General features: G+C 44.4%; 2 protein-coding genes and 1 pseudogene across 3 annotated transcripts; all 3 read left to right on the top strand.

Moving 5' to 3' along the window:
* Positions 1-31,043: 31,043 nt before the first annotated feature.
* LOC310771017 (deoxynucleoside triphosphate triphosphohydrolase SAMHD1-like) lies at positions 31,044-40,531 on the top strand (the record flags this gene model as incomplete). Its single annotated transcript, XM_083663699.1, has 7 exons — positions 31,044-31,224; positions 34,408-34,474; positions 34,673-34,745; positions 36,212-36,372; positions 36,670-36,785; positions 37,038-37,108; positions 40,343-40,531. 7 exons carry the CDS (start codon positions 31,044-31,046, stop codon positions 40,529-40,531), a joined length of 858 nt encoding a protein of 285 aa, XP_083519825.1.
* Positions 40,532-43,593: 3,062 nt separating this feature from the next.
* On the top strand, positions 43,594-46,753 carry LOC310771016 (coiled-coil domain-containing protein 57-like; annotated as a pseudogene). Its single transcript has one exon. The product of its transcript is annotated as a coiled-coil domain-containing protein 57-like (transcript).
* Positions 46,754-47,273: 520 nt separating this feature from the next.
* LOC310771015 (deoxynucleoside triphosphate triphosphohydrolase SAMHD1-like) lies at positions 47,274-50,422 on the top strand (the record flags this gene model as incomplete). The annotated part of the gene is made up of 7 exons (XM_083663698.1): positions 47,274-47,324; positions 48,556-48,656; positions 48,789-48,897; positions 49,003-49,094; positions 49,244-49,362; positions 49,904-50,043; positions 50,411-50,422. The coding sequence occupies 7 exons, from the start codon at positions 47,274-47,276 to the stop codon at positions 50,420-50,422; spliced, it is 624 nt and encodes a 207-aa protein (XP_083519824.1).
* Between the last annotated feature and the right edge of the window lie 21,667 nt (positions 50,423-72,089).

Here is a 72,089-nt window from a genome sequence, read left to right as displayed (position 1 = left end):
CTTCGGGCTGGCGAGTAGGTCCCAAATGGTGACGTAAAACTCTGATGGCTACTGATTGGTCAGAGAGAATCGTGTTTACTCTGTCTACTGACTGTCAATGCAATGCTGGCGGCTGCATACCAGTTTAGTGGTCTTACCTTATCTTCTGTTATGTATATTTCCATCAGTATTTTGTGTCGCTGCCTTCACCTCCGGTGAAATAAAATCGTGGCGGGTGTTCAATTGTCTGAGAAAAAAGTCTGCTGCTCGCTCAGGGAGCTCTGTAGCTGAGTGGAGGCTGCAGCGCTCCGCTAGGCCGCAGCGGGTGTTTGGAAGCCCCGGTCTTGCCTGGTGAGAGGCTGCGGGGTAGAGGCTTCACTCTGTTGCGCCTCTCCCGTCCCCGCACAGCGCAGCGCATGCCTGTGATATCATTCTCTTGGCCGATTGTCACATTTGCCCATGTACACTGTAGGTCATTTAGAGGCACCAGTATTTCATAAACAGTTTAAAAGTTCTGTGGATGGATTTAATTGTAACGTTATGTTATAGCCGAAGGACAGATATGCGGTCGCTATTTTTAGACGACCAGCTGTGGGCGGGGGTGGGTGGGGGCAGATGATCCGCGGTGGAAGCAAAACGTCCATAGGGCTGATACGATTAGAGCCGAGTGGTGACGAGCTGTGCAGGGCAGTAAAAATGTGGTGGAAATGAGCCATATGACAGGCAGAGTAAAGCAGGTTTAAATAGGCCGCCCCTTTTGAGTTGAGCCAATTGCATCAATTGAGCCGATGTGGGCTGGGCGTGTGTGTGTGTGTGTGTGTGTGTGTGTGTGTGTGTGTGTGTGTGTGTGTGTGTGTGGCTGGCTGGACAATCACCCACTGCCCTACCCCAGTGAGAGACAGAGAGAGGTGTTGTGTGGTTGTGAAGAGGAAGGAGGAGGAGAGAACGAGTTGATGGTGTTAAAAAATAGCTGCAGGGCTGAGCTGCTGTACCCTAATTACCTCACTAAAGGTTATGAGTAAAACACACACACACACACACACACACACACACACACACACACACACACACACACACACACACACACACACTTTGACAGCCCTATGGGGGAACTGTGAATACAGTGAAGTGAGTTTAGCAGCTTGGGGGGAGTGGGGTGGTGGCTAGTGTGTGAGGGTCTCCCTCACAGTGTCAAGGTGAAGACCCCCGACACCTTTCAGTCAGACAGACACACACTCACACTCTTTTTGTATACCTCTGCTGGCGAGAGCGTGGATGGCTGGAGGCATTCTCTTTTTGGGTTGTCCGTATGTACGTCCGTCCATGCGTCCCATGCTCGTTTCAATCATGAGAGACCAGTGGGTCAAATTTGACAAGCAAGCATTAATGCCTATTTAACTTAGCCTGTAAATTTCATGTACATTCAATGTAAACTCTTATTTAACTCTGACTGTAAATTCATGTAAATCCACTGCCTATTTAACGTCTATTTAACTCAGTCTGTAAATCTCATGTAAATCCAACGTAAATTAATATTTATCATCCACAGAACACTTCACCACTCATGTACATATTGTATATATTTACTCGATTTGATTGCACTTTGCAACTTTGTGATTGTTTTTAGTTATCTTCCTACTTCTTATCTCTGTATATTGATGTGACCGCTACGCTGCATACAGACACTAAGACAAATTCCTCGTATGTAACTTGCATACTGTGGCAATAAAAGTGATTCTGATTCTATTCACAAATGGCATGGCAACTCATTCTTTGGCGTAATGACTCTGTGGTAAGATGCCCCTCTTCTTGTGGTGAGAGAGGAGGGCATCTGCTCAGTCTAGGATAGAGAATCCCCCAAAAAGAACGAGCTCAAATGAAAAAATACTTTTTTTCTATTTTAGATCACATCCGTGGGTATTCAGTGCACCTATTTAATAATGTATGCACACACAAAAACACTCAAATTAAATTTATTTACTTTTCCACACTTTTTCACATCAAACGTAAATTTTTCAGGATTTCATTTAAACTGTAATCTACAGTTTGCTGACGTCAGTCAGAACTATCACATTTCTACCCCATTTCAATCAATCATATCACAACATGACAGCTGTCAATCAATCTTCTTTTCGAGGAGAACATTCTGAGCAGGCAAGATGGCTGCCTAGTACCTGTAACCTGGGCAGAATTTTCTTGCCCATAAATGTTAATATACTTGGCCAATAAGTATGTATGTATGGCTAAGTATGTGTTCTGACCGACAGACCCAACAGCCAACAGTCAAGGAGGCTATGGAGATCAGGAGACGTGCCGAGGGCACCATCAACAGGGACGAGGGGGCCTACATGCTCTCCCACACCTGGGATACTCTACTCCAGAGAACAACGGGCGATGTGCCCGGCGGGGCTGTTGGGTCTGTCGGTCCGGCCACAACACGTCATAGTGGGCGTGGCCGGCCTGACAGACCTGACGGCTCAGCTGGGCACATCGCCAGTTGCTGAAAAGCAACTGGTTGACACGTCATACCCAGCTGTCAGTGAGACTGCTTCTGAAGAAGACGAGAGTTGACTCGTCGAAACTGTCAAGGTAAATAAATAACATCTATAAACCTATGTCTGATCACATAAAAACACAAATGTCTAGCATTGTTGTCGTTTCACAGCAGCAGAGGCATTTGAGAGCGGCAACAGGCAGCGAAAGGGATTTCCCTATTTCCCTTCCGCTCTGACTGAAGTGGTCAGAGCCAATGGCAGAGCTTATACCCACAGCCTGCTTCCATTGAGTCACACTATGGCTTTAATGAATTGCTTGGATGTATACAGTAAGTAGCCATTAGTAGCCAAGTTAGCTTTTTTCAAGCTTTTTTTCAAACCAAGTTAGCTTTTTATATACTCTGTGTATATATATATATATATATATATATATATATATATATATATATATATATATATATATATATATATACTGTGTGTGTGTGTATATATTAGGGATGGGCATCGAATTTTCGAATAATCGTTGTTATTATCAAGGTCGACTTTTATTATTGAAAGTCGTTTTTTGTGAGTGAAATGTTGCATTGTCTCCCCTGATTCTAAGTATAGTCGAATCGCTTGGTTTGAGCAAGTAAAACAATTTTTATAAGCATTTTAAGCAAGGTTTATGGAAAAACAAGGCCAGGTCGAAACCTGGCATAGGGCCGGTGCATGGTAAAATTTCCATTTCTGCACTGCATGGCGATGTCCTGTACCACCAACTATTTATACACAGACAAAACACAGCAATGAGATCCTTTAGATTTATTTCTAAATTCCGTTTTATTTTTTCCCCAATTATTATTTTTGCTTTTTCTTTCTGTCAGACAGCCTCTTCCACACTCAAACTGAAAAGCAAGCTGTGACATGATGTAAGGGTCCCACGCACCGCAATCCAAAACAGAATTATTTATCTGGACCTATTTTCCCAATTATGAAACCATTTAGGTTCTACAATAACTACGGTTACTTTAGATTTTAATAATTAGGCCTAATTCTTTTTTAATCAATTTCTGACAAATTGTACATTCCATGTTTTACAGTGAGTTAGTACACCTTTAGAAAACATACATTATGTACGCACAAATACGCACCTTCAGTCTATGCAAACTGTACACAGTGCACACAGTTTCCAATCACACAACATGCATCCATAGCTTACACACATGAAAACAACGATGTTTTGCGTTCTACATTAATTAAATGAAGACATTACCGTTTGGCAGCTTGCTTTGTTTGTATGATAGATACGTATTGGCCAAGTATATAAACATTTAAGAGCGAAGACTTTCAGGAAGTGACACAGAGCTCGCTCGCTCGCTCTCTCTCTCTCTCTCTCTCTCTCTCTCTCTCTCTCTCTCTCTCTCTCTCTCTCTGGACTAGTGAGAGAGAGAGAGAGAGAGAGAGAGAACGAATGAACACAGCACACGGTGGGAGGGAGACAGAAGCGCTGTGCACTCGAAGTGGCAGAGCAGAGATTAGTCTCGTCGGCGGTGTGTAGAAACCTCTCCTCTGCGGCGCTGCTGTGTGTGTGTGTGTGTGTGTGTGTGTGTGTGTGTGTGTGTGTGTGTGTGTGCGCGCGTGCGCGTGCGCAGACAGATAGACAGATGACCGTCAGTACACTATGCGCGCAGCAACACAGCTGATGTAGATGCAGCCAATTGTGCTCTGGAACTTTTTGCCATTTTTCGCCATAAATGTTCGTAAAGTGGCACTTATTGAAACCTACTACCCTGCTTGTAGGCATCAAAAGTCATCAGAAATTAATTTAGTGATGAAATAAAACTTTAAATTGTAAAAAACTTTCCGGAGCTTATGGCGTCTTCTCTGCTGCGTTCTGCTTCTGCTTATGCCGAAATGCATGCTGGGAGTGTGGAAAGAACCTGAATCCGTGCTCAAATATGCAAATCGGCGACAGAGTCGAATGTAGGGGTCCTGCTGTGCATGCACAACCGGCCCCAATAAATGGCGGATGAAATCCCATGAAGAGGGAGAGGGGGTGACTTTGACACCCCTTTGGCACTCAGACCTGAGCCTACTAAATATTTTTTAAACTGTTTTTTATTTTCGAAAATGTCAATGTCATGTCACATGTTCTTTACTTCAGTGGTGCAATGCTTGTTTGAGCTAAAAATCCACAGCAGAAGCTTTTTCTATTAATTAATAAAGCCTTAGACTTAGAATCAGGGGAGACAATGCAACATTTAACTCACAAAAAAAATAAAAATGTTTACATTTTTTTTTACTTTTTTTTTTTAATTTTCGAATTTCGATTAAAAGTCGACTTTGGCCAGCGAATTTCGAATAGTGTTTTTGCTAGAAATGCCCATCCCTAGTATATTTATATATATATATATATATAAATATATACCGGTATGTATATATATATATTAGGGCTGTCAATCGATTAAAATATATAATCGCGATTAATCGCATGATTTCCATAGTTAACTCACGATTAATCGCAAATTAATCGCATTTTTTTAATCTGTTCTAAATCTACCTTAAACCGAGGTAGGCTACCTTAAACCTGAGAGCTTTGTGCAAAGATGCACTGTTGTATTAATATGGGTAGCTATCATTAGTATGGGTAAGTATTTGGCCATTGGTAATATTGTTATTATTGCTACTAGTTACTGGGAATACACATCTCTCAGGCTGCACTATGTGAAGTTAATTGGTGCTATCCTCTACATCTCTCCAGCCACAGACAGGAGAAGCTGCGTGCATGCTCTCTCCCCCCTCTCTCTTTCTCTCTCGGTATCTCTCTCTCGCGTTCCCGTTCTCCGTCGGTCCCTCTCTCACTGCCTGTCTGTCTGTCTCGCTCGCTTTCTCTGCCTCTCTCTCTCCCTCTCTGTCCCCCTCTCTCTCTCCCTCTCTCCTCTCTCTCTCCTCTCTCTCTCCCCCCCTCTCTCTCTCCCCCCTCCTCTCTCTCCCTCTCTCCTCTCTCTCTCCTCTCTCTCTCCCCCCCTCCTCTCTCTCTCTCTCTCTCCTCTCTCTCTCTCTCCCCCCCTCCTCTCTCTCTCTCTCCCCCTGCTCTCTCTCTGTCCAGCATAGAGACGGCTAAGCAGAAGTTGGAGATGGAGTGTGTGTGTCGGGAGGCCGAGCTGAGGAAGGCAGGGAGGCGTAAGAAGCTGACGGAGCTCCAGAAGAAGTTCAGAGAGTTGCTGAGCCAGAACCTGAGTCTGCCGGAGCATGTTCGCCTGCAACCTGCGGTACACACACACACACACTTACTTATAGGTTGTGTTTATATCTACTGTGGATTGCGAATCATGCAGTTGTTTTACCTGGAGTGACTTTATCATTTATTCCATTAGTGACCTAAGTTCAGTTAAAGTCGAGCGGAACCCAAAAATGACTTTTCTTTTCTTTTGCAGTGCACCTATTTAATAATGTATGCAAACAAAATCACAACAATCTAATTTCTTTAGTTTTTCACACTTTTTCACATCAAAAGTTCATTTTTCAAGATTTCATTGATAACAGTAATGTACAGTTTGCTGACATCACCCAGTAGTACTATCAAATTTCTACCCCATTTCAACCAATCATATCACGACATGCAGCTGTCAATCAAATCTTCATTTCAGGATAATTTTCTCTTCCAAATGAAGTCGAAAATGGCGCCTAGTGCCTGTCATCTGGCAGAATTCCTATCCCATAAACTAACTACTAACTTGGCCAATTGTTAGAAACATGAACAAAAAACAAAAACTATAATCTCTAAGAATGCAAAGAAATGTAACTGGCTCATTAAAACGCGCATTCCAGGGATATCGTATCGTTACAGCGTTAATGGCGCGCGCATCCGAGAGCTTGGTTGTCAGGGGTTGCACTTCGGAGATTCCAGGCCGACGTGCTGCACTCTCCGCTCGGAACACGAAGGCAGCTGGCTGCCTGCGGCTCGCTGAGCTCCACTCCTCCGGTCAAAAGGCTCTTCCCGAGGGGAGCGCCACAACACACTGAATCCCACTCGATTTGGAGGCGGAACACGCCAGGATTGGCCAAAGCCCAATCCAGTCCCCAGAATTGTCAAATAAAATCATTGACATGATGCATGACCCGTAGTGATGCGCGGGTCAGGGTTTTTTAAGGCCCGCCCCAACCCAACCCATCATTGGAGCCAGCCCGCCCCGCCCAGCCCGTTAAAATATCTGAAAATTCCGAACCCAGCCCAACCCAGCAGCCCGCAACGGCCAATTTAATGTAATATGTCTCCGGACTCAGGAGGAGCACAGCAGAGCTTCCAAGGTGTGCAAAGTAGCTAATAACTCTGTCTCTCTCCCCCCTCTCTGTCTCTCTCTCACACACACACAGACACTCACATGCTGCCCTGCGCGACAACAGTTGTACTGCTCTGGATGAGTTGCGCGGCTGCTTTCATGTCGGTCTTTCTTCAATTAATCCAAGGTCTTCAAATGGAGGTAGCAGGTAGAGATAGGCAGGCTACAGAAACACTTCTTATTCTTCTCCATTTCTTTTAATGACCTCATGCGCTCTCAATTGGTCACGTTGCAGTAGTACTAAAGGTAGTAGTGCAGCAGGTGCGCAGACGCAGGTTCAGGCCCGTGGTTCAGGCCCGTGGTTCAGGCCGTGCGCAGGTTCAGGCCCCTAGCCACCATTGAGAATACCGAGGTCATGCCCTCGGTATTTTTTCCGACCAAAAAATAACTTGATATTCGTGCGGCAAAGATATTACAACGCCAAAATTACGATGGAGTGACTCCTCTTCTCAATAGATGATCTTTGGTCGACGCGGTGCATAATTTGTGGGACGGCCAGTACAATGCTTGCTTCGGGTGATTGATGGAGTGAGTGGTCAAGTCATAGACGATCTTCGCTCGGCGTGCGGTGGTATTTTGTGGGGCAGTGCAGCCAGCGTGTGAGGTTTGTAAACAAAGTAGGGAGTAGCACCGCAGAGGAGGAAGGAATTAAACCTTGACGGTGATACAGCGAGCCAGGTAACATAATAGTGTGGGCTGCTTGCTTCTTGTAACTGTGTCATTAGAATTAGTAATAGGCAGTGCCAAACGTTAAAATGAATGAATGAAGCCTAGCAGTGCGTTGGGCGGGGGGGGGGGGGGGGGGGGGGGGGCTACTACTGCTAAGTAACGCTAGTTAATTCAAACATTGATTTCAATGGTAGACCGTCAATGACATGTTTTACTTTCAATTCAGTGTGTGTAAATGGTTGAAATTCATGTTGAAATGAGGTCCCCTCTTTTTTCATTGCAACTAGATTATCCTAGCAGAGGCTGGTATTCACACATGAATATCAATTGACCGGGGATGTGTTTGCTTTCTTCACTAACATAGAGAGACCATGAAAAGATTGCATCAAACAAAGCTCAGCTTTGGAAAGCGAACTGAGGAGGAGAGTGAAAGTCAAAGAAAAAGAAGTAGAGGTGATGATGGCGGTACACTGCCCACTCTTCACATGATGGGATATAAAACTATTCACAGATATTTACAGGTACATGGTAAGTGGCAGCAGTAATGAGCTTGAACAACACCACATATTTATAGTGTAATAGTGAAGTGTAATTTATAGAGTAATATATTATCATTGTATGTGTGTATATACTGTAGATAGGTAGGTAGATAGATGGATAGATAGATTTGCTTATGTTTATTCTACAAACTACCATGTGACCTGTATGCAGAATATATGTGGGGAGAGATTTATTTTTGGTATAATGGTAAAGCAATAGCACAGTAAAGATGATATGAATCTAATATGATGTGTGTAGTTCTTTATAGATCTAGCCTCTTCATTTGGCTGTCAAAGTGCACCAGATTGAAGCATTTGGCTTTAAAATTGACAAAAAAATCTCAGGGGGGCACAGCTAAGATAAGCTGCATCTTCAGCTTGCTAACTGTAGTACAACCATTTACAATTTCATTTCAATGTTTATTTGAATAGACAAAGACATACGTATTAACAAAATAGTCTGATGTCACATCACACACACTCTCACTCTCTCACACACACACACACACACATTTGCCAACCCATTCTCACTCCGAGCGCGTAGCATATTGACGCTTTGTCCCGTCCCTTGTGCGTCGCTTGTTACTAACATGGTACCTAGGGGTGTCAAAAATAATCGATTATAAGATGCATCGCGATGCGGACCTGCACGATTCTGCATCGATTCACAAATGTCAAAAATCGATTATTAATTATTATTATTTTTTATTTTTTTATATAATAAAATAAAATATAATGGAAGTACATGCAGTTGTTTATTTTAATTATGGATCATAATACAATGCAATTCTAAATGCACTTTTATTTTAAAAGTAGCCACACAGTGAGAAAAAAGAAAGTGAGAAAAAAAATCATGTATTCGGGAAAAAAAGTGATGCATCGATTTAAGATGCATCGAGATGCATCGATAATCGTTATCGAATCGAATCGTAGCCCTCTGAATCGTAATCGAATCGTGAGGCCAGTGAAGATTCACAGCCCTAATGGTACCCTTGAGCCATGAAACGACTTGGGCTTTCCGACTAAACTCAATGTAAACCCACGGAAGTAATCTTGACGCTTATGGCAACTGCTCCCCCATTAGTCAACTGCTCCCGCATTAGGGTCTGGGGGGAGGAGCTAACCTCTCCCAGACCCTAACCCTAAACCTAACCTCTCCCACCCCCCATGCCTAAACCTAACCTCCCCCAGACCCTAACCCTAAACCTAACCTCTCCCACCCCCCACGCCTAAACCTAACCTCCCCCCAGACCCTAAAGCACACATGGGCAAAATACCCATGTGTGGCCTGCGATGGAATTGCAATTTTTTTTTTTTTTTTTTTTTACACACACAGTGCACCTGAACGCAACATGCAAGATACCCGCTGAATAAGTGTCCAAATGTTCATGTCATATTCTGGCCAATACTCCACTTCTGTTATAGCATTTCAGTATGGAATATGGAATATCTTTCAATAATCTTTATGACTAAAAGGCTACATTGAAGTAGAAATTTAAATAACTCAAATAACTCATTGGTTTTGGATTTATTTAGCTTCAAGACTGCATTTTTGTTCGTGTGACCCTCAACACAGGCTTTGATCATCCCGGGACACTTACTGATACTTATGCTTAAATTAACCCACTCATATTCTGATTTATTTCAAGAAAAACATTTCAGCTAGTGGAAATTCTAATTGGCTGATAACTTTAAAATCTAGCAGCCATATTGGCAGGTGGCCAAAAAAGTTAATTTCAAGCCTTGAAAGCAGGTGGTGACAATAGCAGTGTGTGAGAAAAGGATCAAATATTGGTGGTTGAATAATGACATCACAACTGTTAATTTAAAATTAGTTATTCCTCTAAACCTGGCTTCAAATGCACCAAATTTTTTGTGCTGGCGCCGTTCGGCCCTCAGCAAAACCTGGTAGCGAGGAAATTTTTTGTGGCCCTCTCTATCATCAAAGTTACCCATCCATGGGTTACGGCATGACAATATTTGTTCGGCCCCCGGCAACAATCTGGGTTTCTCATGTGGCCCCCCATGAAAAATAATTGCCCACCCCTGCCCTAAAGCTTGTGGCATACTCTTTGCGCCCAGCCAAGTGCATAGGGCGCGCGGCGATTATGACGTCATCGCACGGGGCGTGTCGGGGGGCGAGGCCTGAGCGCAGCGCGGCGCGTCCATGGAGATTTTTCTATCTTTGCTGCCTGTGCCTGTGAGATCTCCGTGGTAGGCTATCAGTGGATATCTGCTGTGATTGAGTCCTCACCGTCGTAAAGTCGCCTTTGAAGCATGACGTTTGATTATAACGAACTAGTTGTGTGGCTTAGCCTTCCCAAATGTTGAGGGTCGTTTTTTTATAATTTAATACATAGAATTGGGAACGTTACATTCAATTTCATTCAGACTGCCTGGCGCCTGGAGCTGCGCACTGAGTATGTTCTGTTTTGGCCCGCGCAGAGTGCCCGCGCCCTCCTCGGGGCCCCGCCTCCAGCGCGTGCGTGAAGAGTATGCCAGAAGCTTAAAGCTTGTGGCATACTCTTCGCGCCCAGCCAAGCGCATAGGGCGCATGGCGATTATGACGTCATCGCACAGGGCGTGTCGGGGGGCGAGGCCTGAGCGCGGCGCGTCCATGGAGATTTTTCTATCAGAGCGTCGGGTTTTGCTGCCTGTGCCTGTGAGATCTCCGTGGTAGGCTATCAGCGGATATCTGCTGTGATTGAGTCCTCACCGTCGTAAAGTCGCCTTCAAAGCATGATGTTCGATTATAACGAACTAGTTGTGTGGCTTATAGCCAGTTATGCTGCCTTTACACTTTAAACGTTTTAGAATGGACGTGTGGCTTTCTGCCATGAAGGGTTGCCAACCGTCCCTTAAAATACGCAATTGTCCCGTATTTGTAAACAAAAAGACGTGTCCCGTATTGAACTGATACGGGACGCGCTTTGTCCCGTATTGGAGAAACAATTATGCCCTTTTCCCACATGCGCTTTGTACCGCAAAATGACCGGTACGTGGTCTAATGCCTGCATGTGAGAAAGGCGCCGTGCCGGTATAAGCGCGACCCCATCGTCCCTGACATTTCACCAGTTTCGTGCCAGTCAGAAGACCGGTATGCTCTTAAGGGGACGCAAGTGGAAACGGTTCCAGTCATTTTCCGCGACAGCGGTCCTTCAATCATGGGCGAGGAGTAGCCTACACACGTTGCTTAATGTTCCAGCGGGCATAATCTAATCATTCGCGCACATTAAAGCAAACTGGCGAAATGATCTTGTGATAGCCTAATAAGAGCAGTATGTCAGCTTGCTGATTTCCGAAGGCAACCCCGGACACATCAAACGAAGCCAGTCTGTAAAAAGTGCTTCAACGCGACGCAGGTGAACGGATAAACATCGAACCAGCAACTATTTCTCTCAGACACGGATCCCAACTTCTTCAAAGTGCATCATCTAATCATTCGCGGACATCAAAGCAAACTACTTCCACATTTCGCTTGTGCATTTGCTTTCTCTACATACATACAAGCGTTGAGCAGCTTGCAAGCCTTTCTCGCTGTGTCTGTCCTGTGTGGCTGCTGCTCTCGAGCAGAGAGGGGAGTGGGTAAATCGGCTGTGTTTATTACGCTGGCGGCTTGACGCTGCTCTTAAGTCAAACGAGTGTGATTTATTGTGTGACAACTGACAAGCGAACTTATTTCGAGTTTTGCCGACCCCCCAAATAAGCTCCCCCCTCCCCCCGCCCCCCCAACATACAGGAAAATTCGCTGATAGATTCCCACATGCGCGAGCCGAAGTGTGAAGGGAAATGTCCGATATTGACTTACAGGTAATTTTCCGGTACGCATGTGGGAAAACGGCTTTAGTGCAAAGAGTGACAGGCTATTTGTATTGAGTGAGAAACTCCGTAGCCGCTGCAGCTGCTCTGCCCCTCAGCCTGTGTGGTGTCATGTTATGTCCAACTACCCTAGAATGCGGTTCTCATTGATTGTTGTGAGTCACGACCAAGAGAAACGCTGTCAGCGTTGCTAGGTTCAAATAAACTCTGACGACAGCACATTGAGTAAGCTATTTACATTGTATCAATCTATAGTAGTAACATGCCATTTTGTTGTGTTCAGAAGATTTAATCTGAAATCTAAAATGTTTTTCCACTAATGATTTAAACGTTCATAATACCAGGTTTGTTCTATTCAAAAGAATATGTAACGTTGCTGTTTGCACTGTTAAAAGAAAATGTAATGAGTAGATGCGAAGTTGCATTACCGGTAGGCCATATCAAAATACTGTTCTTTCTTAAAATACAGCTGTTTTAGCCCATTAAGAATGAGAAACCTTTTGTTTTGCAATGCCCAAATAAAATTCTTGAATGATAATCTAGGAATAGGCTACGTGCAAAAATAAAAAAACTGATCAAATTCAGGTTTGCTTGTCTTAATAATAATGGGTAAATGGTAAATGGCCTGCATTTATATAGCGCTTTTATCCAAAGCGCTTTACAGTCACTAGGTACATTCACCCATTCACACACCGATGGCGGCAGGTTACCACGCAGGGTGCTGGCACACCAATGGGAGCAATTTGGGGTTCAGTGTCTTGCCCAAGGACACTTCGACATGCAGACTGGAGGAGCCGGGAATCGAACCACCGACCTCTTTCATCCAAAGCGATTAGTGGACGACCCGCTCTACCTCCTGAGCTACAGCCGCCCCTAAATGGTTGAAGTTGTAGCAATTGCAGTTATGTGATTGCTAATAAGTCCACTACTGACTGCCCCCTGGACCGCCCCCCGTTCCTTATTTATATTTCAAGAAGTTGGCAACCCTATTTGCACGGGTTAGCTAGCTAACGTTAGCTGGCTAGCTAGCTAGCTATCACATACTCACATACTCTCCCATAGACGCGTGTTTTATGTGTGTCTGTGTGTGTGTGTGCGTGCGTGCGCATGTGTGTGTGTGTGTGTGTGTGTGTGTGTGTGTGTGTGTGTGGGGGGTGTGTGTGATCTAGGTTTTCCCGCTGTTTGCCACCAGTAGTAGCAGAGAGATACCGTGTCCCTTGTCGTCGCCGTGGGAGTGATTCAACATGGGGACAAACCACTTGGGACCCGCACCACGTCGCCCACGGGGCGTTTTCCAGAGCCTGGACTCACTCACAAAACAACGGGGCTTGTTGCCATCACCTCTAGCCGGGTGAAAGTGAGCAAGGAGCTGGGGAGGGGGAGAGAGCACAGACAGCCTGGAGGATGTCACGGCACAACAGGTCAGTGGTCACCGGGGAGAGAGGTTTTCAGAATGGGGAGGTCCTCTCAGTCTCAGGTGATGGCTTTTGATGTTTGCATTCTCTGGATAGTCTGGGCACGCTTTACTCCACTTTTGGCCATGGGGGCGTAAACCAAGGAAACAGGAAACAATACCGGAAACAAGTGCGCCAGAAAACGTCTTTGTTGCCGTTAGCTTGACGCGGCGAGGTTACGTTAGCTAGAGCCTGATAAAAAGAACAACACAAGTTGTATAGTAGCGTTAGCACATTTCTCTAGTAGTCACTGCCGAGGAAGGTTTCTGGAGAGCCAAAGACAAGTACTCGCCATGTGAAATCTTATGATCAATGTCCATGTCTTTCCCAGCACAGGCAGCAGAGATGCTTCAACTGTTGTACTTGATCCTCCATTATCGATAACAGCGGACAGATGACTATAACTATTCCATCAACTGGCTATTTGTTTGAAAAGTAAAGCTTCTGTATTGGCTTAAAATATGTGATAGGGAATCTGCAATGTTTCTACAAGAACTTCTTAAAAAAGTTGGTTCGGTGCGTCCATCTTTTATTTTCCTTTTCGTGGTGTCTGATTCTCAAGTGAACGAGCTGTTTCCGCTGCTTGTTTCCTGTCTAGGGCGGGCTCTAGGCTGGTGTGTGTGTGTGTGTGTGTGTGTGTGTGTGTGTGTGTGTGTGTGTGTGTGTGTGTGTGTGTTAGGATGACGTCATCATTCCTACTTTGACGTCGTCATTCCTATTTCCTACTATGATGTCATCGATCACTGATGATGTCATGATTCATAAGCGTCTTTCATGCCTTTCGCTGGTGATGTCATAACACAGGTGATGTCATATTCACATCTATAAGGGCCTGTTCCTGCAGGATCTCGCCAGTGATTCATACTGTCAGGATCGGTGTTGGACATGTGGATCTATTCCCGGGTAGTTGAGGGCCACGGGAAACTTGGTAGGTCTTGAGAAGCTGGGGTGTTGTGGAACTTGATGGCTGGGGCTGCACAGTTCGAGGTTTGGGAACGGTCGCAGAGATTGCAGAAGTTGCTGGTTGCAGAAGTTGCAGGTTGCAGACGTTGCAGAGATTGGTATGATCCTTGATGTGAATTTATGAATCACTGGCGAGATCCTGCAGGAACAGGCCCTTATAGATGTGAATATGACATCACCTGTGTTACGATGACATCATAGTAGGAATGACGACGTCAAAGTAGGAATGATGACGTCATCCTAACAGTGTGTGTGTGTGTGTGTGTGTGTGTGTGTGTGTGTGTGTGTGTGTGTGTGTATTCTGTATTCTGTGACAGACCATCTGCTGTCTGTTGTGCTGCATGTTGTTGAGCTCTCAGCAGCAGGGCCGGGCAGTCAGCTGCAACCTTTCACCAGTCACACTATCTGTTCTCAGAGACAGGGCTGTCATGATCTATCAGGAAAACGAATGCGCACATACAGTATGTTGCCGTCATGCCAATAAGAGTCTAAATGTAATTTTTTATGTTTTATCTGCAGACTAAGCAGCTAGGCTTTCGGTTCTATAAAAGCCATTATTTTTTGTATTGACTATTGAGAATTATATCACAATAGTGATGTCAGATTTGCTTAGGTCAGAGCTATGGAATATTAAATCATCCATCTTTGCTCACAACATTTGCCATTTCTTTCTTCTTCTTTTTTACCCCAGGTGTGCATAAAATACAGGTTAAGAACTTATGGAAAAGTCATGGAAATCCATTGGTCAAAATGTGTATGAACGCTGAAGGGTTAAATTGAGCATTCATGAGAGATTTCAAAAATATCGAGATATATATCGTGTATCGCGATATAGCCGAAAAACAACGCGATATTCTTTAGAGGCCATATCGCCCAGCCCTAATTTGATTGTTATGTTTTAGTTTTACATCAAATTAATTAGATGAACTAAATCGTTTACATACTATATTACCAAAGCACACACATACATACCTAACCCTAAAAATGTTTGTTGCCTGCTAGCTATCAGACAGAATAGAGAGACTTAAATATGTGCTGTATCGGTATCGGATCGAAATCGGTATCGAATCGGGTATCGAAATTTGATCGGGATCGGGATCGGTTTTGAGCTAAAATATCGAAATCGGATCGGAATTGAAAAATCTCGATCGCAGCATCTCTAGCTGATGCGTGGAAGAAAATGTGAAGTCACATGATCAGGATGCTTTTTAACCAAGCTACAAAATCTGGAAAAGTATAAAAAAAACAATTAGATCATTTCCAGGTCTTGAATAGTTTGGGAATTTGGGGGGGATGGGCAGTCTGGAAAAGTATGGAAAATGTTGTGGTCATCCAGGTCCGATACACACAAAATTCTTGCTTTTATATTCTTGTAGAGCCATTGTAGAACAATCTTCATCTATAGTGATATGACCTAGTTAGGGGCAAGATGTCTCTGTGTAAATCTATCGAACACCAGACAGAATCTTCAAAACAAGTCATGGTCTGGAAATCATATGGAATATTTTGAATTGAAAATGTGTAGGAATCCTGAAGACCCGACGCTCCCCGCCCCCTCCAGCAGGGGGTGCAGAGGGGCAGAGCTCCCCCCTCCTCCCCCTCCCCCCAGGCTGATCCAGAGAATGGAGAGCGGCTATGAGAGCAGCGAGAGGAACAACAGCAGCCAGGAGCTCAACCTGCCTGCAGAGAGGTGGGCAGGCACACACACATACACAGTACACACACACACACATACACAGTACACACACACACACATACACAGTACACACACACACACACACACACACACACACACACACACACACACACAGTGCCTGAAATGGGCTGATTATTATGCCTTCATTCACTGGTTCCCAATCTGCGGTACCCCTAGGGGTACGTGAAGGTACTACAGGGGGTACTTGAGCGAAAGGGGGAAATTAAAATAAATTAAACGTTAAAATAAACCTGCTCAGGGGGCACTAATTACAACTCTTTCACTCCATTTCTTCTTTTGTAACGTCATATCCTTCAAAAGGTGGTTTAACATTCATTCATTGCATCACATGCTATAGAGGGAATGCACCGACGCCACGCCCCCTCCCGAACACGCCCCCTCAGCCGGACTGAGCAGCACTGAGTGTCAAATTTCCAAAACAAACGTGGCTTCTGCCAGGGGTAGTAGCGAAACCACGGCTAATATAAACGATTATCTGCTTAAAATAAAGGCAGTTGGACTCGAATGTGACCCTTACAGCTTGCCAAAGAACCAGTGGTCCATGGACGTAGACATGTGGCCAGGAATAGGGTTTCCTGACATTTATATGTACTTAATATCGACGCCGGGGAAATACACAAACCAAAGCATGAAAGCATACAAGAGCCTGGACGTAGCGTGGTCGTACTTCAAGGCTGGATTTGTTGGCGACATTAAAGTAACGAGGACAGCAATGGATATTCTGGTTGTATGTGGAGAGGTACATATTTATTTTATTACAACTTTTATTAAGAAAAATATAGCATACGCTGTCCCTAGCTTTGTTCAGAGTGAACACTATCACTCATGTAACGTTCTATCTGTGCAGTTAGAACACAGCCAGAGAATGAATGAGCCCTCATTGAAACCCTGGATAGCTGCAGAGAAGACCGGGACCGTTTCATTAGCTTTCGGCAGCCTGTAAAAAGATACCTCCGACGCCTTGTTGAATCTATTTTTACAGTCAATGGCACAACAGCACTTTACCATTTTCGTTGTTTTCTCGCGGAAGCTGAACGCTAAACACCGTGACCCGGCGGCGCCACCTGGCTTGTTTAGACGTTTTGACACTCACTGCAGCTGAGTGGGCGTACCCGCACTGACTGTCGCGTCCGTGACGTCACGTGCATTCCCTCTATAGTTTTCTCTGGCAGTTTTCTAAGCAAAATGTTGTAGTCAGGTAAAGGGGGTACTTGGGAAGGGGGTGCTGAAATGTCTGTATGAAAAAAAGTGCTGCATAGACGTGACAGGGCTTCATGAAGGCAGACAGCACCACCACTCACCCCCTGGACGGCACGGTGGCTCAGTGGTTAGTGCTGTTGCCTCACAGCAAGAAGGTCCCGGGTTCGAACCCCGGTCCGTCCCAGGTCCTTTCTGTGTGGAGTTTGCATGTTCTCCCTGTGTTTGTGTGGGTTTTCTCCGGGTGTTCCGGTTTCCCCCCACCACCAAAAGACATGTATGTTAGGGTTAATACTCCTGTCAGTGCTCCTGAGCAAGGCACTGGCAAAAGAACTGGAGTTAGTCCCCGGGCCCTGCACTGTGGCTGCCCACTGCTCCTAGTTCTAGGAATGTTCCTAGTAGAGGATGGGTCAAATACAGAGGATGAATTTCCCTATGGGGATAAATAAAGGATCACTTAACACTTTGAGTGCCACGGCCCTTGGGCAAAAGGTTGCTTGCTGTGCCACATAGGCCGCAATGCATTTTAAAACAGTCATATAATTTTTTTAATAATTACTATGTAAACACTGAACACGCACAAATAACGATGAGACTCTCTTCTATCACCTGCAAAAAAAAGTTTATTGATCCCATTTTCCGTTCTTTAGTTATGAGCCGGAGAAGATAGCTTGATTGAAGCAAAAACATCCCTTTTTTTCTACGAGCTGAGATAATGAGCCTTTTGTGAAATTAAACATTTCAAGCACATCACTGACTCTGAAGCTAATTTTCTGATGTCTGGGTCTGTCTGGGTGAAGTGTATGCTGCTCTGCTGCTCTGCGTGCTCCCCCCCCCCCCCCCCTCAACTGCACACGCCTCCTGGGTGTGTCTTATGTGTCTGGTGGCTCTCAGTCTCTGCTGAGTTTGCTGCGCACACACAGTGAATGGTGCGCGACATTCAGCTTTTTGGTTCCGCGTGTGTTTGTCACGGGCTGGCATGCTTCCAGTTCGGAATAATAAGGCTGATTATGTGAATGTGCTGTTGCAGCGTACATGGAGGTGCTCAGTTGTGACAGCGGATGCTGCTGCTGGGGGCACAGCTGGCGTTGTGCTCGTTTATGGAGGCACGTCGATGCATACGGACGGATGCGATGCGATTTCCTCATTTTCCCCAGTGACTATTTCTGTGTGTTTGGCTCCTTTTTCTCTGATCAGGAGAGTGCTGTCGCCACCTAATGGGTTTGTAAAATAGGTTATCGACCTCCAATAGCTACAATATTGTTAGAGGCGACGTAAGAAGCTTAGATCGACACCCCCCCGTCAAAAAAACAATTTGGAGTTATGACGCCATTTGGCGTCGCTGGCACTGTACGGTAAATTTCTAATGACGCCATATGGCGTCGCTGGCACTGAACGTGTTAACTTAACTTAACACACACAGTGAGTCAAACTGCAGCCAAAAACAAAGCTGCATAGATCAAGTGAAGAGGTGTCACTCTGGCCCTAAATTAGGTAGCCTCTTGTAAGTACCTGTTCTGCAACAACAACAACAACAAACATTCTGCTGATTGTATAATGCCTTACATTCTGATGCAGGACTTGTTGGGCGAAACAACAATGGATGTATATTACTGTGTAGAAAAAATAGATAAATTTATATTGTGAGCAGAGTGATGCCTCCTCACATGATCTGATGAGCAGAGCAGTCAGCGAGCCGAGCACAGGGCCGTTACACTGTCAATCATGAAGACATTCATGGTGATCAAATGCCAATGATGTCAAATCAACACTACAGGTGCCAGAGAGAGAAAAGAAAATGGAGGATGTGCCGCACAAATGAAAGGTATGTTAATGCACCAAGAAGGAATAAAGATACGCGTTGGTTCATCCAGGACATGGTAGTCCTAGGCTATACCCCCCCGACTGTAATCAGCTGACAGCCCGTTGATTGGATCAGTGTTTAATCATCACACCAATCACATCCCTTCTCACAACAAGGCGGTCCGTTTAAATATGGCTGTCTTCTACACTGGTCTTTGCTACTCTAATGCTGCCACACACATCACTGCTGCTCTCTGCTGCAAAGCTCCATCACCCCAGCCTCCAGCTTTCTAGTTCAGAGTCTGCATGGCTCAAAGGTCAAACATGTATTCTTGCTTTGGGCTCACTCTTGTTTACCCATGGGGGGATTCTGCATTGTGCTACCTGATTAGCTTAGCATGCTGCTTGGCTAATCTAGGGAGCATCTTCTGTAAAGAGCAGAGCCATCAGTGTCAAACATAACTATTTCCATTTGTTGCTGCTCTTTCAGTGAGGGGAAGGTTCCTAAACAGTGGCGTGAAGCTGAGGTCATCCCAATACCCAAATCACGCCCTGCCCACATAGACCAATTAAGACCAATATCACTGACATCTCAGTTTGCCAAGATAGCAGAAAAAATTGCCCTCCAGTGGATTTTAAAGGACATTACATTTGATTCCAGACAGTTTGGCAGCCTTAAGGGTCGGTCTACCACACATGCTCTTGTCAGCCTCATAGATAGTCTGTAAAACACTGACCAGGCTATAGCTCAATCTGCTCCCTCGTAGCTACAGACTTTAGCAAGGCTTTCGACAGAGTTAACCATAACATAGCCACCAGTAAAATACTTGCAATGGGACTAAGACCTGAACTAGCCCTATGGCTCTGTAATTTCATCTCTGACAGAAGGCAGAGGGTCCGCTACCAGGGTGCACTATCTGAATGGGAGCATCTTTCATGTGGTGTTGCCCAAGGGACATTGCTGGGAGCAGTACTCTTCCTGGCGCTTATTGACGATGCTGCCCAGGACTCCACCTGCCCTGTATGGAAGTATGTAGACGACATGAACCTGCTGGAAGCTAGAAAACACATGCAACCATCACAATTACAAAGCCAACTTGACAATCTCCATAGATGGACAACCTCCAATGACATGCTTCTCAATGAGAAGAAATGTCTGGTCATGCATATAACATTCAGCAGAAACCCATTTTCACCTCCACCGCTCTCCATCAACAACACTGTTCTTAAAGCTGTCCCTAAACTCAAAATCCTTGGCCTCATCATTCAGAATGACCTTCGCTGGAACAGCCAGGTGGATGCCATAACATCAAATGCAAATAGGAAATTGTTCTTCTTGAAGCGCCTCAGGCGTTTTTCTGTCTCCACTGATGACCTTCTAACCATATACCTTGGATATGTACGACCTTTACTGGAGTATGCTGCCCCCATCTGGAATGCTGGCATCACACAAGCTCTTTCATCCCAATTGGAGCGGGTACAGAAGAGGGCCTGTCGCATCATCCTCGGCCCCAACTATGACCACTACCCAACCGCCCTGTTAAAGCTAGGGCTCACTGACCTGGCTTCCCGACGTGAGCAGATCTGTCTGTCATTTGCCCAAAACCTCCCAATTCGCCAACTGGCTACCCCCAACACGTCTGCAGATCTCTTGCCGTATAACCCGGAACTGTCATAAACTGAACAATCCCCTCACAAAAACACGCCGCCATCAGAACTCTCCCATACCATATCTGACTAGACTCCTGAACCAACATATTATCCCATAACATGTCCTGTTGATTTAGTTTGCTTTTGTCTATGCCTGAAGTTCTATTTTAGTTATGTGCTGTTTTGAATTTTAACTTGTGTCGACGTCTGCTTTTTAACCTGTAAATTGGTAATTAATTATGCCAATAAAGTACTACTACTACTACTACTACTACTTGCAAGAAATGGATAAATCTATGACGAGAGTGTTCCTGACTGAATGTTAGTTTTCTTACAGAAAACACCAAAAGGTCAATATTGTTTTGTTAACCCAACTTATTCTGACCCCTATCTGAAACCGCCTCGTCCCAAAGATTGATTTACAAAATAAATGGGAAGCTGGACACGTATACAGAAATCTGGGACCCATTTCTATCTCAGATCAGGGAAGAGTAAAATCTGACAAATCTGACACACCAATAATTTAAAACCAAACCTATAGTGCAACATGTTTGACTGGCGGGAGGGGGTTGAGTTCTTGGTTTGGGAGAAAATGGTTTCCTTTCAGTTCAGATCAAGTATGCAGGCTGTTGTGATTTTTTGTTTGTCTAACAGAATGTTTGTCTATAGTTGGATGCTGTTGTAATATAGAACGATAATGCAACATTACAACTTATATCTGGTTTGCACATGTTGTTTATTTTTATTTGTATACTATTTTACGGACTGTGTTTTTTGTTTTGTTGTTTCTTTGTGAGTGTATACCAAATTGTAAATTGAACTGGACTGACGTTTGAATATCTGCAAAGGAAACAATAAAAACTATAGTTGAAATATTGTTTTGTTGCCACTGCCTCTAAAAAGCACAGGCAGCTCTGTCCATCAGTTATGTAAAGATGATATTGCCCTCTTCTCTTCTCTCCTCTCTCTCTCTCTGCAGGGAGTGTGTGATGAAGAAGCCTTCCTCCTCCTCTTCCTCGGGGCCGGCCTGGAGGAGCGTGCGGGCGAGGAGCAGTGGAGCTCTGCTGCACGAGTGCAGGGGGAATTTGGGTACGGCACAGCGAGTGTGTGTGTGTATAGGCGTATGTAGTGTCTATTGAGTGTTTGTGTGTGTGTGTGTGTGTCTTCCAATTTGCCTCAAACGTCGACTTGGACTCAAGGATTTGATTTTGGGCGTTGAAGGTAACACTTCAAGGTCACTGTGACCTCATGAACACCATTTTCTAGCTCATTAATGCGATATCTCAGGAACGCCTTGACGGAGTTTTCTTAGAATTTGGCTCAAACGTCCACTTGGACTCAAGGATGAACTGATTACATTTTGGTGGTCAAAGGTCAAGGTCACTGTGACCTCACGAATGCCATTTCCAAGCTTGTTCATTATCATTAAAACTGTGGTACCGTGATTACAGGGCTTTGAAAAACATGATAAATACTGTCCATCATCAACCTAAGTTGGCAACTGTCTCCCAGATGCAAACGCGCAGCCTTGGTGAAATGATTTCACTGAGTGTATTAGTACTCTTTGAACATTTTCAGCACATTTTAACAATACCGTTATAATACTGATGACGGTGATAATTTTGGCCACTATAATCGTGATATGAAATTAGTCACATCGTTTCATCATTAGTACCCAACTATAAATAGCAGGAAATAATTTGCTGGGATGGATGGAGGGAGGGCGGATGGTTTATGCATACATGCAGAAGGATTAGGATGTCATAAAAGTTCATCTCTAACGTAGACTCAACTTAGTGAAGCGTAAAAAAAAGTCATTTGAAAATCCAAACTCTGTTCTGTAAATCTACTGTATATTATATACTGCTTATATATACTGCTTATATATACTGCTTATATATACTACTGTATATTATATACTGCCCACCTTTTCTAGATGCAATCCTCAGTTTATGATTATTAATCACCATTCAGGTCCAGACAGACAGACAGACAGACAGACAGAGCTTTGGTGGGTATATCTCTTACTCATCTCTATAGTGTGTGTGTGTGTGTGTGTGTGTGTGTGTGTGTGTGTGTGTGTGTGTGGCAGCGGGCACGGGCCGCAGCGAGCTGGACGAGCTGCAGGAGGAGGTGCTGAGGAGAGCCAGGGAGGAGGAGCAGCAGAGGTGGCAGGAGAAGGAGAGAGAGGAGGCGCTCGGCTTCAACCCCACACCCAGCAAATACCTGGACCTGGACCAGCTGCAGAGCCAGGGTACCATATACACACACACTAGTGCAGTCGCCACTACTGCACTTCAAGTCCATGGCACACCAATAAAACATTGTCCAACAACTGCCAACAGATGTTGGAGAATGTTTGGTTGGTGTACCATGGGCTAAACACAGACAAACAAGGGTTGAACATGTGGAATCTGACCAAACATCTCCAAACAAGGACAGACAGCCATGGCACACCGAACAAACATCTGTGTTTGAATGTGTTTGTTCTAGATTGTTTGATTGGTGTGCCCTGGGCACCAGTGTATGAAACTGAGACCTTTGTGTTGAACACCACTTTTATGATTTTTGAAGCGTAAATGCAATCCTCCAAAATTGCGATAGCCAGAAAATGCTTCAAATATCTTTTTCTTCTTCCCCGCCCCCCAATTTGTGAACATTATCTTGCTGAACACAAAAGGTCTCAGTTTCATAAACGTTGTTAACCACAGACCTTCTTTCAGGCATCTAACCAAAATCCCCAATACAAAAATCCCATTGACTTCCAGATGAAGGAACCAGGCGATGCTAACTCATTCCTGTGCCACTCCATTGACTTTTCCACGGCAGCCATTTTGTGTCTAAAAGCCAGACCAGTGCTTCTCAAATGTTTTCACATGAAGGACCCCTAAACTGACAAAAATTACACCACGGACCCCCATTTGATAGGATTTTGTCCCCCATATGATAATAAGATGGATGCTTTTAGATGTTTCATTACCAAAATATATAAAACCCATGACCAAAATAGTCATTGTGTTACTTATGAATGGAATTATAGCGGAAATAAATTAACCTTCTTTTGGCTGGGGAGGGGACCCCCTGGAACCCCCTCAAGGAACCCTGGGGGTCCGCAGACCCCCATTTGAGAACCTTTGACTGTATAATTAAACACAGGTGCAACCAAAACATTAAGAGGGTGTGTGTGTGTGTGTGTGTGTGTGTGTGTGTGTGTGTGTGTGTGTGTGTGTGTGTGTGTGGTGTTTTCTTTTTGGCATCTGTATAGATGTATGCATGACATGTATGTATTTTATATTCGATGTCTGTTGCCTGCTGCTGTCTGGTATCTGGATTTTTTTTTTATATATTTCTTTTACTTTATTGTCCATATTATTTTATCTTGTGATCTCTTGTGCTAACCTATGCATGCAGCTATAGACATTGCATGTTTTCACTTTATGTAGTTTATTGTGTTTTCTTAACTCTGAATGGCTTCTGAATCCACCTGCCCAGGGACTCCAGATGGAAATTAGCCTATGGCTAAATTTGTTACAATGCATCTCTTCCCTATGAGGATTAATGTCTATTGTATAGGAGGGGGGGGGCATAAGATGATTATAGAATAGTGGGGGAGGGGCATATTTCTGCTATAAAAATGTATAATAATCACGTTTATTATTTTCCATTTTTCCTAATTTTTGCTTTTTTTTTTTACTTGTGAAATAGAGAATAGTTTAATTTCAGTCTCTTCTAAATTAAATGTATCAGGTTGAAATGGATGACTGAACAGGAAGAAAAACAAATCCAAAAGGGATTAATGATATTATATTATCAATACTCAAACATTTGGGGAATGCCCTATAATAGTAAGAGCACCAGTGAATGAGCAGATAGGCTGCACACTTCCCATACAAAAGATTTCACTGTCCTAATGATTCTGTTCTGTTCCCCAACTGCCTGAGCCATAAGCAGCCTAAGATCTGAGAGGCCTGGGGGCTTATTTTGCTTATACTCTAAAGTACGCTTGTTGTTTTGTCCACACGTGAGGGAACAGTTAAAGAAAAGCCTATTGGCATGTGGGATTTAGCTCTAAACCTTTTCCCCTGGTTTGAGTTACCGGTAGTAGCCTAATTATTGCAGATACTTGGAATAGTTCAGCATCTTCTCGGCCATGATGCAGTCCATGCTGCTTTGGGGGAACATGGAAAGTGCCTGGCTAATATTTGATTGACAGGAGGCCCACAGTGTTGAGATGATTTAGGTTCAGGTTACTGTACAATGATCCCTGACTGTTAAAGCCAAGGCTTTGTTTTAACACACGTGGTTGTTTGAGCTCCACGGTGAAAGAGAGTGTCCATGTAGTGGGAACTAGAGGTCACTGCTGAGGGACAACAGACTAGCAACTTGTGAAGTCTTTTAACTAAGTTCAAGGTCCAGCAGATCCCACATCACAGCACATTCTTGTAGTTATTTTTTGGAGTAGGAGGAGCTAAGGCACATCTGTGTCCATGGTACACAATTGATATGTGTCCATCCAATATATTAACATGTAATAAATTGTTATAAATTCTTACTTAAATCTGGCAAATAATAGCTTACTTTTAACAGGATTTATTAATAGAGGGCTAGAAGAATCTTGTAAAATGCTGATGAATGGTCTTGTAGACAGTAAAATTGTATAAAGAGACTAATGTCTTGCCATTTAATAGAACATTTATTTAATGGAGATTTTACATTGTGTTCCCCATGTCATTAAAATTATATTTAGCCAAGAGTTAATAGAATACATCTTAATTTGATGCATGCTGTTGACAAAACTGTCACTAAGCTAGCTCTCTGTTTGGTTCCCTGACATTGGCCGTGCTTGCGCCTGAAAAATATGGCAATACTTTCAAAAACAAAGGCCTTTGTATGAAAAGTGGTGGCAGTGAGCTGGATTTAATATTGAGCATTGCTTTATATTCCTTTGCAAAACCTGAATTTTTAATCCCTTTATCACCTAAGCAGTCCAACATGTTGGCCATGGGTCATCATGGCCCATTGCTAACCCTCAAAACAAACAGAGTATTGAACAACATTGCCATCTTGTGGCTATTTGTTTTAACTGGTTCCCTGTAAAAGAGAATTATGCCAGTGATCTGGACCCACAAAGCTCAGCAACCGTTTCTGCTGTCAAAAGGCCAGAGAAATAGTCCACCTCCCAGTTCTAATCAAGAAACGCAGCCATGACTGTCAATCCAGCTTTTGGGATTGACAGATCGAGCGCGCATATGCGCTCGATCCCTAGGCTCGCCCGCTACGCGGGCTTGCTACCTTGCCCGCTGCGCGGCCTCACCCGTCCTGCAGCTCGCCAAGCTGGCCCTGCAGCTCGCATTCGCAGCTCGGCCGCTGTGCGGCCTTGCCCGCAGCTCGGCTGCTGTGTGGCCTGGCCTGCCCTATTGGCGCACGTCTCCCTCAGTCTCTCTCCCCCTCTCTCTCCCTCAGTCTCTCCCCCCTCTCCTCTCTCTCCTCCTCTCCTCTCTCCCTCAGTCTCTCTGCCCCTCTCTCTCCTCTCTCTCCCTCAGTCTCTCTCGTGAGCCTCCTCAGTCTCTCCCGTGATCCTCAGACTGATGACATCATCACTGATCATGTCATCTGTGGTTTATTACATCACTGATGATGTCACAGTGGTTTATGACTTTTAAATTTTTTAATTTTTGCATTACAAACAGACATCATACAATACATTACAATGTGCAGCATACCCCACAACCCTCCCTGTATTTGCGAAAGTGTTTCCTCCCACAGAGGTGGAACTGGGTTACTATGGGGGTCATGCCCTCCCCCAGAGCCACTCACCGCAGAGTGAAAGTCAGTGCTATGTGTATGCTTTTTATATGTATGTATGATACCCTCAAGCAGGTGGGACAAGATAACGAAACAGGACAAACAAGACAATGCAACTTAAACAGACACGGTAGACAAAACCATGCTAGGGTTGCACCTACAGATATATGTGCATATATATACATACATACATGTACACACATACACATACTGTACACACGTATATCCACATATATATGCATACTCCTACATACATACATCTCAAGAATCTCAAAAAGGGGAAGAAAGAAAAAACAGTATATGAAGATGAGGAAATCAGTAAATGAATATGTCACAGTAGTCTTGGAGAAAAGCATAATTCAACCGATGTTTAACAGTTATCCATAAAAGTCACATAAGGGGTCCATATTTTGTCATATATGTCAAGCTTTCCTTTCATTTTGTAATACAGATGATCAAGAGGGATATAGCCTGACATCTCTGCTTTCCACTGAGGGGGATAGGAGGCCTTCCAGCCGACAGCAATACATTTTTTTGCAGCAATAAATGCAAGATTACAAAATTTCCTTTGGTGACAATCACCAACATTAAAGTTGGCGAGTAAACAGAGACGAGGAGTGGGCGTTAGATTAAGTTGCAAGCATGAAGCAATAACAAAACATATTTCCTCCCAAAAGGGGGTCAGTTTACAGCAAGACCACAGCATATGCAAAAGCGAGCCCTTTTGTCTCTTGCACCTCCAGCACAAAAAGGACATTTCTGAGTGCATGCCATGAAGTTTTTCTGGGGTATAATATGTTCTATGCACAATCTTGAATTGTAAGAGTTTATGTCTCCAGTTATATGAGCCAGAGTGTATATTTGAACAAATCTGTCTCCATTCCTCCTCGTCAATGTTTTCCTCAATGTCGCCCTGCCATTTTTCCTTAGTAGAAAGAGTATTGTCTGGAAAAGCCTCCAACAAACCTTTGTAAAGTGTAGATAATAATTTAGTTGATTTCTCTGATTGTATTAGTATTTTCTCTATTACAGAGGCCTTTGGTTCCTCCAATGTTTGCTGAGTGGACTGAATAAAACTTCTTAACTGTAGAAACTTAAAGAATTGTGAGCTAGGTACATTATATCGTTCTTGAATCTGTGTAAATGTGAGAAGAGCGCCACTGTCATACAAGCAAGCCACAGTTAGGATGCCTTTCTCAGCCCACTGTTTCGAAACATCACCAAGTACAGAAGGCAGAGCTGGATTCTTCCATATAGGAGTGTAAGGTGATAGAGGCTTATTCCAGTTCAGAAACTTATGAGCGCAGTTCCATATTCTCACAGAGTTGAGTACAATTGAGTTGCTAGTTATTTTTCTGAGATTTTTCTTGTCACAGTGGTTTATGACATCACTGATGATGATGTCATTTATGACATCACAGTGGGACATGGGACAGACAGAGAAACAAACAGAGCCCTGCTAGCTCCCATTTATATACTGATGATGATATTATTTAAAGTAAAAAAACAAACAGGCCAATCAAAAAACTGTCATGGGGTTTTCCTCCTCTCCTCTCACACATGGGTGAAAAGTAAGTGACAGTGACAGTGAAACGTCAATAGGTTAAAACCTACATGATTTCAACTCCTATGCCAGGGGCACTCAATTAAAATTCATAGAGGTCCAGTTAGAGAAAATGTCCTCAAGCAAAGGTCCGGAACATTGTAACGTACAGTAGCTTGCGTTATGATTCAGTGCCATTGAACTTAGGCTACTTCAATGATTGCAGTAGCCTAATGGTACAATGTCTGTATGTAGTCAACGACTGACTGTTAAATCAAAATAAACATCAACAATGTTTATTTAGTTTTCATATTTAACTGGATTAATTATAAATAACTAGCCTACAATAATAATAAATACATGTTATTTTCTCATTTCAAGTAAAATAATGGCTGCATTTAAAAATAACATACAACAGAGTGCTTTGGGAAAATGTGCATCTTAAAAGTGTTTTAATTTGAGAAAGAAAATCTTCTTTCTTCCCTTAACTCCACCTTTTCTCTTGAGAGAAGTGAGCTCCCTATCTATCTATCTATCTATCTATCTCAGTGTCTGTCTCTATCTATCTATCTATCTATCTATCTGCCTGCCTGTCTGTCTGTCTGCCTGCCTGTCTGTGTGTCTGTCTGTCTGTGTGTCTGTCTGTCTGTCTGTCTGTCTGTCTGTCTGCCTGCCTGTCTGTGTGTCTGTCTGTCTGTCTGTCTGTCTGCCTGTCTGTCTGTCTGTGTGTCTGTCTGTCTGTCTATCGATCGTTCGCAATGCAAACGTCACATGCCGTTGGGCAGTGAATGTGTGAGTGTGCCCTCAGTCTGGATTTGAGTGTGTTTGCTCCTGTGGCGCTTTCACAGACAGGTTAGGATCGCATCGCACTGACATACTGCCTGGTTTTGAGCTGCCCGTGAGAACAATGAATGAACATCTAGGAGTCTGCCTGCTCCGGATTAAAACGAAATCTTTGTTTTTGCGGTCTACTCGTTTCTTTTGAGCACACCATGTTAAATGACTTATATCTCTCGCATATCTCCGTGTCTGACAATCTCTCGCCTGCAGCAGCACTGGAACCGACTGGCGACTGGAACAGGCAGAATCGAATCGGATATTTGATTGGCTCAGTAGCATCACGTGTGATGATTTACAGCGCATGCATTGGTCTGTGAGCCTCCTGGCAGATTAGACCAGTAAAGCGTAGAAAAGCATGTGCCGGCTCGGTGAAATGTAACAATTCTCAATGATTTGTAGGTTATAGGCGATCGGTCCGGATAGGACGGCGTCTGGGTCCGGATGCGGACCGGAGTCCGGACTTTGGGGATCGCTGTCCTATGCCATGAATTGCCCAAGAAGAAAGAGAGAGACGATCCTGGGCGAATGAAGGTATCTCATTTGCTCTGAATATATTTGGCTCCACCCAGATCCATAGCTCCGCCCTTTAGCTGTCAACCAAACCCAAAGTCAGAAAAAAGCTGCATGAAGTTAGAGATAGTTGGAAGGAAGTTATGTGGTTTCCTTTGGAAAATAAACCGCTCTAGTTGTCAGGGCATATCGGTGGTGGAGGTTTAGTCTGACAACTAGAACAATCAGGTGTGCTTTGAGGGGGAAAACAGACCCGATATTATCCTCATTAACTCATTGAGTGCCAAGGACGTCGATCGACGTCAAAGTAAATAGTGACGTAGAGTGCCAAGGACGTCGATCGACGTCAAATGCGTTTTTTGGCGGTGGGACGTGGATCAAAGCCTCAGGCATCTCCTGTACAAATATGGGAGCTATTGAAGGTGTATAACCTATTTTACGGACTCATTAGGTGGCGACAGTGCTCTCCAGATTAGAGAAAGGTCCGGAAAACAGCAGGAAAAAGCCGTGATCAAAGAGAAACCGATGCATGCTGCAGCCAGAGCCATATAGATTGCTCTGTCTGGAGCTGACGTTGGCTGCGAACAGCAGTCAATCCGCGCCCACAACTGAGTCCCTCTGCCTCTGTCTGTCTGTCTGCATAGTTTATCCACACGATTAGCCGCCAGAAAAGCAGCACCCGACGCCAAACCATTCTCAGCAGTCCGGTTTGGCTCTTCCGTGTCGCGCTGGGAGCCGGCGCACAAAAACGGAGCACTCCGAAAATAGAGTGGGTGCGTGTTAGGCTGTGTGTTAGTGTGGGGAGGAGTTTGCAGCTGAGGGGGGGAGAGGGGGGTGTGGCACGCAGGGCATCACACAACTACACCACGTCACTACATCATAAAATATTATCTTCAGAGTCAGTGAATGTGCTTGAAATGCTTCATTTCACAAAAGGCGGAATATCTCAGCTTCTAATTTGAAACGCCTGTATTTGCTCAAAACGACCTATCTTCTCCGGCTCATAACTAAAGAACGGAAAATGGTATCAATAAACTTTTTTTTGCTGATGATACAATAGAGCCAGCTCGTTCTTTGTACGTGTTCGGTGTTTACATAGTAATATCACACAATATTCTGTGGGCCTCGAGAAATCACTGAAAACGCTCTGAAACTCTGGCACTGGGAGCGTCCGTTCTCCAAAAGTGGCTGGCACTCAATGAGTTAAGTGTTGTTCCCACTTCTGTATGAATGATGTTATTACTTTAAAAAGAACTAGCGTTAAACCAAAGAATTGTATTCTGAAGGCTGTAACCGGAAGTTCTATTGTGATTCTTCAAGATTCAAGATTTTTATTGTCACTCCGTAGTACAAGTATCACGTGTGAAATTCTTGTGCTGTGAACTCCGTTTACAACATAGTACAAATATAACAGGACATATGAGTGCAAAAACAACAAGAGACACAACAAGCAATAAGGCAGTAGAGTGATAAGACAAGTCAGAGACAGTGGCATATTCACTGCACATAGGTGCACATGTCATGTGCATACTTTGCATACTTTGCATACTTTGCATACTTTCTGGGGCTCTTGACTACAGACAACAGAGTGAGAGGGAGAGAAACAAAAACCCAGCATTTTTCACTGCCTGGGTGTCTTGTCTTGTGTGCATGTCTGACCTGATCAGCTGAAACTGCTCCCGTGACATTTCATTTGTGGGCCTCCACTCTATCTACTGCTTTTTGTCTGCTCAACATGGCTAACCGAAAGCGCCCGTTAGAGCAAGATCCATCCACTGCTGACACTTTCAAAACCCCAGAGAAGAGAGTGTCTGTGGTCCGAGAGCACGAAGAGGACTTCATGAGATGGGGAGTGAAGGAAACGTGCCAATACCTGCAGCGACAAGGACTCGAGGAATGGGCAGACACATTTAGAAGTCAGTCTTATTATGGTTTTGGTTTATACAGTTCGATCTGTTTAAATGTATTTTCTTCTTACAGCTAACGTTAGCCTGACTAGTCCAGTCTCTTCTCCTTTTGGACAGCTGCTAGCTCGGTTAACGTCCACCTGTCCATGTTGATTTGTGTGACTTGCTAACTAATAATAATAATAATAATACATTCAATTTATATAGCGCTTTTCTAAGTACTCAAAGTCGCTTTACACACAGAGTAAAATCATTTATACATTTGTAATAGGAAAATAAATAGAAATAAGAAATAAGAGATGGGGTTAGCAGGTGAAGGCGAGTGTGAAGAGGTGGGTTTTGAGGGCCTGTTTGAAAGATGATAGGGTGTTTGCTTGACGGATGTGGATGGGGAGAGTGTTCCAGAGGGAGGGTGCAGCGACTGAGAAGGCCCTGTCGCCCCAGGTCCGGAGCTTGGTCCTGGGGATCCTCAAGCAGTTTGTGTCTCCAGACCTGAGGCTGCGAGTGGGGGCGTGGCGGGGGAGGAGATCGGAGAGGTAGGGGGGGGCCAGGTTGTTTAGGGCTTTGTAAGTGATGAGTAGTATTTTAAAGTTGATCCTATGTTTGACTGGGAGCCAGTGGAGGTCATGAAGGACAGGGGTGATATGGTCTTGGCGGCGGGTGGAGGTGAGGAGGCGGGCAGCAGAGTTCTGTACATATTGGAGTTTATTGAGGATTTTGTTGGGTGAGCCATAGAGGATACTATTGCAGTAGTCGAGTCTGGAGGTTATGAGGGCATGGATGAGGGTTTCAGCGGCGGAGAAGGACAGGGAGGGGCGGAGGCGAGCAATGTTCCTGAGATGAAAGAAGGCGGTTTTGGTGACATGGTTGGCATGGGGAAGGAAGGAGAGGGTGGGGTCAAGGATGAGGCCGAGGTTGCGGACTTGGGTGGAGGGGGTGATGTTGGAGCCGTCGATGTTAAGTGTAAAGTCCTGAGCAGAGCGGGTGAGGGAGTTTGGGCCAATGATGAGGATTTCGGATTTATTGCAGTTGAGTTTGAGAAAGTTCTCTTGCATCCAGGATTTTATGTCGGTAAGGCAGGCGGAGAGGGTGGAGTGGGTGGCTGGAGTGATGGTTTCAACTAATAGCTTGTTAGCTAGTTCATGTTCTTGTTACAGCTGTTGTCAAAACATACACAGTTGCAAGCTGTAGATGCTTGATTTTGCGGCGGCTTTTCTCAAAATTTTCGATGCAATTTGCGACATTTTATGTGATTTTATGCGGTAAAATTGCGGGAACTGGCAAAAATTGCGGCGTTGAGGAAAAAAATTCGATTTAATTTTTTTATTTTTTATTAAATTTTTTCTTTTCCTCCCTTCATCATTTCTCTTCTCCTTTCTTCCTCATCCTCAATAATGCTATGATCACTTTGCCTTTTCTCATACCTTTTGCTTAGTGCTTTATATATTTCCTCTTATCCTTATTTCCTCTTTACTTTACTTTACTTTATTTCATTTGGCAGACGCCTTTCTCCAAAGCGACATACAGAGGGAGGGATAAAAAACAAGCATAGATCATGTAACATACATAGTGGAAAGCAGAGATAATGAAAAAGATAAATAAAATAAAGAACCAAAAACAGTTGACAGTCCGTGGGCAGCATATAAGGGAGATGAAGAAGTAAGGTTAGGGGGAGGTAAATTGGAGAGAAAAGAGATGAGTTTTTAGCCGATTGTGGAAGATGGGGAGAGATTCTGATGTCTTGACCATGGGGGGGGGACTCGTTCCACCATTTGGGGGCGAGACAGGTAAAAAGTCGAGCTTGAGAGCGGCCCTTGAGCCGGCGAAGCAAGGGGGGGGCGAGCCGGCATGCCTTCCTTTTTAAATATACTTTATTCAATTATTCAATAAGGGGTTACAAACATTTACAGTAAATACATTTTTTTTATTTATTTTTTATAAACAGTAGAAAGGAATAGTTATCAAAAATAAGAAGTCTGTTAGAAGGTGAGCAGGTGCCAGGGTGTGGGTCTCTTTGTTCTGTCCAGTGTTCTTTGTCTTTTCAGTTCCGTTATGATTTGTTTATAGACCGGCATGCCTTCCCTGTCCTCCTCATCCCTTCCTTGTTCCTTGTTCCTTGTTAAATATTCAAACAACTAGACCCTAAGCTAAATATGCCACCTGTGTGTGTGTGTGTGTGTGGGTCTCAAATGCTTCGCGCTAGCAAAGTAGCTGTCCAGTGACGATTTCCGTTTGTGTTCCTCCATGACAGTGTTGCACGGAGTGCAAATTAGTTTGCCTCCACTTTCATGCAAAACATTTGGTAATTGTTTTGCAGTTATTTTTGTTGGCAAATGTGAGGGGTTTGCCCTCCTCATCACAATGCGATGATGTGTTACGTTATGTCCCATACTCTCGTCACTTCCTATTGTTGTCCCTCGTTCCCACAGCAACCAGGCAAGATGACAGCGCACACATATCTCAAACCCAGGTAAAGAATAGATGCGGCATTTTACTAACTTTTTGTGGCAAAATCGCGGGAATTTAGAAAAATTGCAAGCCCCCGCAAATATCGCGGAATTTGGTTGAATTTGCATTAATTATTGCGATCGCAAAATCGCAATTTTCTTTGGAGGGACTGTAGTGTCTACGTTAAGTTACACGCGTCACGCCAAGTTGATTTGTATAGCCCTAATTCACAAGCATGTCACATCCCCCCGCTCTCCCCACCTCCTATACCCTCCAACATTTCCCATTCCCTCCCCACCCCATCACTCTCTCACATTCCCCCTGCTCTTCCCCCTTCTCCTGCTCTCTCCTCTGCTCTCTCTTCATTTCTATATTTTCTATATTATCAATTGTTATCAAATGTTATCTTTATTCTGTATATTCTTGCTACTGTTGTGTCAGCTAGAATCAGCTAGACATACTTTCTGTGAAGCCCTCTGAGACATGCTTGTGAATTAGGCTATATAAATAAACTTGACTTGACTTGACTCAGAGGACTTTACAGAGAGGGTGTCTAGCTAAATCTAGCTACGCACAATCAATAAACATAATTTAACGTGCCATTTGGGGGACGCTTTTATCCAAAATGCTCTGCAATACCACGAGTACCAAACGCCTAACCCTAACAGTGTTGTGTTGCTCTATTCCCTGAGATACAGGAGAACTATGAAATACCAACAACATTGTGTTTCCTCCTGTGTCCAGAGCAAAAAATAACTGGTGTCGGTCTGCGGTATCTCTCCGAGGCACAGTTGGAGAAGATTGGCATAGGGTAAGTGTGTCATTTGTCCTGGTGTCGGATGTCTAAGAAAACATACGAATCCTGCCTAACCAAAGGGGGTTTCATTCAAAGCCAACGCCCCTTGGTGTGGTATCACTATAATGGTTGACCAGAATGGCAGGCAGTCAAGCAAAACCCACAGCCCCATTTGATGTTTCACACTCTTACTGCTTTTCTCTCTCTCCCTAGGCCCCTTGGTGTCCGTCTGCAACTCCTATACAGTCTCAGGAAGCTCTGGCAGAGAGCAGCGGAGCCAAACAAGGTATACAATGTTCTTCAAAATAACTCATGTAGAAGGATGTGGTGATAACAGAGACTGCCTATTTAAAAGAAGAAAGGTGTGTAGGATAAACAGCAAGGGAAGGTCAAGACATACCAGGGTCAGTAAAGGACCATCACAGCCACGTACTGTCCATTATGCTTTCTTTTTTGCTTGCTGTTATTGTTTTTGTCCTTGTCTACTCTCACTTTACAGTCAAGTTAAGTCAGCAGGCTGGAAAAAGGGGGAAGAGAGGTAGAATAAGATGAATGATGAAACACTAGTTTCATCATCCCCTCTGTGGGAGCAAAGAGTATGTTTTGCTTGCAGGTCTGTCACTCAGTCACTGGGGGGCGTTGTGGAGGTGTGTGTGTCACTGCGGGGGGGGGGGGGGGGGGGGGCGGAACAGCAGTAATTAAGATCACCTACACCTGCTTCTCATTCAGTTTTGTTTGTCAGAGAGTGGGGAAGTACTGTAGGAGCTGATAATTTCTGTTGACCGCAACACAATGCAATGCTAAATGTTATATCTTGTTAAGCTTATGCAACAATTAGCTACTACATCTTGCAGCAGAGCATGTAGTGTTTTATGTGGGTTCAAATAAATACCCTCAAAATGCAGCTACGGACTCATGTCTCCCGTTTCAGCGTGTCAGACAGATCCCTATGTACCCTCTCAGCGGCTAACTGGTAACACTCTTAAATAGTCGCACTTCACCCTCATCTTTGCTTGCCCCTTCCAGTGATATTGAACAGTGAGCTCTAAAACAACACCCTTGGAGTTGGTAGGGACTATCGTGTGGATTTCCCAGGTTGCCGAGGACGATGTTGAATCAGGAGTCCACTCCACACACATAGAAACTTAATTCCAAAATAAAACCACTACGAGGAATGACCTCAATTTAAATGTTAGGGTATTGCAGTGGTTGTGCAACGAATGAGTTGGTTCCTGGCCAAGAAGACAAACTATGCGAGACGATACTGTCACGGGTTCGGTTCTAAAAAGAGATAGGCTTGTGTCTAGATGACCTGGACCCGCAACATACCACGGCAGAAGGAAATAACCACAAGGCTGCCAGATGGAAAGTTTGTGAAAGGGAGGTTGTCTTCCTTGGTTGGAGTGGCCGAGAGACACCCCTTCAAGTCAACTCCCACTTTCCTATGACAGCCTCACGCGATGCCATAAATCACATAACAGGGATAACCAGCAACCATCATATTAACCAACTGTGACAATACCAAAAAGAGACTGGCATGATAGACTTTTCATTTGGGTGTTGTGAGGCATCCCAGATGCCAAGACGCTGGTCTTTGAATATGTCACACTACAAGAGGTAAAGACGGCCTCCCTGCCTCCCGAAAGACAGGCACAGATTTGTTTTTAACTAACAGTCTCTTAGCTGATAAATAATACAATACGTGTGTATATTTTTCTAATCCTAGCTGTTTGGTGTGCTGTTTTCTACCAGGTGTTTAATGATCCCATCCATGGGCATGTGGAGATACACCCACTTCTCATCCGAATCATAGACACACCCCAGTTCCAAAGACTACGAAACATCAAGCAGCTGGGAGGAACCTACTATGTCTTCCCTGGTGCATCTCACAACCGCTTTGAACACTCCATTGGGTATGTCTGTGTGTGTTTTCAGATGTGTGTGTGTGTGGATTCAAAATGTTTACTATTGGGGAAGTTTGGTTTGCAGACAGGGTGCAGTAAAACACACACAATAAGAACAATAAAACCTATTTGAAAACATGTAAAGAACAGTCATGCAAAATATAAAGTTTTTAGCCTGATAGCAGACTAAATTGTCAACTCTGATGCATCAAAAGCTCATGATGTGTTAGTTCCAGGTGGGTATCAGCAGGATGGTCACACAGTGGTTGTGAAAGGGGTTGTTTTGTTGTTGATGCCCTGCTGCAGGGTGGGACACCTAGCTGGACGGCTTGTACAAGCACTGAATGACAGGCAGCCAGAACTCCTCATCTCGCGCAGGGACATCCTTTGTGTGCAGATCGCTGGTCTCTGCCATGACCTGGGTGAGTTAAGAAACACACACAGACACACACACACACACACACACACACACACAGCCGTGGCTGCCATGCCATGACTCATCTCATGTACTGTAACTGATCATTAATAACTGGGTGTGGTTGGGAGTCAGAATAAAACTGAAACTGTAGCTTCAGTAGCTTCTATTTGGTACAAGACTTGGTAAGATATAAACATGAATAGTTTAATGCACACGCAAACAAATCAGTAACATCTCCATATCCCTCTTTATCCAGGACATGGGCCTTTTTCCCATATGTTCGATCGCATGTTCATCCCCAGAGCGCGTCCAAGATCGAAATGGAAGGTGAGAAACTATCCCCCTTATATATTTTTTTTAATTTTGTTTCTATAGTCCCATGTCATATATTGGTCAGTGTTGAGGGGTAACACATTACTGTAATCACATTACAGTTGTCTGTAACGAGTAGTGTAAGGCGTTACGGTTCCTAAATCCAGTAATCACATTAGTTACTAAATCAAACACTGTCATTACTTGCATTACATAAATCCTTCAATCATCAGCAGGATCGGGATTGAATCTGCAGGATTCTGGAGAAAAACATCCAATGTTTCCAGTGCTTTTTAATGCACGATTGCGCAACACCACAGCTGACTGTTAAAAGCCGTTAATTGCTAGAATGGATGGACTAGAGGGACGGGGAGGAGTGATGATTGGTTAGATTTAGGCATGAGGAGTGACGATAGGATGTTTCATGTCAATCGGAGGCAGTCATCCCTCTGGCCGATCCATTGTAGCACCAACTTTCATAGGAGTTCGAGTCAGTTTGGGGGGGCTGTAGGGGGAGGGGGGGATGGCAGCGCTGTCTACAACTTTTGAGGGGTGGAGATACGCACATTACTTCACTCAAGCGATGTTAGTAACGCAAAAGTAATGTAACGAGTAGTGGAACGACTTTCGCCAGGGAGTAAAGTAATGTCACAATGCTTATGTATGACATCACTGACAAACACAGCACTGTCAAACTGGACTGGTTCAATCACAAACAGTATTTAACTGTATTAAGTTCTTTGATAAGTACTGGCACACAGTTCCAGCACTGTGAGGCTCTGATTGAAAGGGCTGAATGACCAACTGAACGACAAGACACATCTGCTGTCAATATGCAAGCTGGAACTGTTTTAAACCAATGTCCAATGTTAGATACTTCAGAAAACTATCTCTAGCAGCAAGGATATGCTAGATTCCTAAGAATCTATCAATCCACCAGAGATGGGCACTTGAGACTTGGTGACTTGGACTCGAGTCGACTCGAGTCCCTGTTTTGATGACTTGTGACTTGACTTGACAAAAACATAAATGACTTGAGACTTACTTGGACTTGGAAGTTAAAGACTCGAGACTTGACTTGACTTGAGAGGTGATGACTTGGATGACTTGTTTGTGTTTGTCTGTTTAAATAATTAAATCATAACATAACATTGTCCAAGTTTCTCTGTCTGTCCGGTATGCGTCAGTCAGTGCATGGCGGGGAGTGCAAGCTGGAGAGGAGACGAAGAGAGGAGCGTGACGGACAGCCGCTCATCCAATCACGACAATGCTATAAGGAGGAACATGACTGAGTGATCCAATGACAAATTGTCATCCAGTCATGCTCCGCCTTATAGCATTGTCGTGATTGGATGACTGGCCGTCAATCAATCATGTCACTGGATTGCACACAGCTGCGATATTCTTCAAACAGGCAGAAGGGACAGGGGCGGAACGTTTGATGTTGTAGTCTGGCTGTCAGTGTTTCACTGTTTAACAGTGATTGAGAGGAAATATTTATTAAATACTTTTGGCCAGCGCAGGCCCGTAGACTATCGGTTCGATCTGTAGACTGCGAGCACGCCAAGAGATCTTAAAATATTATGCACAAGCTTGCGCAACACGGTGGTCTCCAAAGTTCCTAATCATCCTACAACTCGTTCTAGTTGTGAGATGTATATATACCCCGCCTGAAAATGTGCTTTAGACTTAGGGTGTTAATTCATAAAGTCAATTTTAAATTTTTATTTTGGCCAACATTGAAATATTACAACTTGTGGTAAAAATTTGGTAAAAAGAAATATTACTATCTACCACTTATTTAGCTTCATCTGGTTGCTTCCTTGTCAACCACAATGCATATTGGGACATTATGCAAATGTAGCCTATGTGTCAGCCCTGGGTTGGAGGGGGGAGAGGTACATGTTGTCAGCTGTGTGTGTGTGTGTGTGTGTGTGTGTGTGTGTGTGTGTGTGTGTGTGTGTGTCAACAGGTTCAACAATGCTTTTCTGCACTACTACGTTTCCACCTAGCCTTGTTTATATTAATATGTTTTGATTGAGAAGAGGTAAATACTCTAAGTTTAAGCTATTTGTTTTTGTTTGATTACATTGTAGTATGGCTGTCAGCCTGTCACTAATTCACAGTTTAAAACTGACGTGGCAGATTTTTTTTTTTTTTACTGAGAAGCAGTTAAGAAATAAATAAGCGTTTATAAAGTTATTTGACTTTTGTTTGATTACATTTATTTCACTGAATATCAATGATTAGAATACAAATTAAATTTGTCATACTTTTTGAACGGGTTAGATACTGTAAATTGGCCAATAATATCACCACTATTAGACAGGTATTAATACCATGTCTTTTTTCTTTATAAACAAAGGTAAGACTGCAGTATTTGGGCGTGGAAAAAAAAAGTGACTTGACTTGGGACTTGACTTGCCTTAACTAGGGACTCGACTTGACTTGACTTGACAAAACCTGTGACTTGACTTGACTTGACTTGCCCAAAACAAAATGACTTGGGACTTGCTTGAGACTTGGACCAAATGACTTGGGACTTACTTGAGACTTGGACCGAAGTGACTTGGTCCCATGTCTGCAATCCACAACCACAGTAATAATCCAGCCCAAACATGCTGTTGGATTGTCCAATTATTTATTTATTATTTATTGTTTATTTTGGCTATTTTCTAGCAATTCGGAAGCTAAAACTTTAGTTTCACAAAGCTTGACCTGACCTCTCCGGTGTTCTTAAAATATGGTTTAACAAGAAGTTTTCAAAAAGCCAGAACTATGTAAGTGAACAGCATGGTGTTTTTTGTATATAATTAAACCAAGGCTGATCTGCTAAGCAATTCCTGTCAAATGACTAGTAAGCAAAACAGTTGTCAACTAAGATAGTCATTATTACAGTGTCCAGCCTGATAAGGTTCAGTGATAAGAACTCTTAGTCATGGTGTCATTAATACAATTTATCAAACGTGAGAGAGATAAGAACCATTCAAGTTTGTATCCTGGACTGTTATTGTCGTGGATAATTCTATATGAATATGTCGAAATAAATAGGACACCTTCTCAGTCGCTGTGAAGATATGAATCTGTTTAATTCTAACCACACATGAGCATTTATATGTGAGTATGCCTGTCATTGTAGTAAACTCTTAGATAAGCTCTTTCTGTTTGATTAGTGAGTCAAGACAATTTGAAATGGTGAATGTTCACGTTCTCATCTTAATATGCATCTGTGTGCCTGTTGTGTTGCAGCATGAGACTGCTTCTCAAGACATGTTTGACTACCTGGTGAGTGATAATGACCTGGAGCCGGTGATGAAGGATCATGGCCTGGTGTTGCCTGAGGACCTGGACTTAAGCATTAGAAAAGTGTGTGACTTGGCTAAATTGATCTATGGTCAGGTTCCAAACCTCTCACCGTTCCCTCCGCTCCTCCACTAGTGTAGGACGCCTCGCCCCCCTTCACTACGGGGCTCAAAAGTCGTTCATCCCAATCGCGACTCTTCTCGTCCCTGGCACCTCAATGGTGGAATGAGCTCCCCCCTATGGTCAGGACGGCCGCTTCACTGCCAATCTTTCATCAAAAACTTAAAGTCCCTGGAAACCAAAATCCACAAAAACGTTCTAACTATGTTATTTAGGGTCTTATGTTAGTAATTGTGTGCCTCCGAAATTATTATACATTACTTTCAACCCAAAGCCTTAAAATCGACACTTTTCTACAAGATTCTACAAAGTACTTCCTCATTGAAGAGAGCAGTCCGCGAGGTGCTAAAACGCAGGAGATTATGAGGTCATAAGCTCTATATAACCTTTGTACACGCGCGTTCTTTGCCCCCACAGCGCTGCTCAGTGTCTGTCTGTCTCCCTCCCACTCTGTGTGCTGTGTTCGTTCGTTCGTTCTCTCTCTCTCTCTCTCTCTCTCTCTCTCTCTCTGGACTAGTGAGAGAGAGAGAACGAACGAACGAACACAGCACACGGTGGGAGGGAGACAGAAGCGCTGTGCACTCGAAGTGGCAGAGCAGAGATTAGTCTCGTCGGCGGTGTGTAGAAACCTCTCCTCTGCCTGCTGCGGCGCTGCTGTGTGTGTGTGTGTGTGTGTGTGTGTGTGTGTGCGCGCGTGCAGACAGATAGACAGATAGACAGATGACCGTCAGTACGCTATGCGCGCAGCAACACGCGAACACACACACACACACACACACACACACACACACACACAAACCATCTCTCTCTCTCTCCCTCTCCGAGGAGAGGAGAGAGGTCTGAGAGAGGGAAATTTCCCTGCTGTAGACGGGACACGCCCACACAGTCCGCGGGAGAAAATACACTCTAAAAAATAATTGATTCTCATGACTTTTGCCAGGACTGTCAAACCTAAATTTATATATTTTGCGACGTTCATCATCGTTCAAATTTGGCTGGTGGCTTATTAACATAGGCTCCTGTGATGTGATGAACTCAAAATGCTAAATAATAAAGAAATATTTCTGGTTTCCAGGGACTTTAAAACACACCTTTCAGGCTCCACCTGGCCCCTTCTTGAACTAACATCTTTCTCTCTCTCTCTCTCTCTCTCTCTCTCTCTCTCTCTAAAAAAACAACAAAAAAACTTTACCACTATTTCTTCAGAAGTTGTAGCTGTCATAGACTGTGTTGCATAGTTGATTGCTCTATTGCTGACAAAAATGTGTTATTGTAAGTCGCTTTGGATAAAAGCATCTGCCAAATGACGTAATGTAATGAATTCGGAGGAAAAAGTCTGAATTTATGTCATCAATCACGCAATTGTGATGTCATCAGTGAGGGCTGTACAGTGCAATTATGTCACACATGCTATGAAATAATTTACAGCAGTAGCACCCATACAGTTTTGCGTGTGTGGAACTTAACTGTGACGGCAGTGCCGCCGCAGCGTCCAGAGACTATATGGCGCAGACAGCCTATCTTGTCAAAACATCTTGTTGTTCATCTTCAAATGACTCAATAATGACCTTTGCCAGACGAACGTTACATTCTGAACTCGCCGTCACTCGGAGACCAACATTAATGTTAGTGCAGCAGAGCAGTGCTCACTCAACAGTAACACATGAGACTGGCTGACCAACACACTGCAGCGCTGTGCAACTCTAAGGTGAAGAACTTAAAACTTGTGCTCAGTCCGTTTCACCTCAAAAACCCTACGCCCGCTCAACGACTTGGACAACGATGGCTTTCCCCACAACAGTGCAGCAGAGTGGCTGCTCTCTATACTTGCTGCTCTCCACTAAAATGTGAATAGCATGTTAACACTTTGAGTGCCACGGCCCTTGGGCAAAAGGTTGCTTGCTGTGCCACATAGGCCGCAATGCATTTTAAAACAGTCATATAATTTCTTTAATAATTACTATGTAAACACTGAACACGCACAAATAACGATGAGACTCTCTTCTATCACCTGCAAAAAAAAGTTTATTGATCCCATTTTCCGTTCTTTAGTTATGAGCCGGAGAAGATAGCTTGATTGAACGAAAAACAGACCTTTTTTTCTACGAGCTGAGATAATGAGCCTTTTGTGAAATTAAACATTTCAAGCACATCACTGACTCTGAAGCTAATTTTCTGATGTAGTCACACCTCAAAAATAATTTCCTTCAATAAAACAGTGAAGGCCAGGGAATTTTGTTTGGAAGAATAATATTTTTAGCTGCAACCAGCAGCGCTGGCCCCTGCGTGCGCTGCTGGTTGCAGCTTCTTGCTTCTGCTGGTGGGCATCGGATATTCTGGCTTGCGTTTGCCAACCCTGTCCTGCTGTCTGGGTCTGTCTGGGTCAGTGTTGTGTGCTGCTCTGCGTGCCCCACCTCCCCCCCTCCTCCTCCCCCCCCCCGTTGTGGGAGGAGTGTCTCTCTGCTCTGCTCGGCTCTGCTGTTTGCTCTGCGTGTGCTCAGCACTTGAAAAGTCCGCTAGATCCAGCTTTTTTACAGCCGCGTGTACCAGCTCCCATGCTTCCAGTTAATAATAACAAATCCACGGCTGATCATGCGAATGGGCTGTTGCAGCGCACACGGAGGTGCTCAATTGTGATAGCAGATTGGCTGCTGCAGGGGCACAGCTAAACGTTATGCTTCAATGAAGCAGCTGCATACGGACGGATGCGATGCGATTTCCTTTTCCCCAACGACTTCTTCTGTGTGTTTTACTCCACGTTCTCTCATCTGGAGAGCGCTGTCACCACCTAAGGGTTCTGTAAAATAGGTTAGACACATTCAATAGCTCTCATATTGTAAGAGGCGATGTAAGAAGCTGAGATGGACACCCCCCCCCCCCCCGTCAAAAAAACAATTTTGAGTTATTGACGCCATTTGGCGTCGCTGGCACTCTACGGTAAATTTCTAATGACGCCATATGGCGTCGCTGGCACTCAATGTGTTAACGTACCGGATGATTTCCATGGGAAGCGTTTACGTCACATGGAAGACAAGAGAAGAGGGTGTCAAAACTCCTAGGTGTATCCCAGTTTGACCATGCAGGCAGATGGGGACCTGGAGGCTCAGCTGGCCAGTAAGGAGAAGGAATGGAAGGAGCTCCAGTCTCTCAGGTTCCAGCAGCTGGAGAGCTCCCTCAAAGAGGCCCAGGACGAGCGCTCCTCCCTGAGGCAACGCTTCCAGCAGCTGAGGGAGGATTTCCAATTCAACTTGGCGGTCCTAGAGGAGAGAGACCCAGAGCTGGAGAGATACGATGCTGTGGCCACCATGTCACTGACTGTAGAGAGCAACAGACAGAAGGAGCTGAGCCAGCTGCGTATCCAGGTAGTCAAGCTGGAGGAGCTGAGAGGCCGGGAGGCCAAGGAGAGGGAGGAGGAGCTGAGGGCCGGCCAGCACCGAGCTGCTAAGCACAGCCTGCAGCTGGACCAGCTGCAGGGCTCTATGGCTGCTGACATTCAGAAGCAAAGGGAGGAGTATGAGAGGATGAAACAGGATCTGCAGCGCCGGATAATAGAGGTGGAAGGAGAGCTGGCCCTACAGAGACGGGAGATGACGGCAGACTTTGACAACGATCTCAGACTCCGGGAACACGAGTTCAACCTGAAAATGGATGAGATGCGAGGTGTGGTGCTGTCTCATGAACTCCACGTGAAGCTGCTGTCTAAAGAGATGGAGGTGCACTTCCAGGCCCAGGTCCAGGCTGTGGAGGCTCTGCAGGCCTCTGAGGAGCTCTGTCAACAGCTCCAAACCCAGCTCCAACACAGCGCCTGGAAGATTGGTCTCCATCCTTTTCAGCTTGTCCTCAAGCTCCTTAATCATGTGATCCTTGCCAGCAGTGAGGTCTGTAAACTGAAGAAGGAGGAGGATAACCACAACACGAGGATCTGGACCGGGCTCTGAGGGAGTGCGAGGCCCGGCTGGAGGCCCAGCGGCAGGCCCACACCCAGCAGCTGCAGACCGCTGAGAGACATGTGGTGAAGCTGCAGGAGGACATGGAGGTGATGGCTGCACAGGCGCGCCGGGCACAGAGCGACCAGCGGGAAGCGCTGGAACGGAGAGACAAGACTGCACAGAGGCTTCGCTCAGAGTTGGAGGTGACACAAGTTGGCTGGGACAAGTACTGTACATCAGCCTCCTTGGCAACAGCCTCCAAGGAGGCTGTTGCCAAGGAGACGGAAATGCTGCCCTTGCAGGAGAGAGAGGCTAAACTGAGGGGTGAACTGGAGAGGAGCAGGGAGGAGGTGGAGAGATACAAGCTGCAGCTGGGCGCAGGTCTGGACAGAGAGAAGGCTTTAGAGCGGACGAGAGTCCAGTTGGAGCTGGAGTGGCAGAGACGCTGTGAGGACACCAAGGCTGAACACTACCTGGCCAGTGAGCAGCTCATACAGGGCCTGACCCAGGCCAGAGACCAGACCAGGGCGGAGCTGAGGGAACGAGACAGAGAGCTACAGGACCTGACTGTTACTGCGTTCTGTTACAGTGGAGAGAGACCAGGCACTACAGGGTTTCACACCAAACATGAGTGATCTGGCATCGGAGGAGATCCGTCGCCTGCAGCAGCAGAGCAGCAGCCTGAGGGCTGTGGTGGCCCAGATGAGGAAGGATATGGATCTCAGCCATCTCCCAGCCCAGCCTCCAAGCGGCCCTGTCATCTCCTCCACCATCCCTACTACCAGCATACAGGTGGCTAGTGGACCACCAGCACAGCCCACTGGCAACTCCTCTACAACCAGCACAGCACTTCCAGTTCCTCCAGAATACAGTCATGGCCTGGAGCAGGAGGTGTCACTGCTGAAGGCTCGGTGCAGACACCTGGAGGGACAGCTAGAGGGCCCTGTAGGACCCCTCAATCCAGCTGCAGCCACAGACAGACCTGTTGAGGCCCTGGCCCCCGTGGCTCTGGACAACACGTACCTACAGAACCACATCAGATCACTCAACGAAACTATTGGCGGTCTGCGTATGGAGAAAGTCAGCAACACTGCTGCCTTGAAGAAGCAGGAGGTGAGAGTGGCACATCTGGAGTCTGCCCTCTCCAGCCTCACGCAACAGTGCCATGCCAAGCAGGTGGAAGGGGAGGAGCTACGTCTGGAAGTGGCCAATCAGCGGAGGAAGGGGGTGTGTGAGGAGGCGGGTCTTCATCAGCGTTTGGCCGCAGTAGAGATGGAGCTGGAGGAAGTGAGGCGAGAGAAGGAGGAGTACCAGAAAGGAAATGTCCTCAACAACCTGGAGTCTGTTGCCCTGGGGAACCAGGTTTCGGCACTGAAGTTGGACATTGCTAGCAGGCGGGAGCCCATTGTGTGTGAACAGAGTGAGATGGTGCGACAGCTCCAGGAGGAGAACCTGTGTCTCCGGCGGCAGCAGCTGGCCTTGGGCCTGAGGTCTGCCGGTGTGCCAGGGGACGTGCCAGGTGGTAAACCAAACGCACCTCTCCTGCAGGCCAAGCTGAAGCAGGCGGCTCGCTGTATCGCCCGTCTGAGCAGGGAGCGGCAGCAGCTGATAGAGATGGGCAACCGTCTGCGAGCCCACACCACCACCACTGCTGGACTACAGGTCCCCCAGGCCTCTGTCAGACCAGTGCAGTCAATGGAGCCAGAGAGGCTCTCCATAGAGAAGCAAGGGGACCAACATGGCCGTCTGTCTGCTCTGGAACAGCTGCAGTACCAGCTCACCTCCCAGGAGCTGCAGTACGCTCAGAGGCAGGGGCCCTCCATTGTGGTTCAGCCGCTGCTCTCTGAGACCAACAGTGGAGGTCGGGCACAAACGTGGCTGCCAAACCCTGGACCCAGGGGCCCAAAGACACAGGTGGGCCTGAGCGTCCAAGGAGCAAAGTGAACACGCCTCCTCCACTCAGCCAATCCCCGAGCTCGCTGCTTCTGCACCCCTCCCGCCCGCCGGGCCCCTGATGTCAGCGGTGGCATCGGAGGGCTCGCTAAAGCAAGTGTGAAAGATGCTGGACCGAGGCCTCAGTCCGTCAATACTCATTGAAGGTGAAGGGGACCCGAGCACCAGGGACTTGGCTGAGCCCAGCGGCGCTGGAGTCCATGTCCATTTGAGGGTGCAGGGGGTCAGGGCCCCTATCCAGACACAGAGACAGGCCCAAGAGAGGAGGAAACCCACTAGAATGACATTACACCCTCACCCAGCCAAGACAGGCTGCAGGGTCAGCAAGATCACAAACCACAATATCAAGTGCTGATGGTCCGGATGGATGGACCAGTGAAGCGATGTGTGTTGAAGGGAGGGGAAGTGTGGAAGAACGTAGTGTTCTTGGACCATTGCATGAATGCCAATTCTGGCTAGGTAGAGGCTTTTTTTTAATAAAGTATAGCACACACCCAGAGATGCAGTGGTAGAGAACAAGTTGGGTAAGATATGAAGTCCAACAGGTGACCTTCATGAGACAAACATTGACACAGTGGTAAGGGACATCTGTGATGTTGAGTTCCAGCCCCTTTCACACAGTACACATCTCAATTCTTACCTGCTTCTCTTTAGCTACATCTCCTCCTTTGTGATTGGTATAGATTTATTAAGCCATTTAATAAGCTAAATTAATAAGGGACAATGGCTTTGACCTGCTTTCACCTTCATCTCAATAGAGCGCTTCATTAAAAGAGTCAACGGGAGTGGGAATCAAATACTGTAAACCTGACTAAAGCATCATCCTTCATCTGACTGACTCACTACATGTATTCAAGTATTAAAAACAGCAAACAATGTACTGTGCCCAGTTCTGCCCTGATGGCAGGTCAGAGGAGCCTCTGTTGGTATGCAGAGTATGTTGGTAAGTAACAAGATGTTATGGTGTTATGGCAGGGATGGGACAACAATGTGCCATGGCTTTTCATTCCAACACTGCAGCAGATGACTTCAGTGATGACCAGAGATGAGGAACTAATAATGAACCTGCCTCTACTACTGTACCTCTATAGCCAATGTACGCATACCAACAAAAACACATCTAACCTGGCATCTTGAGAGCTGTGCAGAGATGATTAGTTCCTCCTCTCTGTCACTCTGGATGAATGTTTGCTCATCACAGAAATCACCTGCTTGACAGCATTGTTCTTCTTCACAATCCAGAGTAAATGATAACACCTTGATAACAATCTGGATCTGTACAGGCATACCTGCATATCTCTAACCTGCCATCTGTAGCAGGGATGGGCAGGTTACTAAGAAAAGAGCTTGCAAGTACAGCCTACTTATCTATAATAATCAAAGCAAATCAAAGCTCTATAATAAAAAATAAGCTATAGCCTACCATGCCAAGGAAGTATTACTAGAGACCATCTTGTGATGGCAAATCAGAGGCCAAAAGGGGAGGTGCTTGAGCACCTCCTGGGGTCTATCTGTGCATGGGCCTGGAGTTCTTGCAGAGTATACTGTATTTATTTGTGAGTGGCCTTATTGTTAACAAAATTAGCCTTGGTGATGTGTATGAAAATCTGTATAACTTAGGGTGCTTTACTGCTTTCTCACTGGGAACGATTGCTTTCGTTCCGTTCCGCACCCTGGAACGATTGCCTCCCCTCTCCCCCACTGGTCAGCTTTCACATTACAACATTTCTTCCGCGCTCGGAAACGGAACAGAGTGCACTTGCGTCATCAACTATGCCTGGAGTTTATCCTCGCCCGTGTGTTGTCTATGTGGTTCGGTTGGTTTCCACACTCGCAAGTGTTCCGTGCCCGGGCACGCCAAAGCGCTCCTCAGACCACCAAGTGTGCTCGGGAACGGTACCGGGGCACCAGTGAGAAAGCAGTTGATTGCCTTGGTTTGCATCCATGCAATCTTGTAGCTATACAACTATGTAGGGGGGAGCCTCCGATTGCCACCGGGTATTTCACACACTGTTCGAACCTAATTGTGTTTTTTAGAAGGGGATAATTGAACATAATTTTTGGCCAATTTTGACAGCCCTAATCACCAACCAGTCAGTTGCACCATTGGTTTAACCAGACTGTGTCTAATGCCGTGTTGTGCTGCTGTCTCCACAGTGGCCGTACAAGGGTCGGTCAGAGGACAAGTCCTTCCTCTATGAAATCGTGGCCAACAAAAGAAATGGCATCGATGTGGATAAGTGGGACTACTTTGCCAGGTGGGCCTCATTGATTAATTGTGATAATTCACTTTTGACCACGGACTGATGAAGAATTCATACGTGTGACCTGATCCGATATCGTTTTGATTATTAGTTCTCTTCATATATCTCTCACTGGTTTCTCCTCAGGGACTGCTACCACCTGGGCATCCAGAATAACTTTGACTATCACCGCTTCCTCCAGTTTGCCAGGGTGTGTGAGGTGGAAGGGAAGAAGGAAATCTGCACCAGAGACAAGGTGCTCACCATGCAAACAGGCCCCCACTTTCAGCTCTGATTTAAACAGCAATCCATTCCGATTATTAGTTAAGAAGACTGAACTAGATGTGAATTCCCTCAACAGGAAGTCGGGAATCTGTATGATCTGTTCCACACCAGGAACTGTCTCCACAGAAGAGCCTACCAGCACAAAGTGGGCAACATCATAGAGACCATGTGAGTGCTCTGCCTACATTAGTACTTTGGCAACATCTGATGTAGCTTGGTCTTGTGTCTCATGTAGCTTCTCGCCTTTGGTCTATGGTTCACTATATCTTGTGTGATAGATGTTCTCAAAAATGACATTTTTGGAATTGATTATCCAGGATCACAGAGGCCTTCATAAAAGCAGACAACGAAGACTTCCCGATCATAGGTTCAGGGGGGAAGATGTTCACCCTCTCCTCCGCCATTAAAGACATGGAGGCCTACACCAAGCTGACAGGTCAGTGGAGGCCACTACAGTATGTCATCTTAGCTCATGTTTGTAGAACACTAAGAAACAGGGAGGAGATAGGCAAGATACCAGGATACGTTAAAAAAATTGCGGATTTAAAGAAAATATTTTCGATGTAGTTTTTTAGGTTTTGGCCTGAGTGAAATGTTCTATGGTCTCTCCCGATTCTAAATATAGCTGAACCGTTTGGTTTGACGAAGTAAAACTATTTTTATAAGCATTTTACAAAATGTCTATGGGAAAATAAATGGCGGATAAAAATCTCTGGTACAGTGCTGAAGCAGGAAGTAGGTGGTCACTTTGCCTCGCTATTGAGCTTCAGGTGAATGTCGTTGCACCTTGTGACAAAGCTCTATCAGTCCTCTCTACCCCTCTGAGTCTATTTTCTTGTGTTTTTACTGTCAACTCAATATGCAAACTTTTATCTTTAGGGACAGTAAAGTCCCAGCGAGAAATGTATGAAATGAATTACCTTTGTTGTCGTTAATTGATCTGTCTGACCGGTCCTCTACTCTGTCCAACCCTATAGACAATGTGTTTGAACAAATACTCCACTCCTCTTCCCCGAAGCTGGCTGAATCGAGGCAGATTCTACGCAACATTGTCTGTCGGCGCCTGTACAAGTTTGTGGGCGAAACTCAGCCTAAGAAACCCATGGAGGAGAACCCGGTGTGTGCTCCTGTCTTCGTGTATACTTGTCCATTACGCTTGACATTTCATTTTTCACGACGTAGCGTGTCAGTCCCAAATTACAAGCACTTGTCCCGGGATCCTGGTAGGGATGGGCATTTTAAGTAATTTAAATATTCGAGTACTCTCTTAATTAATGAACGAGTACTCCTTTATTAACGTAATAGCGTCCTTTTTGCATAATGATATGGGTGGTCCGTGGCCGAGGGGAAACGAGCAGAACCAAACCTATTTTATCCATCTGTAACTGATCTCCATAATATTCATAACAAATGATCAGTTATCACAGTTAGTCATGTTACTCTAAATTCTATACATTTTAATCCGTATGACCTTTCCCCTTAAGCCACCCGTTTGAGTCATTGGTTCACATGTACTGTAGTTATGTTTGAAATATATAGCCTACTGGAGGACGTGACCACAACCCCCAACCTCCTGTCCCATCTGGTCACCCTAATGACATGTGATTTTTATGCCTCCACCGGCGATAGCCAGGCCGGAGGCATTATGGATCCGGGTTGTCTGTACGTCCGTACGATGTTTGTTAACGCGATATCTGAGGAATGCCTTGACGGAATTTAATCAAACTTGTATCAAACATCGACTTGGACTCAAGGATGAACTCATTAGATTTTGGTGGTCAAAGGTCAAAGGTCAAGGTCACTGTGACCTCTCAAACGCCATTTTCAAGCTTGTTAACGCGATATCTCACGAATGCCTTGACGGAATTTCATCAAATTTGCCCTCAAACATCGACTCAGACTCAAGGATGATCTGATTAGATTTTGGTGGTCAAAGGTCAAGGTCACTGTGACCTCTCGAACGTCATTTTCAAGCTTGTTAACGCCATATCTCAGGAATGCCTTGACGGAATTTAATCAAACTTGTCTCAAACATCGACTTGGACTCAAGGATGAACTGATTCGATTTTGGTGGTCAAAGGTCAAGGTCACTGTGACCTCTCAAACCCCATTTTCCAGCTTGTTAATGCGATATCTCACGAATGCCTTGACAGAATTTCATCAAATTTGCCTCAAACATCGACTTAGACTCAAGGATGATCTAATTAGATTTTGGTGGTCAAAGGTCAAGGTCACTGTGACCTCTCAAACGCCATTTTCAAGCTTGTTAGCGCAACATCTCAGAAATGCCTTGACGGAGTTTCATCAAACATCGACTTGGACTCAAGGATGAACTGATTAGATTTTCGTGGTCAAAGGTCAAGGTCACTGTGACCTCACGAATGCCATTCCCAAGTTCGTTAAAGCGATATCTCAAGAACGGCTTGATGGAATTTCTGCCAATTTGGCTCAAACGTCGACTTGGGCGCAAGGATGAATGGATTACATTTTGGTGATCAAAGGTCAAGGTCACTGTGACCTCTCCAACGCCATTTTCAAGCTTGTTAACGCCATATCTCAGGAATGCCTTGACGGAATTTCATCAAATTTGTCTCAAACATTAACTTGGCCTCAAGGATGAACTGATTACATTTTGGTGGTCAAACTTCAAGGTCACTGTGACCTCACGAACGCCATTCCCAAGTTGGTTAACGCAATATCTCAAGAACGGCTTGATAGAATTTCTTCTGATTTGGCTCAAACATTGACTTGGACGCAAGGATGAACTGATTCCATTTTGGTTATCAAAGGTCAAGGTCACTGTGACCTCTTGAATGCCATTTTCAAGCTTGTTAACGCGATATCTCAGGAATGTCTTGATGGAATTTCTTCGAATTTGCCTCAAGCGTCCACTTGGACTCAAGGATGAACTGATTACATTTTGGTGGTCAAAGTTCAAGGTCACTGTGACCTCACACACCCAATTTCCAAGCTCTGTAACGCAACATCACAGGAGCGCCTTGACAGAACTTCTTCCAATTTGCCTCAAATGGCGATTTGGACTCAAGAATGAACTAATGGCGGAGGCATAAGTCCACGTTGCGGTCGTTCTAGTTGAGAACTTGTTCAGGAAGCAGCACGTGAGGCTGGGTAAGCGCATCACTGACTTTCGGTCCATCAGCACCGGCGCTGCCCAGGGCGGTGTCCTCTCTCCCTACTTCTTCGGTCTGTCACCAGTCCGTCAAGCTCCTGAAGTTCGCAGACGATACCACCCTCATAGGGCTCATCACAGATGGAGATGAGTCGGAATACAGACAGGAAGTTGAGCGCATCATCCGCTGCGCTGAGAAGATAATCGGATGCAACCTGCCATCCCTCCAGGACCTGCATGCAGCCAGAACACTGAAGCGGTTTCGCAAGATCATGGCTGACCCCTCCCACCCTGGCCACAAACTCTTTAAGACACTCCCCCACGGCAAGAGACTGAGGTCTGCCAAGACCAGAACCACCCGCCACAAGACCAGCTTCTTCCCAACCGCCATCAGCCTCACCAACAAGGCCCGGAAACCCCTTCTGCCAAGGACCTCACCAACAACCCCCCCACACACACACACACAAACTCACTACCTCCTCCTAAACTCAACTGAACTCCCCCCCATAAAACTGGAACTCATACTGTATCTAATTTAATGCCTGTCTAACTGGGACTGTAAATTCCCTGCACATTTAATGCCTATTTAACTTAGCCTGTAAATTTAATGTACATTCAATGTAAACTCTTATTTAACTCAGACTGTAAATTCATGTAAATCCAATGCCTATTTAACGTCTATTTAACTCAGTCTGTAAATCTCATGTAAATCCAACGTAAATTAATATTTATCATCCACAGAACACTTCACCACTCATATTGTATATATTTACTCGATTTGATTACACTTTGCAACTTTGTGATTGTCTTTAGTTTTCTTCCTACTTCTTATCTCTGTATATTGATGTGACCGCTACGCTGCATACAGACACTAAGACAAATTCCTCGTATGTAACTTGCATACTGTGGCAATAAAAGTGATTCTGATTCTGATTCTAAATATCATCCACACTTGGGTTATGTTTTGTGGTTGTACTTATTTAAATTTGTGTCTGCATTTCTTTGCCCTGCTCTCTCTATCTTTTTACATTGCCTGCATGCACACTGCAGCATGGATTGCATCCAGACTACATAGAATTCCTATCACAATGCGAACCTGACCACTCTCACATCTGATTGTGAATGATGTGATGATTTCTGGCCATCCGGGCCTGTCACTTAAAGTTTGACGTTGACTAGTACATACTAGAATGATTACTTTTAGTCCATGGGCCGGAGCTCAAAATTCCACTTGTCGGTACCATTCAAGGTGGCAAAACTTGCTTATAAGTTTTGATAAGATACATGTCTGTAGATTATATTTTGGTATGATAGCCATTCCTGAGTGGTAGCTGACACACGGTTATCAGCTCTTGGAATTAACACCCCTAAAGTAAATAGCATGTTAAGGCTGGCGCATAACCTTGTTTAGGCTCATGGTCAGGACTTTTTTCAATGTATTATAATGTGTTTGGTCCTATCTTCTTAAATCTCATTAGATACCTAATGCCTATACCTTAAATTGTAAAAAAAAACAAAAACAAAAAAAAACTAGTTGGAGCAAAAACCAGTTGGCATGGGAAACGATACACAGAAAATCATTGGATGTCCTTCTCTTTTAAAATAATAGCAACGTCAACATCAACATTTTAAATAAAATGAGTGAAATTGCAAAGGTCCAGTGTTTCAGAAAGTGCTTTATTTCAGAGGCCTAGTAGGACTTGGTCCTCTCAACAGCTCACTTTTCTATCTTTCTTCTAAAAAAGTACAAAATTAAATATGAATACACTTAACACATTCACTGCCAGCCGTTTTTTTTTTACCGTAGGTAGGTTCTGCCAGAGGTTTTTTTTGAGGATTCTGGCTCATCTTTCAAGACCCGAGGATTCTTTTCTGCTAAGATTTTGTGAACACACAATATCTCAAAAGAACTAATAGAATGTGTGCTTTCTCTGTCTAAAAGAGTTAGTTTGTAGAGTTAGTAGTTATGTAAGCATTAGCAGTTGAATACAGCATGGTTTCAGCGTCAGAAAAATTATTCTGAGATAAACGGCTTTTTGTGAAATTCGATAGAACAGTCACTTTAACCATTCATTTTTGGCATCAGTAAGACGTCAGACATCTAAACAATAGTTTTGAACAGTAATTTCCTCCATAACAGCAGGAAACACCCCTCTACTTCAAACTCCTCCCTCCGTGTGTGTTCTTCTTGGCTGCAGCGGGCATGTCACAAGCTCGTTGCTGCTGCTGCTGTAACCTCGCGTCACCAGGCTCACTGCTTCTGCTGCTGCTGCCTGTCTGCTGGCGGCCGCTGTGCAAGTCTGGATCGGCTCGCTCGTTTCTTGTGGTTTGTGTTGAGAGCTTTGATGAAGCTTTTGCGATTCTGGTCTTATTTATGCTGCGTGTTTCAAAGTGTGTTCCACCCGTAATCTATTTCTAATGGATTATACAGGATAGGCAAAAAATAAGCCTTGGCTTCAGCCTATTCCTTTTTTCGGTCATTGACTGTATAAATTGTATTTGTGTGAAATGGTCTGTACAGGTATGATGATGTTCTCTTGCTGTATATTCACACAAATTGTTACATTTGTTTGTGGTGCATTATAACCTATGACCGAAAATAAACCATTCATTCATTCATTCATTCATTCATATTATGCAAATTTGCAATCTCGCACCGCCAGCAATCAGCGCGAAAACGAAAGCATTTCCATTTTCACGAGAATGGCTTCCTCACACTGCTTTTTGCTTGCCTTCCTCTAGTCTGGGAGAGCACTGTCGCCACTTAGTGGGTCGGGAATGGGTTGTACACGTTGTACACGTCCAATACTTGTATAAGAGATGTAAAAGGGTTAGATGCACATCCCACGGTCAAAAAAATAATAATAATTTTTTTGACGTATTAATACGTCATTGGCAGTCAACCGTTGGATTTTTTTTGATGGATTAATACGTCATTGGCAGTGAACGTGTTAAATATCACTAGAAATACAGACTTTAAATTGTAAAAAAAAAAAAAAAAAAAACAGTTTGCATAGGAAATACTAAATAGACAGACAATCTTCATTGGATGTCATCAACAATTTAAATAAAAAAATACAATTGCAAAGGTCCAGTGTTTCAGAAGTGCTTTGTTTCTTTAGAGTCGTAGCAGGTCTTGGTCCTCTCAACAGCTCATTTCTAGCTCTCCCCACTTTTTGTAGTCGTCAAAGGCTTTATCAAACAAATACCTGATACAATCATTCTGTACAGTGTCCAAATTCACATTAAAAATCACAGACACTTTTTTTAAGTCGTCACAAAATCTATACCAAACAAATGCATCATACAATCCTTCTGTAGTGTCAAAATTCACATTATAAAGATACATAAAAAGTGTCCCACCGTTTCATCTTGGTTGCCAAGGCTGACAGCCTTAACTCCAACAGGCCTGTCCAAGTGGAACTCTTTTTTTAATACATCCCATCTAGCTAGTGGGGTCTTTTTCCCCTCCAAAGTCATTCATTCAGGGGCCCTTTACACAAGGACAGTTTCTGGAAGAAACGACACAATAGCGTTTCCTTCACACCTTCTCCCTGTTTACATGAGCGCTGTTGAATTTTTAAAACGCCGTAATGTACATGCCAGGTCGCTAGGTGGCAGTGTGATCACCTTATTCTTTACCCATACAAGGACGCTTCTGCATGACGTCATTTCGAAAATCGTCTTTCCGGTTTTAAACGCGGAAGTAGAGTCCGCCTTCCGCAGTCATTTCGACTTGCCAAAAAGCTTTTTTCAAGCTAAAAAAAACCCCAAACTGTTTTAAAGTTTTAATATTTGTCGGGTGAGAATGTAACAGTTTATCAGAATAACGCCTATTGGAAATCTTTAATGAGCAGCGAGGACCGGGAGCGCTGAGTGTGCTATCTGTCAAACCCTACTGTAGTTAGGCTACTGGCAGTGAGAAAACACTGTCGACGTGCTTTTGTAACTAACGTTAAACACCGACCGGGTACAGCCATCGGCTCCTCGCAGCAGTAACGTTATGAACATGTAACTGAAGTTGGCCGCAGTGTAGCTTAATTCTGAATGTTGCCAAACTTCATTCATACTGACGTTTTATTTGGTTGCCAACTCGCGCACGGCTATGGCATAATCGCGTGTGTCGCCTGTGAAGGCACGTCAGAGTTTCTGAAATGTGCCATTCCAAAACGATTACATGGAGCACTCAGCGGGAAGCGTGTCAAACAATTCCACTCTGGAGGGTGGTTCCAAAATGTGTCGTTTCCTAAGCGCGAATTCGCCGTCGCCGTCTAAAAGGGAGGCACTGACGATACAATAATTCCCCGTCACCATAGGAAACCGTCTTCGTGTAAAGTGCCCCTTAGATGTTCATTTTGTTTCACATCAGCGATGCGATGGGATCTCAGGGAGGTCATGTGTCCATCAGGGTTCATGCCATACCTCCTGTGCAGAGAACAGTCCTTTCTCAGGGCTTTGCTTGCTTCAGGCAAGTTGATGATGATGTACCCACTGGTCCATACAGTGGCTCTCCCTGCAGAAGCAGTCCACTATGCTCAAGGCCGGGTCCTTCCACGTTGAAGAGTGGAAATCCGTTTTTAAATGGCCGACTTGCAGAAGGGGCGAGGGCGTGCGCTCGGCCCGAGGCTGCAGACTGGGAGCGGACGTCCGGGGGGATTTTTCACCGTGCCTGGGATGACGATGATGTCGTTTTGGACAGCAAACTCTTCTCAGAGGCTGCTGATCTCCGCAGACCTCTGCGGAAAGCAACCAAAGAGGGCCACCCTCACCCTGGCCACCAAACGCTGCAACTTGCTGTTGCCCGCCACAGTCTGCTCACAGCCACCACAGAGCTGGGGAAGGAGGGGGAGAGGCAATCAGACACAATCCAGATACAAGCCAGGTTGCTACAGTAGCACATGTAAACAGGGGCCATAGCTTTCAGTCCAGACAGAGCCATACTTACCAGTACATAGGGATATTAATGATTAATCTGCGTCAACCATTTGATCGATCCAAACATATATTAACCGATTAATCGACAATGCTATGTGCCATTTTAAAAGAAATTGCTGAAATTATTTAACAAGACAAGGGTGAAATTTAACGTTCAGCGGTTATACAGAGGAAGAAGAAAGCCAAGCAGGTAGGCAAAAAGTCCAGTGTGGGAGAATTACAGCCAAAAAGACACCAGTATTGTAAACATTGTAATACAATGTTGAAATTCAGCACGTCTACAAGCACAATGACAGCTAATGCAGGAAGTTTGGTTGGGTGATTAACTTGTTGAGTGGGCCTAAAGACACGTTTTGTCTTTTCTATGTTGTATGACAAAAAGCTGCTTTTTGGTAATGATTGATTAATTGATCGTTAACATGACCAATTAATCAATTACGGAAATTGATTACAATTTGCATCCCTACCGGTACATATGGCTCAGCCAATTCCACTCCAGTATGAAAATACCGTGTGCAGAAGCTGTTTTGGTGAGTGTGTGTGTGTTGTGTGCGTTCTCACCTTGTCACTGTCCAGGGTGTTCTGTGAGGTGTGTGAGGCCAGAGAGACGGTGTCTGGCTGGCTGCTGCCTTCACCGTGGCTGTCCAGCTCCCCCTGCTGGTGAATGGTGCGCTCTTGGATCAGGTCCCTGATGTGTTTAATCCAGGTCTGTTTGTTCTGGATGCTGGACGCCTGCCATTGGTCAGTGACGAGTGGGGGGAGTGAGGGTCAAAAGGTCAAAGGTTAGGGTCGGCCACAAATTGACTTCCTTATGCATTCTCATTTTATTCTCTGAGTGTTTCGTGCAAGTCTAAGATCGCTTTCACATATAAGCTGGTGGACTCGGTGCCATTCAGGGGGGTGAAGTTGCAACATTGTTGTGATTTTCATTTGGTCTGGTTCACTTTCACACAGCAATTTGTCACAAGCACCAAACTTTCTGAACAATGTCACATGGTCGAAACAGTCACTGTCTATTGGACAGAATAGAGAAGGGAAATCTCTCCAGCAGGCTTCTAGCCTGGCTGAGGGCTGACTGAACAACACAAGTGAATCCGCAAAACACAGACATGGAGCAACACCACCTGCGATATTGGGATTTCTGGTTTTACTATCAAATAATTATTTAACACGTTCACTGCCAATGACGTGTTTTTACGCCAAACAAAATCCAACCGTTCACTGCCAATGACGTGTTTTTACGTAAAAAAAAAATCAAATTTTTTTTTTTTGACGGTGGGACGTTGATCTAACCCTTTTACGTCTCCTATACCAGAATTGGAGGTATTGAATGTGTATAATCTATTTTACCGACCCACTGAGTGGCGACATGTCTCTCCACAGTAGAAAGAGGCGACCCAAAACTGGAGGGAAAAGCGCGAGGAAGCCGTTCTCATACTGTAAAATTGATGGCGAAAACGCTTTCACTTTCGCGCTGATGCACAGCGGTGGCAACGGTGGGGGGTTCCAAGAATAGACTGGATGCACACTTTGAAACACGCACCATAAATAAGCCCAGAATCGCAAGAGCTTCATCAGAGCTCTCAACCGGACCGCCAAGAAACGAGCGAAACCCATCCAGCGAGCCCCATCCAGACTGCCAGGCAGCAGCCAGGCTGCAGCAACTCGTTTGTCACAGACCCGCTGCAGAGCCAAGGAGGGCGGAGGAGAACGCCCACGGAGGGAGGAGTTGGAAGCAGAGGGGGGTTTCCTGCTGTTATGGAGGAAATTACTGTTCAAAACTATTGTTTAGATGTCTGACGTCTTACTGATGCCAAAAATGAATGGTTAAAGTGACTGTTCTATCGAATTTCACAAAAAGCCGTTTATCTCAGAATAATTTTTCTGACGCTGAAACCATGCTGTATTCAACTGCTAATGCTTACATAACTACTAACTCTACAAACTAACTCTTTTAGACAGAGAAAGCACACATTCTATTAGTTCTTTTGAGATATTGTGTGTTCACAAAATCTTAGCAGAAAAGAATCCTCGGGTCTTGAAAGATGAGCCAGAATCCTCAAAAAAAACCTCTGGCAGAACCTACCTACAGTAAAAAAAAAACGGCTGGCAGTGAATGTGTTAACAAGAATGTGCCCAATATGAGCAGCAGATGAGGCAGCAAGCTGTTGAACATTTCATTCTACAGATGAGAGTAGCCTACGTACCGAAGGAGATAGGCAAACCGGGGGCCAGCTGTTGATAAATGTGATGTTGTTATGATGACGTATGTCATGACGCAGCGCAGGTACTGTACACGTGTGCACGCCGCAGTGTTTGTTTTGCTTCCTTCTACCGTCTTCTACTCATGATGCACTGCATGAGTGCATCAGATGCACTGGCGCTCTTGTGTTTAGTCCGGGTTGCTTTCACACAACAAACGAACCGGGCCAGGGTTCACTTGGAAGCGAACCGAGACCCACGTTTTCAAGCGCACCAGAGTTTGTTTGTTTGTTCTGCAACAGTTTGTTTGCGCTTTCACACCACCCCAAACGAACCGCACTATCTGAGGAAACGAACTCTGGCGCGGTTAAAGCGGACTAAACAGCTTATATGTGAAAGCGACCTAAAGCAACCTGTGCTCTTTATCTCTTCTCTCATTGGTTCCCAAACTGGGCTACGCATACCCCTAGGGGTACGTGGAGGTACTAGAGGGGCTACTTGAGAGAATGGGCAAAATGGACTTAAGAATAAACCATGAAAATAAATGTGCTCAGGAATTGTAATTGCAACTCTTTCACTCTATTTTTTATTTTCTAAAGTTATATTCTTCAAAAGGGGGGTTATGTAAGGGTTAATGCACGATGAGGTGTCCATTATCAGAAATGATTGGACGACGTGGAGGCGTGAACCGTCCGAGGCGAAGTCCAATCATTTCTGATAATGGACACCTGGAAGTGCATTAACCCGCTTATACCATGGTGACTTGCCAAAGAAACAAAACAAGACCATTCATTTATATTTTCATGCATTTTGCAATCAAAATCTAGTTTTCATAACCTTGGATATGAGTTGAGAACCAGCGAGATAAAATAGTCCCCTCGATTGCTGAAGATTATCATTGCAGAAAATGGCCGATGAGTGCCTACACCTGGCAGAATTTCTAGACCATAAACTAACTAATAATTTTGCCAATGTCTAAGAATGCAAAGCCATGTAACTGGCTGGTTAAACTCACATTCCAGGGAATTACGTTAACGTCTGCGGGTCTTATAAGACGTAAGTGGCGCGTGCCGCGCTCGGAGTAGAAAACCATCTGAAGCTTTCTATGTCGGAGTCCAGGTATGTTTTGTACAAGGACGTCTCTCAGTGTGTTGCTGTTAACTGCCCATTTCGTTGTTTTCTTTTTGTTGATCTCGTCTTTTTCCTCTTTGACTTGATTTGTATCAGTGATACAGGCAGTGCGCGCTCTTGCAAAGTGCCTGGCTGGCTTGCTGCAAAGTTATAAACAGAGCTGGTTTGAGAGCCGGCATCTGTCAGCTGACATTACAACATCTCAGAAAACGACAGATTTCTAAATAGCAGTTATTTTATTAAACTGAGCACACAGGGGTAATCTAAATAGTTACTTTGACCAATTTTTTTCTAAACTTATAAAAGTGCCATATTAACCCTTAACGGTGGTATAGAGCTCAAATGGCTCTGTCGAGACCATGGCGCATTGATATGAATGGTGAACAGACCATTTGACTGGAACTACTTAGCTAGGTGTACATTATCACAAATTAATGGACACCCTGCAGCCAATCAGAATCCAGTATTCACCCAGACCATGGTATAATTAAGCAATATAGCATGAGAGCCAGTGTGTTGTGGCAAATATATCCCGCTGATCAGCTGTTATCCCACGAGGCTGCAGGCCGAGTGGGATAACTGCTGAGCAGCGGGATATATGCCACAACACACGCAGCTCGAGTGCTATATTGCTTTTATAAAACGGTTTCCAAGTATGATAATATAATAATAATAATAGTAATACTATAAGTCCGACTGCCATGGCATTCTGGTAGAGTCAGTTGAAACACTACTGTAAGGCGGGACCGCAAGAACGTGCGGGTGATTTGATTGGATCGTTCTGGAGACTGAAGTTGACATTGGCCAATCCTGGCGCTTGCTGAGAAGCTGAGAGCTTTCTGGAAAGCCCGACACGCAGCTCGAGCGCAGCGCTGCATTCTCAGCGCTTGCTGAGAAGCTGAGAGCTTTTCTGCAAAGCCCGACACCAACTAACGTTATGGGGTTAAATGCGGGGTTAACAGCCTTTTTTTTGCAAAGAAGACATTAGCCCGCGTCTATTCTTGTACAAAACATAATTTTCTGCAAAGTATTAGTAAAGTTATAAGCGAAGATCGATTCACAAGGATCTGACAGCTGTCTCCGCCATTTGTTTTTTCTACATTGTCATTTGAGGTAACCAAAGCCTTTTAGTAAGAGAGTTGCCATGGCAACTCATAACCCATGGCCATGGGTTATTGGAGTGGGTTACGGGATTTATACAATGGCTGTGAACCAATCAGATTGCTTGATTTGAGAGAGCCGTTTTATAAGGGATAATGTATATATAGGCGGTGATTACGGGGGAAATAATGACCGACAGGTGATGATTGAGCCCGACGCGCAGCGGAGGGCTTAATAATTCACCTGAAGGTCATTATTTCCCAGTAATCACCGCCTCAATATACATTATCCCGCTTAGAACACGGCCTACAACTAAATCATTCAATAATCTGACAAAAATAATTATTCAAATAGATTTTTTAATAGCGTTTTCAACGACAAAGCGGTTTCATTCGTAATTGGCACACAAGACACCACAGCTGCAACTGGTTGGCCTAATTAGTAGTGTTTGCTGACAAAAAGTTCTTAATCAACTGATTAATCCAGGTGTGGCAGAGCAGCGGTCGGTTGTCGAGAAATAATGACCGGTGAATCTTGTTGATTGACCAATCAGAATAGAGTATTCAAGAGAGCCGTGTTCTAAATACCTTTAATCCGGCTTCCCACCCGCAGACAAGGCCAATTGTGACTGTATGGATGCCCGACCAAGCCGGAGGTAACGTGGGGGTTCGAACCCGCGACCCTCGTGTTGGTAGGCAGGGAATGTACCGCTGCACTACCCGCACACCCAGACAATCTAATTGATTACACACAGACCATCGGCCCTGTTCATTGGACACTCACTGTCCTCGTAGCAGTTGCTGGTGCTGGAGTGCCGGATGTCCAGTGAGAGCATGGACAGGTCCGACCGAGACGGGTTCTGCTGCGCCTCCATGTCAGGAGAGTCCTGCATCATCTCCTCGATCTCCTCGATAACCTGCAGCAACACACAGTATAACATTGAGGGTCAATTCATGAATTAACTCAGCAATTCCAATTTAACTGAGGAATTGGAATTGGAAAAAAATTACAAAATTAATTGGAATTTCAGTTTCTTTTCTCCATTCTGAGATTACAGTGTTATACTATATATTATCAATAGTGAATATCATAAAATGTTAAAGGTTCCTCATAGGCGATACTTGATGTATGACACGTAACCGTAATACAGAAATTATTTATTTTGTTTAACTGTCTTTAATTTGAGTCATGATTAGTTGGATTTATAATGTTTAGCACAGTGGTTCTCAAACTTTTTCATGTTAACGACCCTTAAACTGACACAAATTAGACCACAGACCCCCATTTGATCATAATTGTCCCAGGGCCCCCCAATTTTTGCTTTTAGATGTTTACTACTGAAAGTGTACCAGCCGCTCCCTACACGCGCACAACGCACTGAGCGTAGGAAACCAAGTGTCGCCCTAGGGCATCATCCAGAGCAGGAATACCACAGTCAAACAGACAGTGCGGTGGATGCCCCGCAGTTTGGTAACGCCCCTTCTAAAATTTACTCTCCACACGGCCAGTTTGGCATTTTGAACTGGCCACGGTGCCCCCTTAAAAGAAAGTTGTGGGATCTCCTTGTTAACTACATGCGACGCAGTAAACAAACTCACGTTTCCATCGGTCACATCTGTACACGTGTGAGATTCCTCCCACTCCCGCAAATATGTAACGTAGCCTACGTAAATACAGTGTTGTGTAGTGGAAGCCATCATCTTGCTCTATAATGATCAGAACGGGTGTTGTTCAGAAAGGGCGATAAACAGCGGACTTTTCAGTCCATCTTGCAACACACTATTTTTGTAGTTAAGCTACTTCTCTGCATAGGGCAGATACAAAATAAAGTGCCTCTGCTTGTAACATGAAATAATTCAGGCATCTCAAGTAAAATATAACAAAATTACTATTGGTCTCCCTCTCTTTTTACAGTCTGACACACACACACACACACACACACACACACACACACACACATACATATACATATACTGTACATATGTTATAGAAGACTCCTGGCTTCAGTATATTTGTGGATTTGTGGGATGAACTGAAAGGGCAGGAGAGGAGGGCTTGGATAGGAGGGGTAAATTAAAACATATACCGTAATTTCCGGGTTATAAGCCGCACCGGAGTATAAGCCGCAGCAGCAAAATTGCCTGTTTGTTACATATATAAGCCGCACCGGACTATAAGCCGCAGGTGTTTTAATGTTTTTTTTTTTTTTTTTTTTTTTTTGTGTTTTAATGTTTAATTACCATATGTAAGGGTTCGTGCACAGAGGGGATTGTCGGGAAAGAGATGGCTGTTTGAGGAAGCTCCCATTTATTAACATTTCAACAAAACAACATAACACAACACCACCTGTGTTTTTTTTTACAGTGCACACAGTGTCCGCGGTGTAGTGAAAAGAGGGCAAGAGAGGAAATTAAAGTGGATTTATAGTTAGAAAGAGTGCTAAAGAAGAGAGAATTCCGTTTTTTATTTTTTTATTTTAGTTACCGTACTCACAGTACTATTGACCAGTCCAACTCAAAAGATATTCGGCAGTTTCACTTTGAGCTCTTGTTCCGCCGCTGTCCATCAATGGTTATGACGAGTCTCGCTGGGTACAGTACGCCAAAACGATATCCATTGACTTTAACCTTTTCGATGATGCTGTTGTATGTTGCGCGTTTCTGTTGCACCAACGCGGAGAGGTCCTGCCGGACGAAAAAGCGCGTACCCTTCTGCGGGGAAGAGGCTTCTTCCCCGCAGCCTGGAGGATGAGTTGACGGTCGGGCCAGCGGAGTAGGCGGATGAAGATGGCCCTCGGTGTCAGGCCGGGGTCTGGACGTGGCCGAGGCGCCCGGTGTGCCCTGTCCACTGTGGTTTCTCGCCTTCCTTCAGGTCCAGGATGTAACACAGGATTTTGCCAAGGAAAGCGTCCATGTCACCAATCTCAGCTCCTCTTTTACATTGATCAGGCGAATGTTATTTCTTTTACTCCTGCTGATTAAGTCATCAACCTGCGTGTGCAGGGTTTCGATTTGTTTTTGCATTTTATCCATTTTCGGACTCACTGTGTTGTTTTTGTCCTCCAGTGCGCTGATGCGCTTTTCCGCATTAGAAACACTGTTCACGGTTGCCTTATTTTCTTTAGTGAGTGAGTGGATGGACTTCTGCACGTTTTCAAACTTGTTTTCAAGCTGCTCAAAAACTCTGAGCGATGTCGGACTTAATCGATAGTGTTTCACGGAGTAAAAGTTAAGCCCAAGCCGTGTATCTCCAGCCTCCAGCAGGTGAGTCATTTCCTCATTCATGGCGGTGATTGCTTCGTCTCTTTTCTTTCTGCTTACTGGTTTTCAGTCTTGTGCTTCTTCCAGCAGACATTCGCCCCACTCTTTAAAGTTATTCAGTTGGTTCTGGTCACCTTATTCATTTTAGATCAGATCGCTAAAACATATTGTTTGGTCTGGTGTAGCAGCTGTCTAGCTGTCTAGCTGTTCACCGTGATGCCGGTTGATTTCCGCCAAATGATGTCAAGTCAAGTCAAGTCAAATTTTATTTATATAGCACCTTTCATACACAAAGGCAATTCAAGGTGCTTTACAAAAAAATAATCGAAAAAACAAGCAGCAAAGCAATGCACATAAAATGTGCAGATGAAGCTGTGTAACCTGTAAAATCCATCGATTTTGGAGGTCACCGAGTGGCCGTTTGCTGAAAAAATCCATAGATAAGCCGCACCGTTATATAAGCCGCAGGGGCCAAAAAACGGGGGAAAAGCCGCGGCTTATAGTCTGAAATTTACGGTATATGAGTAGGGGTGTCAAAAATAATCGATTATAAGATGCATCGCGATGAGGACGTGCACAATTCTGCATCGATTCACAAATGTCAAAAATCGATAATAAAAAAATATAAAAAATAATCAAATAAAATATAATGGAAGTACATGCATTTGTTTATTTTAATTATGGATCATAATACAATGCAATTCCAAATGCACTTTTATTTTAAAAGTAGCCACACAGTGAGAAAAAAGAAAGTGAGAAAAAATAAATCATGTATTGGGGAAAAAAAGTGATGCATCGATTTAAGATGCATCGAGATGCATCGATAATCGTAATCAAATCGAATCGTAGCCCTCTGAATCGTAATCGAATCGAATCGTGAGGCCAGTGAAGATTCACAGCCCTATATATGAGGCATGGAAGGGAGGGGTGTAGTCCAACGCACCGGTTTCTCTTCCAGGTTGAACATGAGGATGTGGAGGGAGCGTGTTCGAGACTGTTTCCAGTCCACCGACATCATCTTCCCATAGTTGTCCGTTAAGGCGTTCCAGATTCTGTGGGGGGAATGAAAGAACACAACTCATGTCTTTTCCAACTTCTGATACCTTAATCTGAATACATAAATGTCCTGCTTTTAATAACAACATTTCAGTCAAGGCATATCCACAGAAATATCCCAATCAGATGAAGCCATTCTGATCAGTAGGTGAAAAGTATGACACACTTCCATAATGATAAAGCCACTGCTGCACTAACCTATTTTAGAGGACATTATTGTTTTAAACATCTGTTTATTGGTATTTTAGAACAGACAGTAAGCAGTGTTATATAAATATGACAAAAACAGTGGAGAATTTGCACACACATGCACACACACATACACACACACACACACACACACACACACAAACACACACACACACACAACCCTGTTTGTGGTGACTGCACTGCATGACAGTGTGTGCTGTGCCCTGCAAGAGGAGAAACCGCCATGTTGAGTTCTGAAATGCGTGTTTCAACATTCCGAGTCCGACCGAGTGATCCTTTGTATCGACATTAAAGGAAGACGTTCACATATTTCTGTATGTTTTGGTTACATAGTTTACAACCATTTTAACATAAGGCGCTTTCACACACAGATCGCGCAATATTGCAGTTCAGAAGGCCCGCAAAGCCGGCAGCCTCGCCACAGAAATTGCTTTCACACAGAGCCAAGTAGCACCGCCACATTCCCGTCCTGGGGTGTGCTTTCAGGTGACAGCCACCACTCCCGGATTGAAAGGCGAGCGGAGGCATTTACACCCAGATCCAACTAGCCCAAATGAATATTTTCATCGGTTAGTGTAGCCTAGGCTACTGTATGATGAACAAATTCATTCAACAACCAAACATCGCCGATGTACGCCAGCCAACGACGTGCAGCTGTGGTCGTTAAGGATCAAAGTGATAAAACAGGAAAGTGTTGTCCACAGGCAGCATGGTAACAAGGCTTTCAATATTCATCTGATGGACTTTATGGATGCATCATGCACCATCATGTAGCCTATTAGGTACAAGCCTAATTCTTATCTTTTGGTTCCAGTTTTTTGTAAGGTGACCTTGGGTGTCTTGAAAGGCGCCTCCAAATAAAATGTATTATTATTATTATTTATCATCTCTGGCATGCGAAAAGAAAACACGACATTTCTGATCAGGAGGAGAGATGTGAAACATCGATTTAAAGAGAGAGATATTTAAAGAGAGAGAGTAGTGCCCACGGAAGTCCAAAGTGCTTGCGAGCCTGCGAGGTAATAACGTAGGCTACTAGCCTACTTTTTATGAAAGACTTGGATGTGCAAATATCGCAACGCCAAACTTTCCAGCAGCAAGCTGCTCCTGAAATGGACGAAGTGATCCTCTGTTTATTCTCAACAGAAAAACTCTGCCTGCCTGCATCTCTCTCTCCCCCCCTCCCTCACGTGTCGGGGAGGGCGAGCTATGGCTGCCTGTAAACGGGAATATTAGTGGATTATTCATTTAGTCTGAATATTGTCATTTTCCGAATATGGGCAAAAACCGGAATATTGTGTGCATGTAAACATAGTCAGTGTAAATTTGAATATACTATCCTATAGTAGCCTACTATGTTATAATCGTTTTCCAGTGAATCCTGAGCAAACCAGCCAACTAATAATATAGTAGGCTAGGCTATAATTTAAATATTAATAAGTTATCAAGAATTTAATTAATTCACTCGTGGAAATATGATGACAAAATAGTGTATCTATGAGAATCTGCAGACTTCATTCAATCTGTTTGAAGCAGAAATAAAGTGTTGGCATTTGACTTGCCTGAAAAGCAGAATAGCCTATGTAGGCTACAATCACATCTACATACATTTGAAAATATCCTATAGTAGCCTACTTTGTTACAATCATGTTTTCCAGTGACTCCTGAGCAAACCAGCCAATTTAAACAATGGTACAATTTAAAGAAGAATCAAGTTATCAAGAATTTAATGAATTAATTTAGGGGAAATATTATGACAATGATCACGTAATGAGTGGTGTCCCAATTCCTAGGCAATTGTTTTCAACCCCTTGTGTTGAAAACAAGTTGGGGGGGAAGGGGGTACATAGAAATGGGATCGGGCCAAAGAAGCAAATCATTTTGGATCAATGGAGTTTATTGATCCCAACTCTACTTTTTTAAGTAAATTAAAGGAAATTCAAAGTCTGCACTGTTTGCATAGCTGATTAATTTTTTTGCCAATAACAATTGCAAAAAATGCCAAAGTAGCACATCTTTCACTTAATTTGCCTTTTTTTGGGGCCACACACACACACACACACACACACACACACACACACACACACACACACACACAGGTTGCCTTCCATGGCAGCAGCAGCAGAGCAAAGATTGCTCTGCTCTACCCCATGGCTGTGAAGCTCTCCAACAAGCCCCCCCAATGACTCTGTGTGTGTGTGTGTGTGTGTGTGTGTGTGTGTGTGTCACACATCCACAGGGGAGCCCACCTACAAAAGCCCCGCCCACTGACTTCACACACACACACACACACACACACACACACACACACACACACACAGGGGATGTATCCTTTATCTCACCCTGGTGTATCTTTGCTTTCGTCATGACACTATTCACCTTATGTAGAAGAGACAGTCTGGCTTGAGAGACTAATAGGAAGTGTAAACACAATCTGAAGTAATTTAAATAAAGGTTAAATAAAAATTGAATAAATAAATACAGTAAGTCGTAGTATTAAGAAATATATAATAGACCATATCGTCACCCTCTTAAAATAATGGCCTAAGTTAGCTGGCCACTAGCTGCTCTGGTATGCTTAGCTTTTAGGTGATAGCTCAAACTCAATATACTTCGGTGATATTTTAATTCCGTTTTACACAAGGTGCAAACTACTGCTCTTGACTTGTCCACTGTGCCATTTGGGTGTTATTTAAAGTAAAACGAGCCATTTAGAAGCGCATTGCTGTCTTTAAGTCTTCCATGCCTCCACAGGCAGAAGACAGGAAACGGCTGCGAACGGCTTGACTACAAGTACAGGTGCGACGAAGAGACAAAATAGCGGCATGCGATTAACGCGATTAAAAAAAAATAAGAAAAAATTCTCTGGTAAGAACTTTGTGGAGTGGTGTGACATCAACCACCTCCAGCTCAACATCAGAAGGACCACCAAGGAGATGGTGGTGGACTACCGGCGAAGTAAAGCAAGCATCACATGCTAGCTTGTCGGGAAGGGGGCTAAATACCGCTCCAAATTTAGGGTAAATTTTGGCAAGGGAAAAACAGACATGGCCATTTTCAAAGGGGTCCCTTGACCTCTCACCTCAAGAGATCTGAATGAGAATGGGTTCTATGGGTACCATTTAAAAAACGACATGCTAAGCAAGCTAGACCTAGCCAGAGCCGTGTATATAGAATAGTCGCGACATCTCCATTCACTCCAATGGACCAGTTTCATACTCTCAAGAGTTCCAGGAAGTAAGGTCCTGGATTAAGCAGCACTGTCGAGTTGCAGCAAAATGGACAGTTTGTGTTGTACTTTACTCAAATTGTACATGATCAGCTTTATTTTAGCATTCAGAAGTAGCGCGAGACCCCTTCCTGGCTGTTCATTGGCTAATGAGTCACGCATTTTGGTCCTCCGCTGACCACTCTCTCTCTAGAGCAGTGTTTCTCAACTTGTGGGTCGGGACCCACAAGTGGGTCGCGGGGCCGTTTTGAGTGGGTCACGGATGTGTGCATGTGAAAAAAAAGTTCTACTCATTGAGGATGCTGGCGTCCGCAGCCAAAATTACTTTCTTTCAGAGGCTGTAGCGGGCTCATTTTTAAAGCCAGAGTGAAGGTACTGGTACCATATGAAACTAGAAGACCCTAAGCCTAAGGCATCCATTGGTACCAACATGCCATGCTAGCTTGTTGCTAAATTAAGCTACAAAGTTAGCTACTAAATTCTGAAAATTGGGTCGCGACTTGATGACTAAGGAAAACTGTGGGTCGTGAGGCTAGATCAGTTGAGAACCACTGCTCTAGGCTCTCTAGCTAGACTGGACAGAGAGCAGCCAAAGATCCCACAGAACAGGAGCGGAGAGCAGACAGACCTCTCACTCTGCAGCAGATTCCAAAACCAAAGATTGCGCAGCGAGAAGAGCTCTCACTCTGTCACAGTTTCCCAAACTTACAAATCACTCACTTTTTTAACAACTTAATACACTAAAAACTTAAACTAGTAAATTTAAAGACAGCACAGTAACATCATTGCTGATCACACACACACACACACACACACACACAAACAATCGCTAAGCCCCACCCCCGGTGTGCTCACTCCGACAAACACAGGCCAGGCTGAGTAGAATAATGGCAGCCGTCACTGTCAAAGTTATATCCCAAGACGCTCTTCACAACTTTTTGAGGCCTGATATCATCTAGAAGCCATCAGAAAGTACTTCACTATGCCATGGAGGGCAATGTACAACATTTAAAGCTATCGATAAAAAGAAACGCGATACGTGCATGTCTGTTAACGGCTTTAGCGAATCTTTAATCAAACGTTTTAACGAAGGAAGACAGCGGGTGGGGATAACAGGCGACTCACATCCAGAATTGACATTCACTTAGAGTAACCTCTCCTTGGATTATATAGCCCAGGGGTTCCCAAACTTTTCCGACCAAGTACCACTACATAGGTAGGACGGCCAGCTGCGGCGACCCCCTCGGCGCAGACAGCGCCGGCGATTTCGCTCGAGCATAATTTGCACTTAAATTTGCATGACATGGTTGCTAGAAATCGATTCCTTAAGTCTTCTAGTTTCATATGATACCAGAAACTTCTCTCTGGCTTTAAAACTGAGCCTGCTGCAGCCTCTGAAAGTAAATGTTCAAAATTGTGATGTTTCCCGAATATCGCGATATTTCCGAAAATCGTCCCAATCCGGCAACTGCTCAGGGTTAATGTGTATGTAAAAACTGTTGTCTGTAAAAAAAAATACAAAAGAAAAAGAAAACTGCAATTCTCTGGCGGACCACCAGTGGTCCGTGGACGACAGTTTGGGAACCAATGATATAGCCTATTATGCCGAATTGAAGAGTGGCGCCTGGTAATCTATTTCATGTACCTCTGTACAATCAAGAAACGTTAAATAGTGTAGAGATGTTTTTCATAGCGAGACAACAGCGGCACGCACGCATGGGTGGTGGTGTAGCACAGTGGTTCCCAACCAGGGGTACGTGTACCCCTAGGGGTACTTGAGCAGCTTGAAGGGGGTACGTGGAAAGATTGGGGATCACAATTTATTTCCAAAATGGAAAAAAAAAAAAAAAAAAGTATTCCAAGTCATTTCATAGGCCCATTTCTAAAATGCTATGTATGTACACATGCCTGGTCAGTGTTGGTAAAAAATGAAGACTTTTTCAACCCACCAGAATTACATTATAAAGGGGATTCATTCAAATTATTTTCATGTAATAATCAGTCGTGTAAGATACTAAAAGTTTTAATATGAGTTTAATAGAACCAATTTAGAGAATCATCAACACGCCTGAGTGAGGGGGTACTATTGGCATGGCGAAACAGCTCAAGGGGTACATAAGCCAGAAAAGGTTGGGAAACACAGAGGCATAGTTTACAGCTTTTAACATCATGTTTTCCTCCTGGATCTTTTCTCTTTAGACTACCTCACATTTATTTGGATAACGAGATTAATTCCCTCGTTTTAAAATGTAGAGTTTGACTGGTGTCTGGTGATGTTATAATCACATCAATCAATGCGCCTCCTCTTCACTAGTCTCGCTGGCCAGCCTCTCCTCTACCTCTTTACCAACTCCACTACACGCATAACGTAGACTGGAAACTCACATAATTCAGCATTTTATTTTGCCGACTTTCTGAATACCATGATGATTTTATGATACCTTTGGATCATGGAAGCCAAATGAGGGAGAAGACTCGTCATCTCGCTGTCACCATGATTGCAGATTTAACTCCAAAACAGTAGCATTGTGGATGTGAGTGGATCTACGTTTACTAGTTTAATATTATCAATTGCCTGGCCTCCCAGGATACCTCATAATGTTGCATTTGCACCATTTTTTCAACTTATAAATGTATAAAACCAGAAGAAACTTGTGTTTTCTAGTGCTTCTCTATGGAACTCTAAGCTGAGAATGTCCGAATGTATTGTAGAGCGACACGCGCTGATTGGCTTGTCTGCGTTCGGGGCGGGACTTAGCGATAGGTCAATTGCATTTGTGAGTTTTTCTTGGGACGAGGGAGCACTGCTTAGAGCAGTGGTTCTCAAATGTTTTAACATGAAGGACCCCTAAACTGACAAGAATTACACCACAGACCCCTATTTGATAGGATTTTGTCCCATGGTCCCC

This window comes from Poromitra crassiceps, assembly GCF_964638095.1.
Source record: "Poromitra crassiceps genome assembly, contig: HAP1_SCAFFOLD_305, whole genome shotgun sequence".
NCBI classification, from domain to species: domain Eukaryota; kingdom Metazoa; phylum Chordata; class Actinopteri; order Beryciformes; family Melamphaidae; genus Poromitra; species Poromitra crassiceps.
The sequence above is the reverse complement of the archived record's forward strand: the minus strand, read 5'-3'. Positions and strand labels throughout refer to the sequence as shown.